Here is a 72,089-nt window from a genome sequence, read left to right as displayed (position 1 = left end):
GAGAGGAAGGGAGAGGAAGGAGAGGAAGGGGGAGGAAGGGAGAGGAAAGGAAAGGAAGGGAGAGGAAGGAAGAGAAAGGGAGAGGAAGTGAGATGAAATGAGAGGAAAGGAGAGGAAGGGGGAGGAAGAGAGAAGAAGGAGAGGAAGAGAGAGGAAGAGAGAGGAAGGGACAGGAAGGGAGAGGAAGGGAGAGGAAGAGAGAGGAACAGAAAGGAAGAGAGAGGAAGAGAGAGGAAGGGACAGGAAGGGAGAGGAAGGGAGAGGAAGAGAGAGGAAGAGAGAGGAAGGGACAGGAAGGAGAGGAAGGAGATGAAGGGACATGAAGGAGAGGAAGAGAGAGGAAGGGACAGGAAGGAGAGGAAGGGAGAGGAAGGAGAGGAAGAGAGTGGAAGGGACAGGAAGGAGAGGAAGGGAGAGGAAGGAGAGGAAGACAGAGGAAGGGACAGGAAGGAGAGGAAGGGAGATGAAGGGAGAGGAAGATAGAGGAAGGAGAGGAAGAGAGAGGAATGGAGACGAAGGGAGAGGAAGAGAGAGGAAGGAGAGGAAGAGAGAGGAAGGGACAGGAAGGAGAGGAAGGGAGAGGAAGGAGAGGAAGAGAGTGGAAGGGACAGGAAGGAGAGGAAGGGAGAGGAAGGAGAGGAAGACAGAGGAAGGGACAGGAAGGAGAGGAAGGGAGATGAAGGGAGAGGAAGATAGAGGAAGGAGAGGAAGAGAGAGGAAGGGAGACGAAGGGAGAGGAAGAGAGAGGAAGGAGAGGAAGAGAGAGGAAGGGACAGGAAGAGAGAGGAAGGGACAGGAAGGAGAGGAAGGGAGAGGAAGGGACAGGAAGGAGAGGAAGGGAGATGAAGGGAGAGGAGGAGAGAGGAAGGGACAGGAAGGAGAGGAAGAGAGAGGAAGGGACAGGAAGAGAGAGGAAGGAGAGGAAGGGAGATGAAGAGCGAGGAAGAGAGAGGAAGGGAGAGGAAGGGGAGAGGAAGCGACAGGAAGGAGAGGAAGGAGAGGAAGGGAGAGGAAGGAGAGGAAGGGACAGGAAGGAGAGGAAGGGAGAGGAAGAGAGAGGAAGGAGAGGAAGGGTCAGGAAGAGAGGAAGAGAGAGGAAGAGAGAGGAAGAGAGAGGAAGGGAGAGGAAGGGAGAGGAAGGGGGGAGGGACAGGAAGGGAGACGAAGGGAGAGGAAGAGAGAGGAAGGAGAGGAAGAGAGAGGAAGGGACAGGAAGGAGAGGAAGGGAGAGGAAGGAGAGGAAGAGAGTGGAAGGGACAGGAAGGAGAGGAAGGGAGAGGAAGGAGAGGAAGACAGAGGAAGGGACAGGAAGGAGAGGAAGGGGCAGGAAGGGACAGGAAGGAGAGGAAGGAGAGGAAGGGAGAGGAAGGAGAGGAAGAGAGAGGAAGGGACAGGAAGGAGAGGAAGAGAGAGGAAGGGACAGGAAGGAGAGGAAGGGAGACGAAGGGAGAGGAAGAGAGAGGAAGGAGAGGAAGGGTCAGGAAGAGAGGAAGAGAGAGGAAGAGAGAGGACGAGAGACGAAGGGAGAGGAAGAGAGAGGAAGAGAGAGGAAGGGACAGGAAGGAGAGGAAGGGAGACGAAGGGAGAGGAAGAGAGAGGAAGGAGAGGAAGGGTCAGGAAGGGAGAGGAAGGAGATGAAGAGAGAGGAAGGGACAGGAAGGAGAGGAAGGGAGAGGAAGGAGAGGAAGAGAGAGAAAGGGACAGGAAGGAGAGGAAGGGAGACGAAGGGAGAGGAAGAGAGAGGAAGGAGAGGAAGGGAGAGGAAGAGAGAGGAATAGAGAGGAAGGGACAGGAAGGAGAGGAAGGAGAGGAAGGGAGAGGAAGGAGAGGAAGGGAGACGAAGGGAGAGGAAGAGAGAGGAAGGAGAGGAAGGGAGAGGAAGAGAGAGGAATAGAGATGAAGGGACAGGAAGGAGAGGAAGGAGAGGAAGGGAGTGGAAGGAGAGGAAGAGAGAGGAAGGGACAGGAAGGAGAGGAAGGGAGATGAAGGGAGAGGAAGAGAGAGGAAGGAGAGGAAGGAGAGGAAGGGAGATGAAGAGAGAGGAAGAAAGAGGAAGAGAGAGGAAGAGAGAGGAAGAGAGAGGAAGGGACAGGAAGGAGAGGAAGGAGATGAAGGAGAAGAAAGGAAAGGAAGAAGAGGAAGAGAGAGGAAGAGAGAGGAAGGAGAGGAAGGAGAGGAAGGGAGACGAAGGGAGAGGAAGAGAGAGGAAGGGACAGGAAGGAGAGGAAGGAGAGGAAGGGAGATGAAGGGAGAGGAAGGAGATGAAGGGAGATGAAGGGAGATGAAGGGAGAAGAAGGGAGAGGAAGGAGATGAAGAGAGATGAAGGGAGATGAAGGGAGATGAAGGGAGATGACCTTCACAGTCATCCTTCTGTGTTTGATCTCCTTAATGAAGCCACTGGAACCCTACTTTCACACAGAGTCTAAAATCAACCCAAACATAAACCCACCACAGTCAATCAGTGTGGTAAAAGTAAATGATCTTCCTTTCAATCATATTTGGAGCCAGACACGACAGGTTAGGGCAGTGCTTCAGTGGTTCTGACACATTTCACAGACACTTCTGTCACGTCCTGACATTAGTTCCTTTTTTATGTCTCTAATTTTGGTTTGGTCAGGGCGTGAGTTGGGGTGGATTCTATGTGTTTTTTCTATGTTTTCTATTTCTATGTGTTTGGCCTGGTATGGTTCCCAATCAGAGGCAGCTGTCAATCGTTGTCTCTGATTGAGAACCCTACTTAGGTAGCCTTTTCCCACCTGTGATTTATGGGTAATTATTTTTCCGTGTCAGTGGTTGTTCCACATGGGATTGTGTCGGTTTTCATTTATTTCTCTTGTTCCTTTTGTTTTCTGTGTCCAGTGATATTTCATTAAAATATATCATGAACACAAACCACGCTGCGCTTTGGTCCTCCTCTCCTTCCACCGAAGATAACCGTTACAATTTCCTAGAACTTCAAATAAGATTGGGGAACACTTAAACATGCCACACACTTCCTTGTGCTGTAAACAAAAACAAGCCTGGAATAAAAGAAGATACACAAGCGTTTTGGGAAAGGCTTAAACATGCCACACAAGCCCATTGTTCATGTGCTATCAACTCAAGAAGCCCTTTCTTTTCTTCTTCTTCTAATTACTCTGCTTTTTGACCCTGCAGTGACCCGTAGAAGCTGCAAAACGTTCCAATTAAGGGAGTTCCTACGATGGATTCATCAAAGATTTACTAAGATTTACTTCAGAAAGTAAGACGGCTTAAACCCCTGACAATTAGCACTGAACTCTTTTGGCTCATTACCAGCCAGCTTCTGATGAGAGGGTCAAGTGTGTTCTAATATTAACCTGCAGACAAGGGAAAATAAAATCACACTATCAAATCAACTTTCACAGACAGGTAGAAGGAGAAAACAATCCACTCTGTTTCCCTGAATATGTTCTTCTGCCACACATTGTGTCTGATTCACAAAAGAAGAATGAAGCATTGCAGTAAGAAAACAATGATTAATTAAGCATATTCTGAATACCTTAGGTTTTAGCAAGCATCCAAAATATCAACAGAAAAGTGACAAAGGAGAGGTTAAGGAAACATGAAGAGAGAGAGTGAGAGAGAGAGAGAGAGAGAGAGAGAGAGAGAGAGAGAGAGAGAGGGAAGAGACAGACAGAGAGAGACAGAGAGACAGAGAGAGAGAGAGAGAGAGGGAGAGAGAGGGAGAGAGAGACACAGAGAGAGAGAGAGAGAGAGAGAGACAGAGAGAGAGAGAGAAAGAGAGAGAGATCTCCCCAAATGAACTACAGAGGGACGGAGATACGTTTTAGAAATGAAAAGAAGATACTTGGGCTAATATATTTCACTACCAGTATGAGGTCCCCCTTGGCAACAACAAGGCATCGATCCAAAACAATAAGTCAGAATGCCACTGCCACTGAATGCCATAGACTGTATAATATATAACCTGTGTTTTGACCATAGACTGTATAATATATAACCTGTGTTTTGACCATAGACTGTATAATATATAACCTGTGTTTTGACCATAGACTGTATAATATATAACCTGTCTTTTGACCATAGACTGTATAATATATAACCTGTGTTTTGATCATAGACTGTATAATATATAACCTGTGTTTTGACCATAGACTGTATAATATATAACCTGTGTTTTGACCATAGACTGTATAATATATAACCTGTGTTTTGACCATAGACTGTATAATATATAACCTGTGTTTTGATCATAGACTGTATAATATATAACCTGTGTTTTGACCATAGACTGTATAATATATAACCTGTCTTTTGACCATAGACTGTATAATATATAACCTGTGTTTTGATCATAGACTGTATAATATATAACCTGTGTTTTGACCATAGACTGTATAATATATAACCTGTGTTTTGATCATAGACTGTATAATATATAACCTGTGTTTTGACCATAGACCGTATAATATATAACCTGTGTTTTGACCATAGACTGTATAATATATAACCTGTGTTTTGACCTGAGTTTCAACACATTGGCCATGCTCCAGACTCTATCAGAGAACTGACGTGGTCTCAGTGTATATTTCTTCCCTGATCTGATCTAATCAGGGAGAGATGTGACCTGGGTAAGCAGCATGGAGGTTATACACTAGCATTCAGGCAGGGTCATTTCACGGCGTTTCAACATATATCACATCCTACAGCTGTCCCTCTGAGGGAGACTTGCTAATGTCTTTCAGAAAGTTCATGGGAAAATATGGTTAGGTCAGTTGGAGAGACACTGGCCCATTTTAGCTTATCCAAAGACACACAGATCATCTTACTAAATTAGGTTTTGTCTATATGTTTAGAATATGTCAATTAACATTAATTCGGTTAAATAAAAAACATACAATATATAATTAACCAGAAGGAAATATTTTTCTCTCGGGTTGAAATTCCTCTCCCCAAATGTTGCCAGTAACACTTTTAGATTACATCAACATCCGTTCAAACGTTGTAAAATACTTTGTTGTACCAATCCATCATTATAAATCTCCGAGAAGAGTCTCAACTGAGGACATTTTTACTCCGTAAACCCAAACACTGTGGCCACCAAAATAAATAATGTGACTTCCTCAATGGTCAGGAACCAGATTTTCTGTCAGCCAGTCAGTCAGCCAGTCAGTCAGTCAGTCAGCCAGTCAGTCAGTCAGCCAGTCAGTCAGCCAGTCGGTCAGTCAGTCACTCAGTCACTCAGTCAGTCAGTCACTCAGTCACTCAGTCACTCAGTCAGCCAGTCAGTCAGTCAGTCACTCAGTCACTCAGTCAGTCAGTCAGTCACTCAGTCAGTCAGTCAGTCACTCAGTCAGCCAGTCAGTCACTCAGTCACTGTCAGTCAGTCAGTCACTCAGTCAGTCAGTCACTCAGTCAGCCAGTCAGTCACTCAGTCAGTCAGTCAGTCAGTCAGTCAGTCACTCACTCAGTCAGTCACTCAGTCACTCAGTCACTCACTCACTCACTCAGTCAGTCAGTCAGTCACTCAGTCAGCCAGTCAGTGTCAGCCAGTCACTCAGTCAGTCAGTCAGTCAGTCACTCAGTCAGTCAGTCAGCCAGTCAGTCAGTCAGCCAGTCAGTCAATGCTGATCTTCTTACCCAAACCCCACCGTCTTTCACCAGCACCGCTGAGAAAAGAGAGGAGCCCCATGAGAACAGGCAACATGGCGGACAGACGCAAATATCCCTTTGATTTACCGGTTCAACATGTTTGAGCATTAATTCCATTAGTCGAGGATACAGCATGATTGTCTAATCTCTTGTGTGCCCAGCGGTGGATCTTGTGTGACTCTGCCTGATGGATGTTAAGGCACAAAATCATTTATAGTCAAACTGCCTCCACACATCATGTTCTGTGTGACTCGGACAGCAGTTTAGGGCCAGGCGACACGGCAGTACGTGAGAGGAGGAAGTACCAGTGAGCTCTATCTATTAAGCCAAACATCCTTTCATCTCTAAATGGATCAAAGCTGTTTCTGGAGTGCGATGGACATGCCATTATGCTCTATATATATTTGTCTGTGTATCAACATAAAAAGAAGGGGGGAGAGGACAGGCATGGGGATGAATGACGCTGTAAACTTACACACAATAAATTAACACAATAAAAATCCCAGTGAGAGCCTGGTAAAACCCTGGTTGAGTCCTCAATCAAAGTTGAGAGATCTGGGCTGGCATCACTCTGGCGCCAGGGAGGCCCCTGGATGGAAACTCCATTCCCGGAGACTGAGGGGACGCCAGTGGCTCCAGGCGGGCACAGTGTGGGCCAGGGCCTCACAAGCAGGGGTGAGGGCTCACACGCTGGGGCTGGCACAGTAAACAATGACACTACTAGGCAACCACATTCTCACGCCTTCCGCCCAGCCAGGCAGGCAGGCAGAGTAGGGGCATGGGAATAATAACTGGACTGGGCAACCTGGACTCAGGGGTAGACATAACATAGTAAATGTAAATATAGGACACTCCACTTATTTGTGACTGTCCATCATCCATTTTGTGTGATCTGTTACTTTTACAATTCATATGATATGTTATGAATTCCAATGTGTTGTGGCTAACATTAATTAGGGCTCATGGTTCCACCTGTCACCAGAGGATGGCAGAGACCGTCCTAGAGACATTAACGCCACTCAGGTGTGTCCAATTTACTCATTATGAATTCCCTGTGTTTTCTGTTGTCCTTTGCAGAAGCTTGAAATGTTTACCGTGTGCGGTCGTTTCCTGAGTTAGTTTTCCAGTGTACTGTGAAATATTATGTTTATCCTTAAATACTGATTACTCATCTGGACTCTTTGCACCTGGGTCTAACCTTACCACGTCACATTAGGAGGCTAGGTGGCTAACGTTAGCTAGGTGGCCTAACATTAGCTAGGTGGCTAACGTTAACTGGGTGGCTAACGTTAGCTGGGTGGCTAACATTAGCTAGGTGGATAATATTAGCTAGGCTAGGAGTTAGGGTTAGGGTTAAGGTTAGGAGTTAGGTTAAGGGTTAAGGTTAGGGAAGGGTTAGCTAACATGCTAAGTAGTTGCGAAGTAGCTAAAAAGTAGTAAGTTGTTAATTAGCTAAAGTTAGCTAATCTCAACCGAGATCAGATTTGAACACGCAACCTCTGGGTTGCTAGATGCTCGCGTAATACGCCTACCTATTCACCCTGACCAACCACCCTACTTTTGTTTTAGCCTTTAGCCTTCTTAAGTAACCTTCTGTCTTATGTAACAATATCAAACGTAACATATCAATTTTGAGTGTTTACTATGTTACGTCTAGTTTATGAGACCAGGCTGGACTGGGAGTACTCCTTCATGTTCAGTATTTTTTAGAGCCAACCTCAATGCTCTAGAAGTGTTTAACCTGGAAACAAACCACCGCTGAATAAAAAAAACTGTTTATTTTGACAGCTAGTCTAGTAAATAAAGGATGTTGCTCAAAAGATTAGATAGGGGCAAAGACCTTGGAGGGTTGTGAACTTGTGACCTAACATTGTGTCATGAGCGTTATGGGATTTGATTTGATTTGATTTGAGTTATGTAATGCCCAAAGGACATTTTCAAGCAGACAGAACTGAAAGTCATATTCAATAGTCCAGAAGCTTTTCATGATTCATGTGTGAGTCCTGCAAACATGAAACTCGTCAGGATTGAGGGACGAGAACCTCCGTATTCCTTCCGAAGGGATTACTGAGCCATAAAGGTTGGTAGAGAGATCACTACTAATTGGAGCCTCCTTTACCCCTGTTGGGTTGGGAGTCAACTATTTGTCTTTTAACTGTCTGATGAATATACACATTTATTTGGGAGATTCATGATTCAACTGACTTCAGCCGGCTGAAATGGGAGCTGTAGTGTAATATTCGGTGAAAACAAACCCTTCTGTTTGAAGACATCTGAAAGAGTAACTGCTGTGACAAGATTCTACAGTATGTTGTGTCTTCTCTGGGAAATAAAACAACCATTTCTCAAGAAGTAACGGGACAACAAATAACTCTGTTGCTACGTCTGTTGGGTATCAACATAGCATCTAAAAATTATTTTAAAACTTATCTTCGTAATGACGTAACATTTTAGTACTGCAAAATACACACTCCATACACCCTCCATCATGAATGTCATACCAATTTGATAAATAAACACCAAAGCCATGTTAAAATAACATAACATGTACATTTGTCCAAAGGCAAGAGAGAAAGGTCAGGCTAGAGAAGGAAGCTGACCTTTAGCCTGACTGGTGTGAGAACAGAGAGATAAGACTTTAACCCTCTTCTCGCCATGGCCATGGTCTGTGTGAATGGCCACAGTAAGATCACATCCCTGCATTGTCCTCTACCACACAATACACACACACACACACACACACACACACACACACACACACACACACACACACACACACACACACACACACACACACACACACACACACACACACACACACACACACACGCCAGGACGCAGTTGTAAATGCGAACTTGTTCTCAACTGGCCTACCTTGTTAAATAAAGGTGAAATAAATCAAAATAAAACACAGTCGGTAGAAGGACTTTGGTGAAAGGGCAGTCTACTGTCAGGGCCGTATACACAAAGTGTCTCAGGGTAGGAGTGGGGATCTAGGATCTGTTCATATAATATTATTAATTATGATCTAAAAGGCTAAACTGATCCTAGATCAGCACTCTGAGACAGTTTGTGGACAAGGGCCCAGGTTTCCACGTTTCAATCACTTCTATTTCTCTTGATGAGTGGCAACGTTGATGTTCTCCTCTTCTCTCTCCCTATATCCCATTATAAAACCAACATGGAAACATTCTGACATGTATATTAATTGACCGTGGGAAAACCACTGAGAACAGAGCTGAACAGAACAGAACAGGGTAGGACCCTCAGAATGGCATAATGTCTCAAAGTGGACCTTGATTTCCAGGGAATTAAACACAGTCTCAGAGACAGAAAGGGTGTTTATACAAGATGGCGGGCTAAGGCTGACCTTTCCTGCTGCCTAGTTCCTGTTCCTGCCCATATTGGCAGTCCTGTGCCTGGGCTGTGGCCTAGGATCTTAATTTGATCCAGTTTGCTACAGCAGGAAAATGATCCTGCCTCAACAGGAAATGTGAATTATTATGTGAATTACAATTAATGGACATTCTTTGTAGGGGCTGATCCATTTTTCATTAGGGCGAATCAAGTCTGACATTTTAAAGTGGAAATCACAAACTTTAGAATCTTTTTCAAACCTCAAAATACACTATAGGTTTGCATTTCCTTCTGTACAGGAAAATTCTCAAAACAAAAGTGTGATCAAATTAAGATCCTCCGCCAGTAGGTCCTAGGCCTCCTTCAGCCACTTACCTCCCCACGTCAGTCCCCATCATTGTGTTTCCATACACAACAGCACAATGGATCATTCATTTTGGCAGGGCTCTGACACGGTGATGGGACAGCTGATATGTATCTGAGTGGCACCACAGAGGAAACATACATTTGATTGTTTATCTTTGATTGTCACAAGAACACAAACATTCTCTCAGCTTACTCAGTCTCATTGGATATGTTATTGTGCCATAGGGGGGGAAACAAATTCATTTAGTTTCCAAACAACTGACATTTAAGGGTGTGTTTGTGTGTGCGTCTGCATCTGTCTGTGTTTGTGCATCTGTCTGTGTTTGTGCATATGTCTGTGTGGAAAAAAGTAGTCAGTCTCTCAAACCCAGTCACGCATCATGCCAGTAAGGCGGTCAATGCCTCAACTTGTCTCATCAGATAAATAAATGGTAAAGGTTCGCCATCTAGTGGTTCGTTTCATGACTGACTATTTACCTTGGTAACCTGGCACACACTGATGATGTCATAGAAGAGTTGACACAATGTTTTTAGCAATGTGTACATAAGGCTCTCATGACACACTGTTAAAGCAACTGTCAACTAATCGAGGAGTTGTCCACTGCATTCAACAGTTGGTCCTGGGTTCCCAGATAAAACAAATAGAATTCAGTGATAAAGTGATCAACAAGAAACAGAAAATCAACAAACACAAACAACAACAACAACATGCATATTACATAACCACATTCTCGGTCTAGCCTGGAGTTTGCTCTGATTCGTGCATATACGTTTGGATTCCAGGCTAGGGTTTCATTATTAGTGCCAGTCAGTGGAGGCTGGTGGGAGGAGCTATAGGAGGACGGACTCATTGTAATGGATAGAATGGAATAAATGGAATGGAGTCAAACATGTGGTTTCCAAACTTTTGATGTGTTTGATACCGTTCCATGTATTCCATTCCAGCCAATGAGCACGTCCTCCCGTAGCTCCTCCCTCCCTCATCCACTGGTGCCAGTGGCCTTGGCCTGTGATGCGCCTGCTGACATTTTGAGGAGTGTGACTCTTCACCCCGCCACTGCTCTCCTGGAACCACACATGTATATCTCTCTCTGAAGTACACTGTCTACCCTGTCTGCTCCCTTCCACCTGTCCCATAGCACCACCCACTGCAGGACCAGGCAGCACATGACTCTGTCTCTCAACATTACTGGAAGGGCTGGGACAGGGCAGGTTCAGAGAAGTCTTGCATCACCACAACCTCATGCGTTTGTTGTGGTACTCTAGGGATGCTGGAGTGGTTAGTTACATGGCTGTTGATATACTCAAACTGTGAATGTATATTTTATGAGTGTTTTCTGGGGTGAACAGATGAAAGGATGGATGATCTATTCATGATTCAAAATCTAATGTTGTGTACTAGAAAGCACCATTCAGTGATGATATCATTACACACAAGATAATAAGGAAGGTGTGATATCCGGCACAGCATCCACAGGTGAGCTATCTGGGCTACAGGTGAGCTATCTGGGCTACAGGTGAGCTATCTGGGCTACAGGTGAACTATCTGGGCTACAGGTGAACTAAACTACTGTACCTGTGAACCAGTGCAGGTAGAGATGACAGTCAGTATACTGTGTGTCTGTACTAAACTACTGTACCTGTGAACCAGTGCAGCTAGAGATGACAGTCAGTATACTGTGTGTCTGTCCTAAACTACAGTACCTGTGAACCAGTGCAGGTAGAGATGATAGTCAGTATACTGTGTGTCTGTACTAAACTACAGTACCTGTGAACCAGTGCAGATAGAGATGACAGTCAGTATACTGTGTGTCTGTCCTAAACTACTGTACCTGTGAACCAGTGCAGGTAGAGATGATAGTCAGTATACTGTGTGTCTGTCCTAAACTACAGTACCTGTGAACCAGTGCAGGTAGAGATGACAGTCAGTATACTGTGTGTCTGTCCTAAACTACAGTACCTGTGAACCAGTGCAGGTAGAGATGACCGTCAGTATACTGTGTGTCTGTCCTAAACCACAGACGATCGGCCCCATCTTCTTCTCTAAGCCATATCCAGCATGTTGACATGATTACACCCACGTGGCTAATGTCCCCCTACACCTCCAACGTGTCACAACCTGACACAACCCCCCTCCACGGTGGAAATGTTTGGGATGCCACCCCTGCAACCAAGCCCATGTGCATGAGTACACCCCCCTGTGTACAACACCTGTTATTTTGTTGTTGCTGGTTTTCAGAGCGGCTCAATGAGGACCATGGATGTTCTTTGTTGTGGTGTGTGATGTGGACAGTGTTGCACAAGCTGCTGTGATCGCCCGGACTGGGTCGACCATGTCCTGCTGGGGTGTCGATGAGGGCACATAACTTAATGTTTACAACCCCCAAACTTTCCAGAGTTGTGCAACACACACACACACACACAGTCTGTCTTTTAGGCTATGCAGGGGTACAGGGTAAAGGGAGAGGGGGAGGGGAACCTGGCAGAGGATAAGACATGACATTCTATTTCTATAGTGTGTACTACCAGCTCAGTCACTCTTCTCTGTAGACATATAGTAGAGCAATATGGCACATTCTACCTGCTCTATTACAAACTATGTGGATTCTACAACTTGTGTTCATTCTATTTCTACGTTGTTTACTCTGTCAAATCTGCATTTCTTTCTGTCAGCCATGGATTAGATTTACAGTCTGCTAGAGCATCTTCAAGGAAACCAACATGTTTACAATTTCTCTGCATAACGCCAGAATGTGGACATGTTTATGTTATCACTAATCTCCATTAACCCAGAAACTAAAATCTTGCATAATTTGGTCAGATGCTTATTTTATGTTTACGTAGTCTGTCCACGAGAGATGAATTTATAACATACCTAATGTCTGGCTATGAGAAGGCATATGCATTATGTCTGACCTATTTCTGCAGAGGCCGAAAGGGGGCAATCAAAGATGTAAACAGATGTGAACGACCCTAATCGTGTCTTGTGGTGTGGTGGGTGACGAGACCTGTTGTTATTGGAGGTTGTTTGGCCAGTTGTCTATTGATTTAGCCCCTCCCACAGAAAGAGAGAGAGGGGAGGGCGGGACGGGGGGTGTTGCTAAGTATGGCATGTGCCGGGGCCAGAAGGGGTTAATTATCTCAGAATTGAGCCTTGCAAACAAGCAAAGGGTGGGACCCGTGCCTCAGACCGCGTGGAGGCTCGGGTGTCACGGCCAGCCCAGCGGTATAAATCGTCAGCTGTGGCCGGAGAGTGGCTAGATCAAAATAAACCAAGTGGAGAAAGCAGTCACTATACCAGACTGCAATAGAAGGAGAGACAGACAGAGAAAGAGCCACACCACCTAAGACAAAGCGCCTAGGCCACCTACTCTGAACTTTAAGGACTTATACCTTGTGAGAACAGAGAAACACATCTATCCAGACATGGATATCCAGACCGGCCAAGTGACGCACCAGCCCAGCCCCAGGGAGAGCCTGGAGAGCCAGCTGAGCTGCCCCATCTGCCTGGAGATGTTCCAGAAGCCCGTAGTCATCCTGCCCTGCCAACACAACCTGTGCCGCGGCTGCGCCAGCGACCTCTACGACTCCCGCAACCCTTATCACTACTCCGGGGGCATCTTCCGCTGCCCCACCTGCCGCTTCGAGGTCGTCCTGGACCGCCACGGCGTCTACGGCCTGCAGAGGAACCTGCTAGTGGAGAACATCATTGATATCTACAAGCAGCAGCCGGAGAGCGGCGGCGGAGAAGTAGGAAGTAACGTTGCAGACCCACCGCTGAAGGACAAAGACACCAAGGAGCCCATGTGTACGGAGCACGAGGACGAGCGGATCAATATTTACTGTGTGACCTGCCAGACGCCCACCTGCTCCATGTGCAAAGTGTTCGGCCAGCACAAGGACTGTGAGGTGTCACCCCTGCAGAGCATCTACGATACCCAGAAGGCCGAGCTGCGGAACGCCATAGATCTCCTTGCGGCGGGTAACAGCTGTGTCCAGGCCGTGATGGCTCAGATGGAGGACACATGCAAGAGCATCGAGGAGAACAGCCAGCTTCAGAAGAGACGTCTGGGGGAGAGCTTCGACTTGCTCTATGCCATCCTGGAGGAACGTAAGGGCCAGCTCCTGGAAAAGATCACCCAGGAGGAGGAGAGGAAGCTGGGGTTGCTGAGGTCCCTGGTGGAGAGGTACACGGAGCAGCTCCAGGCTAGTATCAACCTAAAGGAGAAGGCGGCCCAGACCATGGAGAAGGGCAATGCAGCCGAGTTCCTGATTAGTGGGAAGGAGCTGATCGCACAGGCCAAAGAGGCAGCTAAAGGCTCCCACTTAGAGAGGCCCGAGCCTGGCTTCGAAAACATGGAGCACCTTACACTGTGCACAGAAGACGTGGAGGTCATCTTGTACCAAATGGGCTTTGGACTGGGGGATGATGATGATGATGATGTGGTGACAGAGGAAGAAGAAGGGGAGGAGGAAGAAGAAGAGGAGGAAGAAGAGGAGGAATAGTAAAACTCTAACTCAAGACTGTATTAGAAGTACTGTATTATTGCAGTTGAGGAGAGGTTTGGACTAAGAGATAAGGATTGGTTTGATGAACAAGCTGCTTTTTAGAAAGAGTAACTAGTTATTTATCAACTAGTTATAACTAGGATATTCACTGTGGTGAATACACAATTTAGAGCCAAGGTGGAAAGTGCAATTCTGAAAAGTCGTTTTTTTTCACTAACAAAATGCAACATTTTGTTTAGACTTGTTCTTTTTTTTATACTTTTGTATTTCTACGTTTATACGCTACTGTTTTTTGATATCTACTGAAATAGATATCTCATGGAAATAACGAAGTTTACACTTGAACTCTTTTCACATAATGTACATTGCTCAAGTCCAGACTAGATTGAAAAAAAAAATCGAAAAATATAGCAAAGCATTATTCATGTTGTGTATAATATATCGTTGTCTGTCAAACTATTGAAAACTTGAATTGCTGCAAAATGCACTTAATTCACTTGGTGTTTTTTTTTTTTAACACAGCTGTAATTTTTCTAATGTAATTGACAGTTTAAAGAAATAAAGTGTTGTGGAAATACTTTGCTCGTCCTGTCAATATCCCACACACCTCACCACCAGGGCTTTATTTAGACCTACACATCTACATGGCTCATGAATTTAGACTGTCGCCTTACTTAGTGTTCTTGCTAGTGAAAAATAGGGTCTATTTTTACAGGGCTAGAATGGGAGAGGTGGTGAAGGGCCTTCAAGGTCTGGAATAGATCAGTGTAGCAGGGTGGGTAGAGGATTGGTGGGGGTCTCATGTTTCCCTCCCTGACCTAGCCTCTTCTCCACTTGTCTTGATCATTCCAGTTGCTGTCTGACTCTGTCTGGTATGCCTATAGGTCAGAGGTCAAACCTGATACCATTATCGGACATTAATGGAAAATAAAAGGGGTAGCAGCAGCACTTCACACAAACGGTCTGCGAGTCGAGACCACTTTGACCGGGGGTTATTTCTGATGGACAACGTACATGTTAAGCTGGTCACATGAATCCTTTGGTACATGCTATGCATGCTAGTGCGATGACAACGCATTGAGTCAATAGGAGATGTTTGTGGTTTCAAAGCAATGTACTGTACTGTAATCCGTTATCACTGTGGATCCTCTTCTGCAGATCGTCTGTAAAACGATGACTTCAAATGATAGGCTATGTTAAATCCATTCGCCATTCAATACCAACGACACATTTCTCTACAGTACAATTCCCAGCGTGTGAATAGACTTGTGGGTCGTTCCATTTGATTTCAATCCTTTTTGACACAGCCCTTTAGTTTGGATGTAACTTCCCAGACATATTTACCCCTGTTAGAAGTGTCAGAAAGGGGCCTTTTGAACCAGAATGACTCAACATTTAGGAGATAGAGGTGCTTGAAGTTGAGGCATTTTACAGACGCCTCCCTACCATGAGACATCCATGTCTATATTCTAGAGTCTACTGTGTCTCAACCGATGACTGGAACAACACAAACACATCAGATGACGTAAAATAGGATCTAAGCTACAACATATGCGAAAATGAAAAGAATCTGAGTTTACGTGTTTTTAGATATTTGATGTTAAAGGAAAAATCATTTTAATAAAACTTTTTTTTTTTAAAGAAAATTATTAAATTGTTTGACAACCCTGTTTGTAAAGCTTTTAAATGATATTAAACTCAACGGTTTATATTTTCCAGTGATGAAGACAGGATTTCTCATGGCAGGGTGGAGTATGCAACATGGGTCAACTTTGAGCACCTCTTATCTCCTAAATGCTTTGGCATTCAGATCCAAAAATTGCAAATATGTAAAGAAAATGTTGTTAAAATCAAAAAGGTTGCAGTCAAAAAGTGATTGAAATCAAATGGAACGACCCTTTTATGTAAGTATCTTACATCAACATCAACAGCAGTGAAACTGTGTGGAACCAAAGCCTGCATCACCATCTCTAGTGGAACTAGAATGAATTTCTCTGACGTTGGTAGGGCTGTATCTTTATGGGAACGACCTGACTGCCCTCTGCTTTGGAGCCATCCATCTGACTGCTCTCAGCCTCTCACTGACCACATGGTGCTGGTGAAGAACTGATAAAGACAGTCAACAGGCTGTCAGGCTGCACTCACTGAGAGAGCACAGAAACCTCACCACCACTCACTGTAGTTACTGTACAGTACCAGCCAATGTAGGCAGAGCCCAGAAACCTCACCACCACTCACTGTAGTTACTGTACAGTACCAGCCAATGTAGGCAGAGCCCAGAAACCCCACCACCACTCACTGTAGTGACTGTACAGTACCAGCCAATGTAGGCAGAGCCCAGAAACGCCACCACCACCACCACCACCACCACCACCACCACAACCACTCTACCATGCAGCTATCGAGCCAGGAGGCACACAGTGTTATGTAGGGAACCAAATATTTTGTGTGTGGCCGCTGGCTAGCAGTTTATGTTAAATGTCTGTCACCAGAGACTATGTACGGTTAGTTATATCCTAGAATGAGACACAGGAAAGGTAAGCTACTGTAAAACAACCCATACTGTCCTACCATATTAGACTGCAGGCTACTGTAAAACAACCCATACTGTACTGCCATATTAGATGGTAGCCTACTGTTAAACAACCCATAATGTCCTACTGTATTAGACGGTAGGCTACTGTAAAAAAAAAAACTGTACTACCGTATAAGACTATAGGCTACTGTAAACAAACCCATACAGTCCTACTGTATTAGATGTTAGGCTTCTGTAAAGCAACCCATACTATACTGCCATATTTGATGGTAGGCAACAAAAAAAAAGACATACTGTCCTACCGTATTATTCAGTAGACTACTGTAAAACAACGCATACTGTTTTACCATATTAGATGGTAAACTACTGTAAAACAACCCATACTGTAATACAGTATCATATGTAGGCTACTGTAAACAAACCCATGCTTTACTCTCATATTAGACGGTAGGCTACCGTAAAACAACCCATACTGTACTAGACGGTAGGTTACTGTAAAACAACCCATACTGTACTAGACGGTAGGTTACTGTAAAACAACCCATACTGTACTACCATATTAGACGGCAGTCTACTGTAAAACAAGCTATGCTAAGCTAAGCTAAGACATGACGAAGGCGACAGCTGCATTTCCTGACTCTGCATAAAAAACTTCTACTCTTTCGACTACTCAGCCCAGGCAGAGTGTGAATGTGAACTGACTGTATGGAATTTAGATCAGCTGGAACTGTACACCATAACTTGTCAAAGTAGCATTGACATGATCTGAGATGATAAGTATATTTGAGATGATAGGTGGTGTATTCTTGGCTTTCTGCCACGTCCAGGTGGTCAGTTATAGACCTATGGAAACCTGCCAATGTGTGCAATGCCTATAGCTGTATGAAGCCTATAGGTCTATGTGTCTGGTATATGAGAGTGCATGGCGTAGGGCCTCATATTACAGACGGTGTATGTGGATGTACAGTGAGGGCCACGACAGGCACCAGACAATGTGGCCCTGTCAATCTCAATCTAATGCAGTGTACAACATGTTTTACATAGGAGAGGAGAAGTCGTTTTGCTGTCATATCATCGATTACACTACAATTCTGACCTCTATATAAGCTAGACCTCTGATTGGTCGGTTGGGCAGATGCCCAGCCCGTTGTACAAATGCAAATCTGTTACAGCTCACCTTAGGTTGGCAAACTGGGCATCAATGACTAGTCAATTCACTAAAGCTAAAGTAAAACTGGTCCTTGACTCTTACATGTGTACAGTCACTACAGTACCACTGGCCAATCAGCTAATCTTTGCCTTTCATTTCTAATCTTAGACCTTTCTAAAGGTCTGCTCTCTACTGTAACCTTAAAGAGTATTGACCTCCTCCACATTTGGGCTTGATTGGGCTGCAAGGTCGATCAACTTTGTGCTGCAGTGGCCAGCTCTTTCTAAGTGTAGCAGCCAGCAATGCAGCAATGTTTTACTAGGTAAGAGTAGTGCCAAAGTATGAGTGCTGATCTAGGATCAGTTTGGCTTTTTAGATTATAATGAGTAATATGATATGGACAGAGGGGTCCTGGTCATAGATCAGCACTTCTAAGTGTAGCAGCCATAGCAATGCAGAGTTTTACTAAATAAGAGCTGGACATCCCCTGGAAGGCTACCAGTGCCCTGCCGGCTGCTAATTTTAGAGCCTTGAATCAGACGGCCCCTGTTAAGCCAGGAAGTGGGCCAATGCTTTAGTTAGACAGATGGTTGCAGGGAGTCGGGGACTAAAAGAGGACCACATCATGTGTAAGGACCTTTCAGACCTTCAAGGCTTGTGTTTGGCCCTTGAAATGACAACTACAGCATACTGTCTCAATGACCAAACCTAGCCAGCATGCATGGGTCCTTAACTGATAAAATATCATACAGTACATTTATATGAATTACTGTTGAAGGAAAAATTAATTGAAAAACTATATTTTTGTATTTTAGTCCCAAAATCTTTTGCATGTCAGCAGTGAAGCGAACTGTCAGTTGTCACATCATGATGATGATGCGTTTTGCATCCTCAGGAAGATGTAGCAGGAGACACTTTGCTATTTTTTGTTGTTGAGTGGCAATACCCTTTAATTGCTGTTGATTTATTTGATTTGTTTCAACACCAGGAGGACAGTGATTTCCCCACTGGTTAATAAAATGATCTGGCACACCCTGCCCTTGCAGATCAGAAGTTTCCAGATCGTAGCCGAGCCACCACTGCCGATCCATACAGTAGCTCTACCTTGTTTTCACCATAGTACTTTGACCTACAGATATAGGATCTTCATTTGAGCCAGTTTGCTACAGCAGGAAAATAATCCTGCAGCAACAGGAAATGTGAATGATTATGTGGATTATAATTAATGGCAATTTTTGTAGGTGTTCATACATTTTTCGTAAGGGAAAAACAAGTCTGAAATTTCTGTCTGAAAGGTGGAAATTACAAACATCAGAAGCGTTTTTTAAACTTCAAATGAACTACAAGTTGTATATTTCCTGCATTGCAGGAAAGTCCTCTTGCAACAGGGTGATCAGATTAAGATCTTACATCTGTATCCTGTCCTCCACAATAAGTTGCCATCAAATACAGGGGAAAGGAATCAAGTTTCCAGAAACGAAGTCTTCCTGACTGGGCTAATGCACCCTCTTCCCTCTGTGTGGACAGCCAGTGCTATCTTTATGCTGCTAAGGGCACCTTTCTCCAGCACACTGTCAACAATAGAGGCCTTCATGTTGTTGATGCTCTATTTGATGGTTGAAACTTATCACTGTTCAAAATAGCTTTTCACACCAAGAGTGCAGTGAGAGTGCAGTCACCAATGTGCAGTGAGAGGTAAAAATAGGACGCTCAAGCCTAGACATTTAGTGAGTATTATAGCAACACAAGGTGTCAGTGGTCTGTGTTGAAAAAGGTAGAATAATGCAGACATTTAATGAAGTGATAAAGCCCGAGAAGTCGGTGTTTGGAGGATATATTGGCATGGGCAAAGTTGGCAAACCGTGCTAATATATCCTCCAAACACCGGCTTCGAGGGCATTATCACTTAATTAAATATACAACGGGTTAAAGAACATATTCAAATAATGATTGACATATTTTCATAAAAAATATTCTGATGAATTTATTCATATTCACATAATTCTAACACATGCTATTTAAAATAGCTTATGGAATGCCTATTACACAACTCTTCAGTGTCCTTATTCATTTATCAGGAAAATATTTTGTTTACTAATAGCTGCACTCATATTTACTCTGTTGGGGAAAACATACTTACTGATATGATGTTATTTTGGCATCTTTTGGGGGTTACTGCCATCCGAGGCCCTTACATCAGTATATTATGACTGAATTCAAATTTGGCAAAAATACAGGCCATTTAGACCTGTTATTTAGTTGTTAAAACTACTTGGAGTTGGAGGAGGGGTGAGAAGCTCGTTCATCCTCTCTCCTCTGTGAGACTCAGAGCATGTGATGAACAACCGACTTCTTCAGGCCGTTCGCAAATGTGTTGCCTCAACTCCAGGGAATTAACAACTGACCTCACAGCTGTCTGCTCTGCGCCGGGCGTAAAGGTAATTCATGATATTAATGTGCTAAATCAAAGATGATGGTTTTTGTAGCACACGTGATTTCATTTCCATGCAGCGTATTTTTCTTTAGAAAAAGTAAGTACAAGAAAATGTATAACCACGAATTAGAAAATCTACTCAGAAGCTGCTTTTTAAATCAATCTGGTGATATATTCTGGTTGACTAGACTGACCGCTGGCTGCACTCACAGTAAAACGATGTTAAGATGAGTGGTCAGTCTAGTCAACCAGGCTAATCTGGTCCACCCTGTGGAGTAAGTGGACATTTATCAGGGGTGTCAATGTATCCTTATGTTGTGTTGGCTTGGGTACATGGGTGATAAACCTTCAGGATTCTCACTAGTTTTGGTTACTTTACAGAAGCCATATTCTCACTAGTTTTGGTTACTTTACAGGGACCATATTCTCACTAGTTTTGGTTACTTTACAGGGACCATATTCTCACTAGTTTTGGTTACTTTACAGTGACCATATTCTCACTAGTTTGGTTACTTTACAGGGACCATATTCTCACTAGTTTTGGTTACTTTACAGGGACCATCTCTGTGTTGCTGTAGAGTACTGGTTCATATTCTCCATAACCATGGACCTGACCGCGCTGTCAGACGACGAGGCCAAGCACGTCTGGGAGGTCATACAGAGAGACTTCACCCTCAGGAAGATAGAAGAAGAGAGACTGGGGTAGGTCACTTTTCAAAAGGTTCAATATCATATTTCAGAGGTTTAGTGAGAAAATATTAAATTGAATCAATGTTGAAGGGTGGAAGGCTTGGATGCGTTTTTCAATAGCATATCTGACATAACAAACTCCTTGTCTGTATGTGACATATAAAATCATGAAGTCTTACGCTGACAGCATTTAGGACTCTACAACATTGGATACTTATTGTCTGTCTCTTATCTGAATGCCAACACTATAGATTCCATACTAGTCGATCACACTGAGGTCCTCAGCGATCTATATATTATCCATATGTTTTCCACTGTGTGTGTGTGTGTGTGTGTGTGTGTGTGTGTGTGTGTGTGTGTGTGCGTGCGTGTGTAAGTGTGTGTGTGTGTGTGTAAGTGTGTTCAGGCTTCAGGAATGTAAGTGTGAAACAGGCCTGCTGTTGTGAGTCAGCTCATCACAGTGATCATGGCTTAGTCACAAGGCCCGTTCTGCCTGTACTGTGTCCCAGGGAAAATAAGTTGCCAAGAGGCCTATTCTCTCTGGGATACAAAGACTCCTCTGTCTGTCTTCCTCATCTTGTCATACTCTTAAAGAAAAATAGACTTCCTGTCAGACATCACTTTATTTTATTCACAAACTGTCAGAAGGACATTGTGTTAAATGTTCTCGATAAGTTATGTAATGTAGTCCCTGCTGAAACTGACCAGAACAGAACAGAATGGTACATTATAAGTGTGATTCTGCATGCATGATTCCACAGAGCCAATTTTAAACTGATTTATTATAATCCATGGAGTTAACAGGGACTTAATGTTATCTTCTTAATGCTATATACTAATCTACTGTGTACTGATTTAATGCTATATACTAATCTACTGTATAATGATTTCATGCTATTTACTAATCTACTGTATAATGATTTAATGCTTTTTATTGTTAGTTTATTTGCATTGTTTGTAACTTATTTCTTGACTTATTTTATACATAATGTTGCTGCTACCATGTCTTATGACCGAAAATAACTTCTGGACATCAGGACTGCAATTACTCACCACGGACTGGCAGAATCCTTTTTTCCCTGACTCTGACGAACACGACGCGAAGGATATCCTGCTTCCTCAAGGAACAGGCCCCGATCCCTGTGATATGTGTGAAGAGGAGGCAGAGAAAGAGGGGCCGAAGGGCTAAGATTTCGCAGGCGATCGAATAAACTCCCACTTCCCTCCATTCTGCTAGCAAGCGTGCAGTCCTTGGAGAATAAAATCGAGGAGTTACGCGGAAGATTAAACTACCAACAGGACATTAAAAACATCTTATGCTTCACGGAGTCGTGGCTGAATGATGACAATATTAAAATACAGCTGGCTGGTTATACGATGTACCGGCAGGATAGAACAGTGGCGTCTGGTAAGACAAGGGGCGGCGGACTACTTATTTTTGTAAATAACAGCTGGCGCACGATATCTAAGGAAGTCTTGAGCTATTGCTTTCCTGAGGTAGAGTATCTCATGATACGCTGTAGACCACACTACCTACCGAGAGAGATTTCATCTGTATTCGTTGCAGTTGTTTACATACCACCACAGTCAGAGGCTGGCACTAAGACAGCAGTGAATGAGCTGTATTCCGTCATAAGCAAACAAGAAAACGCTCACACAGAGGCGGCGCTCCTAGTAGCCGGGGACTTTAATGCAGGGAAACTTAAATCCGTTTTACCAAATTTGTATCAGCATGTTAAATGTGCAACCAGAGGAAAAATAACAAAAAAGTGGTCAGATGAAGCAGATGCTAAGCTACAGCACTGTTTTGCTTTCACAGACTGGAACATGTTCCGGGATTCCCCTGAGGGAATTGAGGAGTACACCACATCAGTCAATGGCTTCATCAATAAGTGCATTGATGAATTCGTCCCCACAGCGACCGTACGTACATACGCCAACCAGAAGCCATGGATTTCAGGCAGCATCCGCACTAAGCTAAAGGCTAGAGCTGCAGCTTTCAAGGAGCGGGACTCTAACCTTGAAGCTTATAAGAAATCCTGCTATGGCCTCTGACAAACCATCAAACAGGAAAAGCGTCAATACAGGACTGAGATCAAATCGTACTACACCGGCTCGTTGCTCGTCGGATGTGGCAGGGCTTGCAAACCATTACAGACTACAAAGGGAAGCACAACCAAGAGCTGCCCAATGGCACAAGCCTACCAGACGAGCTAAACTACTTCTATGCTCGATTTAGGCAAATAACACTGAAACATGCATGAGAGTACCAGCTGTTCCTGAAGACTGTGTGATCACGCACTCCGCAGCCGACGTGAGTAAGACCTTTAAACAGATCAACATTCACAAGGCCGGAGGGCCAGACAGATTACCAGGACGTGTACTGCAAGCATGCGCTGACCAACTGGCAAGTGTCTTCACTGACATTTTCAACCTCTCTGTCTGAGTCTGTAATACCAACATGTTTTAAGCAGACCACCATAGTGCCTGTGCCCAAGAACACTAAGGTAACCTGCCTAAATGACTACCAACCCGCAGCACTCACTTCTGAAGCCATGAAGTGCTTTGAAAGGCTGGTCATGGCTCACATCAATACCATCATCCCAGAAACCCTAGACCCACTCCAATTTGCATACCGCCCCAACGGATCCACAGATGATGCAATCTCTATTGCACTCCACAATGCCCTTTCCCACCTGGACAAGATGGCGTAGCAGTCAGATGTCTTTGTCCTCGTCTTGTCATGTCCCATGTATGTATCTTTTTATATATTATTCTTTGCATATATTTTCTTTTTTTTCTAAACCTCAACTTCAAAATGCTCTCCTGCAACACGACTCACCCAATGTGGTGTGGATCTGCTTCAAAATGCTCTCCTGCAACACGACTCACCCAATGTGGTGTGGATCTGCTTCAAAATGCTCTCCTGCAACACGCCTCACCCAATGTGGTGTGGATCTGGTTCAAAATGCTCTCCTGCAACCCGCCTCACCCAATGTGGTGTGGATCTGCTTCAAAATGCTCTCCTGCAACACGCCTCACCCAATGTGGTGTGGATCTGGTTCAAAATGCTCTCCTGCAACCCGCCTCACCCAATGTGGTGTGGATCTGCTTCAAAATGCTCTCCTGCAACACGCCTCACCCAATGTGGTGTGGATCTGGTTCAAAATGCTCTCCTGCAACCCGCCTCACCCAATGTGGTGTGGATCTGGTTCAAAATGCTCTCCTGCAACCCGCCTCACCCAATGTGGTGTGGATCTGGTTCAAAATGCTCTCCTGCAACACGACTCACCCAATGTGGTGTGGATCTGGTTTGAAATGCTCTCCTGCAACCCGCCTCACCCAATGTGGTGTGGATCTGGTTTGAAATGCTCTCCTGCAACACGCCTCACCCAATGTGGTGTGGATCTGGTTCAAAATGCTCTCCTGCAACCCGCCTCACCCAATGTGGTGTGGATCTGGTTCAAAATGCTCTCCTGCAACACGACTCACCCAATGTGGTGTGGATCTGGTTCAAAATGCTCTCCTGCAACCCACCTCACCCAATGTGGTGTGGATCTGGTTCAAAATGCTCTCCTGCAAAACGACTCACCCAATGTGGTGTGGATCTGGTTTGAAATGCTCTCCTGCAACCCGCCTCACCCAATGTGGTGTGGATCTGGTTCAAAATGCTCTCCTGCAACACGACTCACCCAATGTGGTGTGGATCTGGTTTGAAATGCTCTCCTGCAACCCGCCTCACCCAATGTGGTGTGGATCTGGTTCAAAATGCTCTCCTGCAACACGACTCACCCAATGTGGTGTGGATCTGGTTTGAAATGCTCTCCTGCAACCCGCCTCACCCAATGTGGTGTGGATCTGGTTCAAAATGCTCTCCTGCAACACGACTCACCCAATGTGGTGTGGATCTGGTTCAAAATGCTCTCCTGCAACCCGCCTCACCCAATGTGGTGTGGATCTGCTTCAAAATACTCTCCTGCAACCCGCCTCACCCAATGTGGTGTGGATCTGCTTCAAAATGCTCTCCTGCAACACGCCTCACCCAATGTGGTGTGGATCTGCTTCAAAATGCTCTCCTGCAACCCGCCTCACCCAATGTGGTGTGGATCTGGTTTGAAATGCTCTCCTGCAACCCGCCTCACCCAATGTGGTGTGGATCTGGTTTGAAATGCTCTCCTGCAACACGCCTCACCCAATGTGGTGTGGATCTGGTTCAAAATGCTCTCCTGCAACCCGCCTCACCCAATGTGGTGTGGATCTGGTTCAAAATGCTCTCCTGCAACACGACTCACCCAATGTGGTGTGGATCTGGTTCAAAATGCTCTCCTGCAACCCGCCTCACCCAATGTGGTGTGGATCTGGTTCAAAATGCTCTCCTGCAACACGACTCACCCAATGTGGTGTGGATCTGGTTTGAAATGCTCTCCTGCAACCCGCCTCACCCAATGTGGTGTGGATCTGCTTCAAAATGCTCTCCTGCAAAACGACTCACCCAATGTGGTGTGGATCTGGTTCAAAATGCTCTCCTGCAACACGACTCACCCAATGTGGTGTGGATCTGGTTCAAAATGCTCTCCTGCAACCCGCCTCACCCAATGTGGTGTGGATCTGCTTCAAAATGCTCTCCTGCAACCCGCCTCACCCAATGTGGTGTGGATCTGCTTCAAAATGCTCTCCTGCAACACGCCTCACCCAATGTGGTGTGGATCTGCTTCAAAATGCTCTCCTGCAACCTGCCTCACCCAATGTGGTGTGGATCTGGTTCAAAATGCTCTCCTGCAACCCGCCTCACCCAATGTGGTGTGGATCTGGTTCAAAATGCTCTCCTGCAACCTGCCTCACCCAATGTGGTGTGGATCTGGTTCAAAATGCTCTCCTGCAACCCGCCTCACCCAATGTGGTGTGGATCTGGTTCAAAATGCTCTCCTGCAACCTGCCTCACCCAATGTGGTGTGGATCTGGTTCAAAATGCTCTCCTGCAACCCGCCTCACCCAATGTGGTGTGGATCTGGTTCAAAATCCTCTCCTGCAACCTGCCTCACCCAATGTGGTGTGGATCTGGTTCAAAATGCTCTCCTGCAACCCGCCTCACCCAATGTGGTGTGGATCTGGTTCAAAATGCTCTCCTGCAACCCGCCTCACCCAATGTGGTGTGGATCTGGTTCAAAATGCTCTCCTGCAACCCGCCTCACCCAATGTGGTGTGGATCTGGTTCAAAATGCTCTCCTGCAACACGACTCACCCAATGTGGTGTGGATCTGGTTCAAAATGCTCTCCTGCAACCCGCCTCACCCAATGTGGTGTGGATCTGGTTCAAAATGCTCTCCTGCAACCCGCCTCACCCAATGTGGTGTGGATCTGGTTCAAAATGCTCTCCTGCAACCCGCCTCACCCAACGTGGATCTGGTTTGTTTCTAAAGTATTTTTCTTTACTTCTGAACCGGAATCCCCCAACAGAAGCAGCCAGCTAACTAGCTACTAGCTAGTAGTCAGCTAACCACTGCTAGCGGTCATCAGCTAACCTACAGCTCGGAAAACTCTCGCCAGTTTGCACAACTCGATTCAAACCAGAGCATAACGGACCTATTTTCTCTCCATATCCCCGGATTCCTATCGCAAGCTCTGAACCTTTTCACCTGGATCATCACAGCTAGCTAGATGCAATCTCGCTAACGTCTCTGTCCCAAAGCAAGCACCAATTAGCCTGGAGCTAGCCCATGCTAGGTATATCTCCCGGCTAGCTGAAGAGGTCCATCAGTCACTCCGGGGCTACAATACCTATTTTGCCAATTGGCCCGGACCCCTTTTACTGCCGGTACTGAGCTCCTTCACGACTGGATTAACGACTTAATCTGCCCGAGGGGGTTAATCAAATCAATTCCTACGTCGCGACGTCCCCTATCTTTGGCCACTATACCTATTTTGCCAATTAGCTTGGACCCCTTTTACTACACGAAGCCCTGCTTATCAATCACGACTGGACTACCGACATAATCTACCCGAGGGTTTTATTTTTTTCCCAACAGGCCCCTCCGTCGTGAGGTCCCCTGAATGCCCATCCGCTAGCCTGCTAGCCACGACCCACTAGCTGTCATGAGCAAATTGGACTGTTAGCTGAGGAGATCCATAGGCCAATTTCTTGGGCCACTATACCGATTTTGCCAATTGGACTGGACCCCTTTGCTACACGGAACTCTACTAATCCATCACGACTGGTCTATCGACGTAACTGCACGAGGAGGCTATAACAGACTTCCTCCGTCCCTCTAAGGCCTTCTGCAAGCTTGCTAGCCTCGGCCTGCTAGCTGTCTGAATTGCCATGTCTCCAGCCAGCCTAACTACTCACTGGACCCTATGATCACTCGGCTACGCGCCGGGCTAGACAATCTGGATCCTCTCTTTGTAAAATTATCTGCCTAAATTATTGCAACCCCTATTACTAGCCTGTTCAACCTCTCTTTCGTATCATCTGAGATTACCAAAGATTGGAAAGCTCCCGCGATCATCCCCCTCTTTAAAGGGGGAGACACTCTAGACCCAAACTGCTACAGACCTACAGTATATCTATCCTACCCTGCCTTTCTAAGGTCTTCGAAAGCCAAGTTAACAAACAGATTACTGATCATTTTGAATCTCACCGCACCTTCTCCACTCTGCAATCTGGTTTCAGAGCTGGTCATGGCTGCACCTCAGCCACGCTCAAGGTCCTAAATTATATCATAACCGCCATCGATAAATGACATGACTGTGCAGCCTTATTCATCGACCTGGTCAAGGCTTTCGACTCTGTCAATCACCACATTCTTATCGGCAGACTCAACAGCCTTGATTTCTCAAATGACTGCCTCGCCTGGTTCACCAACTACTTCTCTGATAGAATTCAGTGTGTCACATCGGAGGGCCTGTTGTCCGGACCTCTGGCAGTCTCTATGGGGTGCCACAGGGTTCAATTCTCAGGCCGACTCTCTTCTCTGTATACATCAATGATATTGCTCTTGCTGCTGGTGAGTCTCTGATCCACCTCTATGCAGACTACATCATTCTGTATACTTCTGGCCCTTCTTTGGACACTGTGTTAACTAACCTCCAGACGAGCTTCAATGCCATACAACTCTCCTTCCGTGGCCTCCAACTACTCTTAAATGCAAGTAAAACTAAATGCATGCTCTTCAACCGATCGCTGCCTACATCTGTCCGCCCGCCCAGCATCACTACTCTGGACGGTTCTGACTTAGAATATGTGGACAACTACAAATACCTAGGTTTCTGGCTAGACTGTAAACTCTCCTTCCAGACTCACATTAAGCATCTCCAATCTAAAATTACATCTAGAAGAGGCTTCCTATTTTGCAACAAAGCATCCTTCACTCATGCTGCCAAACATACCCTTGTAATACTGACCATCCTACCGATCCTGGACTTCGGCGATGTCATTTACAAAATAGCCTACAACACTCTACTCAACAAATTGGATGCAGTCTATCACAGTGCCATCCGTTTTGTCACCAAAGCCCCATATATTACCTACCACTGCGACCTGTATGCTCTTGTTGGCTGGCCCTCGCTTCATACTCGTCGCCTAACCCACTGGCTCCAGGTCATCTACAAGTCTTTGCTAGGTAAAGCCCCACCTTATCTCAGCTCACTGGTCACCCACCCGTAGCACGCGCTCCAACAGGTATATCTCACTGGTCACCCCCTTTGGCCGCCTTTCCTTCCAGTTCTCTGCTGCCAATGACTGGAACGAACTGCAAAAATAACTGAAGGTGGAGACTCATATCTCCCTCACTAGTTTTAAGCACCAGCTGTCAGAGCAGCTCACAGATCACTGCACCTGTACATAGCCCATCTGTAAATAACCCATCCAACTACCTCATCCCCTTACTGTATTTATTTATTTATCTTGCTCCTTGCACCCCAGTATCTCCTCTTGCACATTCATCTTCTGCACATCTGTCACTCCAGAGTTTTATTGCTAAATTGTAATTACTTCGCCACTGTGGCCTATTTATTGCCTTAACTTACCTCATTTGCACACACTGTATATAGACTTTTTCTACTGTATTATTGACTGAATGTTTTTCAGTGTAACTCTGTGTTGTTGTATGTGTCAAACTACTTTGCTTTATCTTGGCCAGGTCGCAGTTGTAAATGAGAAATTGTTCTCAACTAGCCTACCTGGTTAAATAAAGATGAAGTAAATCAAATCAAATAAAAATGTGAGAATGCTATTCATTGACTACAGCTCAGCACTCAACACCGTAGTGCCCTCAAAGCTCATCAATAAGCTAAGGACCCTGGGACTAAACACCTAAACACCACCTCTGTAACTGGATCCTGGAGACTCCTGAACATCTAGTCAAATGGCTATTTGCATTGCCCCCCCCCCCCCCCTTTACACCACTGCTACTCTCTGTTGTCATCTATGCATAGTCCCTTTAATAACTCTACCTACATGTACATACTACCTCAACTAACGGGTGACCCGGCACATTGACTCTGTATCGGTACCTCCTTGTATTGTCTCGCTATTGTTATTTTACTGCTGCTTTTGTTAATTTACTTACTCTTTAATGACTTGGTACTTTAACTCTTATTTTTATCTGTATTTTTTTGAAACTGCATTGTTGGTTAGGGGCTCGTAAGTAAGCATTTCACTGTAAGCTCTACTACACCTGTTGTATTCGGCTCAAGTGACTAATAAAATTTGATTTGACTTGATATATACTAATCTACTGTATAATGATTTCATTCCATATACTAATATACTGTATAATGATTTCATCACTTCTCTATGCCCTCCCCTCCCCTCTTCTCTGCTCTTCTCCTTCTCCCCTCCCCTCCCCTCCCCTCCTCCTTCTCTCCTCTTCCCCTCCCCTCCCCTCCCCTCCCCTCCCCTCCCCTCCCCTCCCCTCCCCTCCCCTCCCCTCCCCTCCCCTCCCCTCCTCCTTCTCCTCTCCTCTTCTTCCCCTCCCCTCCCCTCCCCCTTCTCCTCTCCTCTTCTTCCCCTCCCCTCCCCTCCCCTCCTCCTTCTCCTCTCCTCTCCTTCCCCTCCTCTCCCCTCTTCTCCGCTCTTCTCCTCCTCCCCTCCCGTCCTCTCCTATCCCCCCTCTCCTCTAGGGACCTAAAGACTAAGATAGAGAAGGAGGACACTAAGATTGAGCTGCTGGGTACTCAGACCACCCTGGTAGACTCTCACTGTATCCGCTGTCTGCAGCCCTTCAAGTTCCTGGTCAACAGTAAGCGTCAGTGCATAGACTGTAAGATGTACACCTGCAAGGCATGCAGCCGCTACAACAAGAAGGATCACGGCTGGGTGTGCGACCCCTGTCGTATGACAAGGTGGGGGCCGTGGGTGTCAAGGCATCCTGAACACACAGCATTAAGAGATTCTCCTGAACACATAGTAATAACAGATGGGTTTGGAAACATTTGCAATCGTGTTTGACTGACCAGGTCTTGAACCCAGATCGTCTGTATCATTATGAAGCTTCAGGCAGTCAGAGAAGAGGGCCAACTCTTAGAAGGATAGTAATAATATATAGTTAGAGAAAAGGGACAACTCTTAGAAGGATAGTAATAATATATAGTTAGAGAAGAGGGACAACTCTTAGAAGGATAGTAATAATATATAGTTATAGTAGGGCCAACTCTTAGAAGGATAGTAACAATATATTGTTATAGTAGGGCCAACTCTTAGAAGGATAGTAACAATATATAGTTAGAGAAGAGGGACAACTCTTAGAAGGCTAGTAATAATATATAGTTAGAGAAGAGGGCCAACTCTTAGAAGGTTAGTAATAATATATAGTTATAGAAGGGCCAACTCTTAGAAGGATAGTAATAATATATAGTTATAGAGAATAGGGCCAAGAGTCCTGTTCAGGTGACATGGTCAGGAAACTGTTCTAGCTCTATGGGGTTCATATACATTCCATTGATGGTGGGGTTCATATTGAGACTGGAGTGACTCTCTTAGCTCTATGGGGTTCATATTGAGACTGGAGTGACTCTCTTAGCTCTATGGGGTTCATATTGAGACTGGAGTAACTCTCCTAGCTCTATGGGGCTCATATTGAGACTGGAGTGACTCTCCTAGCTCTATGGGGTTAATATTGAGACTGGAGTGACTCTCTTAGCTCTATGGGGTTCATATTGAGACTGGAGTAACTCTCCTAGCTCTATGGGGTTCATATTGAGACTGGAGTGACTCTCCTAGCTCTATGGGGTTCATATTGAGACTGGAGTGACTCTCTTAGCTCTATGGGGTTCATATTGAGACTGGAGTAACTCTCCTAGCTCTGTGGGGTTCATATTAAGACTGGAGTGACTCTCCAAGCTCTATGGGGTTCATATTGAGACTGGATTGACTCTCCTAGCTCTATGGGGTTCATATTGAGACTGGAGTGACTCTCCTAGCTCTATGGGGTTCATATTGAGACTGGAGTGACTCTCCTAGCTCTATGGGGTTCATATTGAGACAGAAGTGACTCTTGTGTTTACCTTGCAGGGTCCTGAAAATTGGAACAGTGGGATGGTACCATGACAACGTGCGCACCCGGTTCAAGCGCTTCGGCAGTGCCAAGGTGATGAAGTCTCTTTACAAGCGACTCAACGGAGAAGGTGGGTTCTTTTTGTTTGATTATTGATTCATTGTGCATACTTCTAAATGTAATCACATGTTACAGTTGTGGTTGTTGTTGAGAGTGTCCAAGTGTCACATTTTGGTCACCAAATGATCAGGAGTGTGACACATGGCTGGCTGTAATGAAGAGTCACATGGTAGGGCCTGTACATGACACCGGGGTGACATAGCCATGCTATGATGACATATGGTCACCACTGGCAGCTGGTGGGAGGAGCTATAGGAGGACGGGCTCATTGTAAACGGAATGGTATCAAACACATTAAACATATGGAAACCACATGTTTGACTCCGTTCCATTGATTCCATTCCAGCCATTACAATGAGCCTGTCCTCCTATAGCTCCTCCCACCAGCCTCCACTAATGGTCACATGTAGCGTTCTAGAACTGGGAACAGTGTTCTAGAACTGAGTGACTGTTGTCTGTTCTGTATTCTAACAGTCCTCTTGACCCAGACCTCACATAGGACAAAGAGATGATTTGAAGTACAGTACCAGTCAAAAGTTTGGACACACCTACTCATTCAAGGGTTTTTCTTTATTTTTACTATTTTCTACATTGTAGAATAGCGAAGACATCAAAACTATGAAATAATCTGGAATCATGTAGTAACCAAAAAAGTGTTAAACAAATCAAAATATATTTTCGATTCTTGCCTTGATGACAGCTTTGCACACTCTTGGCAGCTTTGCACACTCTCAACCAGCTTCACCTGGAATACTTTTCCAACAGTCTTGAAGGAGTTCCCACATATGCTGAGCACTTGTTGGCTGCTTTTCCTTCACTCTGTGGTCCAACTCATCCCAAACCATTTCAATTCGGTTGAGGTCAGGTGATTGTGGAGGCCGGGTCATCTAATGCAGCACTCCATCACTCTCCTTCTTGGTCAAACGGAGGTGTGTTTTGGGTCATTGTCCTGTTGAAAAACAAATGATGGTCCCACTAAGGGCAAACCAGATGGGATGGCGTATTGCTGCAGACTGCTGTGGTAGCCATGCTGGTTAAGTGTGCCTTGATCATCCATTCATCCAGATCATCCAGATCATCCATTCACTTCATCTGCGTCGAATAAAGATGCGGCGATTGGAACCAAAAATCTCAAATTTGGACTCAACAGGCCAAAGGACAAATTTCCAACGGTCTAATGTTCATTGCTCATGTTTCTTGGCCCAAGCAAGCCTCTTCTTATTATTGGTGTCTTTTAGTAGTGGTTTCTTTGCAGCAATTCGACCATGAAGGCCTGATTCACGCAGTCTCCTCTGAACAGTTGATGTTGAGATGTGTCTGTTACTTGAACTCTGTGAAGCATTTATTTGGGCTGCAATTTCTGAGGCTGGTAACTCTAATGAACTTATCCTCTGCAGCAGATGTAACTCTGGGTCTTCCTTTCCTATGATGGTCCTCATGAGAGCCAGTTTCATCATAACGCTTAATGGTTTCTGCGACTGCACTTGAAGAAACTTTAAAAGTTCTTGAAATTTTCCGGGTTGACTGACCTTCATGTCCTAAAGTAATGATGTCCTGTCGTTTCTCGTTGCTTATTTAAGCTGTTCTTTCCATAATATGGTCTTTTACCAAATAGGGCTATCTTCTGTATACCACCCCTACCTTGTCAGAACACAACTGATTGGCTCAAACGCATTAAGAAGGAAAGTAATTCCACAAATGAACTTTTAACAAGGAACGCCTGTTCATTTAAATGCATTCCAGGTGACTACCTCATGAAGCTGGTTGAGAGAATGCCAAGAGTGTGCAAAGCTGTCATCAAGGCATAGGGTGGCAACTTTGAAGAATCTCAAATATAAAATATATTTTGATTCCATATGTGTTATTTTATAGTTTTGATGTCTTCACTATTATTGTACAATGTATAAAATAGTAAAAATAAAGATCTTGGAATGAGCAGGTGACTGGTACTGTCTATATAACTATTAATAACAGAATATCACTTCTCTCTGTCTTCACAGGCGCCCGGCGTGACAGTGACACACAAAGCATGCCTGATTTCCGCAGTAAGTAGAATAGAGGAAGGCAATGGGAAAAACATATCAATATTTCAACATACTGTACCTGAAAACTGCTGAACCCCATATCATAGTGGAGTTGACAACACCAGCATAAGCACCTTGATATGCAAAGTAACACGGGGTTACACAATTTGACAAGAAAACAAGTCCCCCCTTCTTGTCCCTCTCTCCCCTGTAGATGACAGGTACAATGGTCATGATGAGGACTATGCAGATGCAGAAGCTCAGCGATACAAAATGGTAAACAGTTTCCCCTCTCAATATCGTTCCTGAGAAACTGGATATCATATCCCAGACTCACTACTTCTCTTTATGTCTCCATCCTGTTGTTCTGTCAGATGCGAAAGAACAAGCGCCTGCTCTCTGTTCATCCCATGGACTTGGATGTGGATATAGAAGAGTATTTTCCACCCCACTCTCGCACTCACTCTCGTCGACAATCCTACCAGGTAGACGGACAAAACAGTCCTGGTTTCTACTAGCCAAAAGTAGTGCATTGTGGGAATAGGGGGTTATTTAAGGTTGTGATGGTTATGTCACCTACAGCAGATCCAGGAGGAGCGAGGTGGTGGTCACCGGGGTGACATGGAGTTCATGGATTCCATGCAGCAACAACAACACCGCATGAACCGTAGGAAGAGCCTGGATAGGTACAACATGCGCCCTGGTAAGCAACAAGCACACACACACTCCCACACACACACAGACATTAAATCAGAGCTGGTTAGTTTGCAATGTAATGGCATTACAATACTACAACAACAGTAATCTCACGCCAAACCGACATTTTGTAATATAACCTGAGCTAAAGCGATGGTCCTCAGACGATGGGCAGTATGGGATGGTGCGTGCCCGCTCCCTATCCAAGATCAGCTCCTCTATGAACCGCCAGCACTATGTGGACACGTCAGAAGAGGAGGAGGGAGGGCGCAACACCATGTACCAGACCCCCTATCGCCGACGCCCTTCCTACAGCCGAGTTGGCTCTCACGAGAACCTGCAGGCCCCAACACAGCAACCGGTAGGATGTGTGTTGGTGTGTGTGTGTGTGTGTGAGAAGGAGAGAGTGAAAAATATGAGCTGAAACAGAGATGAGACAGATGACGTCTCTCTCCACTATTAAACTACCCTGACATGAGACAGATGAAGTCTCTCTCCACTATTAAACTACCCTGACATGAGACAGATGACGTCTCTCTCCACTATTAAACTACCCTGACATGAGACAGATGATGTCTCTCTCCACTATTAAACTACCCTGACGTGAGACAGATGACGTCTCTCTCCACTATTAAACTACCCTGACATGAGACAGATGATGTCTCTCTCCACTATTAAACTACCCTGACATGAGACAGATGACGTCTCTCTCCACTATTAAACTACCCTGACCATAGAAAATGAGCCACATTAACTGGCAAACAAGGGTGGACTTGTCCTTCCACTCAAGCCTGGGAAGATGGATTTCAAACACTGTTGGGCTGATTTACATTGTACATGTATTTATTGGAAGTTGTGTGTCTCAAGTGATGCATGCTGGGGTTTTTAGTGGATTGAACTTCAGAGAGCAGAACAAAGACAACTTTGTTTCTTGATTTGGATAATTAAATATTTTTTAAAATTTGTATTTTATTTTATTTTACCTTTGTTTAACCAGGTAGGCAAGTTGAGATCAAGTTTTCATTTACAATTGCAACCTGGCCAAGATAAAGCAAAGCAGTTCAACACATACAACAACACAGAGTTACACATGGAGTAAAACAAACATACAGTCAATAATACAGTAGAAACAAGTATATATACAATGTGAGGAAATGAGGTGAGACAAGGGAGGTAAAGGCAATAAAAAGACCACGGTGGCGAAGTAAATACAATATAGCAATTAAAAACACTGGAATTGTAGATTTGCAGTAGGTGAATGTGCAAAGTAGAAATACTGGGGTGCAAGGGAGCAAAATAAATAAATAAATACAGTAGGGGATGAGGTTATTGTTTGGGCTATTTATAGATGGGCTATGTACAGGTGCAGTGATCTGTGAGCTGCTCTGACAGCTGGTGCTTAAAGCTGGTGAGGGAGATAAGTGTTTCCAGTTTCAGAGATTTTTGTAGTTCGTTCCAGTCATTGGCAGCAGAGAACTGAAAGGAGAGGCGGACAAAGGAGGAATTGGCCCTGGGGGTGACCAGTGAAATATACCTGCTGGAGCGCGTGCTACGGGTGGGTGCTGCTATGGTGACCAGCGAGCTGAGATAAGGCGGGACTTTACCTAGCAGGGTCTTGTTGATGACCTGGAACCAGTGGGTTTGGTGACGAGTTTGAAGCGAGGGCCAGCCAACGAGAGCGTACAGGTCGCAGTGGTGGGTAGTGTATGGGGCTTTGGTGACAAAACTGATGGCACTGTGATAGACTGTATCCAATTTGTTGAGTAGGGTGTTGGAGGCTATTTTGTAAATTACATAGCCGAAGTCGAGGATCGGTAGGATGGTCAGTTTTACGAGGGTATGTTTGGCAGCATGAGTGAAGGATGCTTTGTTGCAAAATAGGAAGCCAATTCTAGATTTAACTTTGGATTGGAGATGTTTGATGTGAGTCTGGAAGGAGAGTTTACAGTCTAACAGGACACCTAGGTATTTGTAGTTGTCCACATATTCTAAGTCAGAACCGTCCAGAGTAGTGATGCTGGGCGGGCGGGCAGATGTAGGCAGCGATCGGTTGAAGAGCATGCATTTATTTTTACTTGTATTTAAGAGCAGTTAGAGGCTACGGAAGGAGAGTTGTATGGCATTGAAGCTCATCTGGAGGGGAGTTAATACAGTGTCCAAAGAAGGGCCAGAAGTATACAGAATGGTGTAGTCTGCGTAGAGGTGGATCAGAGACTCACCAGCAGCAAGAGCAATATCATTGATGTATACAGAGAAAAGAGTTGGCCCAAGAATTGAACCTTGTGGCACCCCCATAGAGACTGCCAGAGGCCCGGACAACAGGCCCTTTGATTTGACACACTGAACTCTATCAGAAAAGTAGTTGGTGAACCAGGCGAGGCAATCATTTGAGAAACCAAGGGTATCGAGTCTGCCAATGAGGATGTGGTGATTGACAGAGTCGAAAGCCTTGGCCAGGTCAATGATTACGGCTGCACAGTATTGTTTCATATCGATGGTGGTTAAGATATTGTTTAGGACCTTGAGCGTGGCTGAGGTGCACCCATGACCAGCTCTGAAACCAGATTGCATTGGGGAGAAGGTACGGTGGGATTCAAAATGGTCGGTAATCTGTTTGTTAACTTGGCTTTCGAAGACCTTAGAAAGGCAGGGTAGGATAGATATAGGTCTGTAGCATTTTGGGTCAAGAGTGTCCCCCCCTTTGAATAGGGGGATGACCGCAGCTGCTTTCCAATCTTTGGGAATCTCAGACGACACGAAAGAGAAGTTGAACAGGCTAGTAATAGGGGTTGCAATAATTTAGGCAGATCATTTTAGAAAGAAAGGGTCCAGATTGTCTAGCCCGGCTGATTTGTAGGGGTCCAGATTTTGCAGCTCTTTCAGAACATCAGCTGACTGGATTTGGGAGAAGGAGAAATGGGGAAGGCTTGGGCGAGTTGCTGTGGGGAGGTGCAGTGCTGTTGATAGGGGTAGGGGTAGCCAGGTGGAAAGCATGGCCAGCCGTAGAAAAATGCTTATTGAAATTCTCAATTATAGTGGATTTATCGGTGGTGACAGAGTTTTCTATCCTCAGTGCAGTGGGCAGCTGGGAGGAGGTGCTCTTATTCTCCATGGACTTTACAGTGTCCCAGAACCTTTTTGAGTTTGTGTTGCAGGAAGCAAATTTCTGCTTGAAAAAGCTAGCCTTGGCTTTTCTATGCCTGTGTATATTGGTTTCTTACTTCACCGAAAAGTTGCATATCACGGGGGCTGTTCAATGCTAATGCAGAATGCCACAGGATGATTTTGTGCTGGTTAAGGGCAGTCAGGTCTGGAGAGAACCAATGGCTATATCTGTTCCTGGTTCTACATTTCTTGAATGGGGCATGCTTATTTAAGACTGTGAGGAAGGCATTTTTAAAGAATAACCAGGCATCCTCTACTGAAGGGATGAGGTCAATATCCTTCCAGGATACCCCGGCCAGGTCGATTAGAAAGGCATGCTTGCTGAAGTGTTTTAGGGAGCATTTGACAGTGATGAGTGAAGGTCGTTTGACCACTGACCCATTACGGATACAGGCAATGAGGCAGTGATCGCTGATATCCTGGTTGAAAAGAGCAGAGGTGTCTTTGGAGGGCAAGTTGGTTAGGATGATATCTATGAGGGTGCCCGTGTTTATGGCTTTGGGGTTGTACCTGGTAGGTTCATTGATCATTTGTGTGAGATTGATGGCAACAAGCTTAGATTGTAGGATGTGGAATAGGGTGTAATCAGCTGTTCTGCTCAGCCAATTATTAGAAGGTCTATTTTGATTGATTACTCCATGCAAGTCTGGTGTAATACAATATCCAACCTTGTGTCAGGTTTGCGTCTCGATTCATGCACAATGTACATTTTGTATTGGTCTCACCTCATTCCTCTCCTGTCATTTTGTATTGGTCTCACCTCATTCCTCTCCTGTAATTTTGTATTGCTCTCACCTCATTCCTCTCCTGTCATTTTGTATTGGTCTCACCTCATTCCTCTCCTGTCATTTTGTATTGGTCTCACTTCACTTGGTCTCACCTCACTCCTCTCCTGTCATTTTGTATTGGTCTCACCTCACTTGGTCTCACCTCACTCCTCTCCTGTCATTTTGTATTGGTCTCACCTCACTTGGTCTCACCTCACTCCTCTCCTGTCATTTCGTATTGGTCTCACCTCACTTGGTCTCACCTCATTCCTCTCCTGTCATTTTGTATTGGTCTCACCTCATTCATCCCCTGTCATTTGTATTGGTCTCACCTCACTCCTCTCCTGTCATTTCGTATTGGTCTCACCTCACTTGGTCTCACCTCACTCCTCTCCTGTCATTGTGATACAGGTCAATGCGCTAAACAAGCGTATGTCAGCCATAGAGAGTCTCCTGAACCGGCTGGAGTCCAAGATGACTCTACCCCCCGACGATGAAGTAAGAAAGGGTTAAAAACCTTACTACTGCTCTCCTAACAGAGCTTCTTATTGGTCTCCTAACAGAGCTTCATACTGCTCTCCTAACAGAGCATCCTACTGCTCTCCTAACATAGCTTCCTACTGCTCTCCTAACAGAGCTTCCTACTGCTCTCCTAACAGAGCTTCCTACTGCTCTCCTAACAGAGCTTCCTACTGCTCTCCTAACAGAGCTTCGTATTGGTCTCCTAACAGAGCTTCATACTGCTCTCCTAACAGAGCTTCATACTGCTCTCCTAACAGAGCTTCCTACTGCTCTCCTAACATAGCTTCCTACTGCTCTCCTAACAGAGCTTCTTATTGGTCTCCTAACAGAGCTTCATACTGCTTTCCTAACATAGCTTCTTATTGGTCTCCTAACAGAGCTTCATACTGCTCTCCTAACAGAGCATCCTACTGCTCTCCTAACATAGCTTCCTACTGCTCTCCTAACAGAGCTTCCTACTGCTCTCCTAACAGAGCTTCCTACTGCTCTCCTAACAGAGCTTCCTACTGCTCTCCTAACAGAGCTTCGTATTGCTCTCCTAACAGAGCTTCTTATTGCTCTCATAACAGAGCTTCCTACTGCTCTCCTAACAGAGCTTCCTACTGCTCTCCTAACAGAGCTTCGTATTGCTCTCCTAACAGAGCTTCTTATTGCTCTCCTAACATAGCTTCTTATTGCTCTTCTAACAGAGCTCCTAACAGAGCTTCCTACTGCTCTCCTAACAGAGCTTCCTACTGCTCTCCTAACAGAGCTTCGTATTGCTCTCCTAACAGAGCTTCTTATTGCTCTCCTAACAGAGCATCCTACTGCTCTCCTAACAGAGCTTCCTACTGCTCTCCTAACAGAGCTTCGTATTGCTCTCCTAACAGAGCTTCCTACTGCTCTCCTAACAGAGCTTCCTACTGCTCTCCTAACATAGCTTCCTACTGCTCTCCTAACAGAGCTTCATACTGCTCTTCTAACAGAGCTTCCTACTGCTCTCCTAACAGAGCTTCCTACTGCTCTCCTAACAGAGCTTCCTACTGCTCTCCTAACAGAGCTTCCTACTGCTCTCCTAACAGAGCTTCTTATTGCTCTCCTAACAGAGCTTCCTACTGCTCTCCTAACAGAGCTTCCTACTGCTCTCCTAACAGAGCTTCCTACTGCTCTCCTAACAGAGCATCCTACTGCTCTCCAAACAGAGCTTCCTACTGCTCTCCTAACAGAGCATCCTACTGCTCTCCTAACATAGCTTCCTACTGCTCTCCTAACAGAGCTTCCTACTGCTCTCCTAACAGAGCATCCTACTGCTCTCCTAACAGAGCTTCCTACTGCTCTCCTAACAGAGCTTCCTACTGCTCTCCTAACAGAGCTTCCTACTGCTCTCCTAACAGAGCTTCCTACTGCTCTCCTAACAGAGCTTCGTATTGCTCTCCTAACAGAGCTTCTTATTGCTCTCCTAACAGAGCTTCCTACTGCTCTCCTAACAGAGCTTCCTACTGCTCTCCTAACAGAGCTTCGTATTGCTCTCCTAACAGAGCTTCTTATTGCTCTCCTAACATAGCTTCTTATTGCTCTCCTAACATAGCTTCTTATTGCTCTTCTAACAGAGCTCCTAACTGAGCTTCCTACTGCTCTCCTAACAGAGCTTCCTACTGCTCTCCTAACAGAGCTTCGTATTGCTCTCCTAACAGAGCTTCTTATTGCTCTCCTAACAGAGCATCCTACTGCTCTCCTAACAGAGCTTCCTACTGCTCTCCTAACAGAGCTTCCTACTGCTCTCCTAACAGAGCATCCTACTGCTCTCCTAACAGAGCTTCCTACTGCTCTCCTAACAGAGCTTCCTACTGCTCTCCTAACAGAGCTTCCTACTGCTCTCCTAACAGAGCTTCCTACTGCTCTCCTAACAGAGCTTCGTATTGCTCTCCTAACAGAGCTTCTTATTGCTCTCCTAACAGAGCTTTCTACTGCTCTCCTAACAGAGCTTCCTACTGCTCTCCTAACAGAGCTTCGTATTGCTCTCCTAACAGAGCTTCTTATTGCTCTCCTAACATAGCTTCTTATTGCTCTCCTAACATAGCATCTGATTGCTCTTCTAACAGAGCTCCTAACAGAGCTTCCTACTGCTCTCCTAACAGAGCTTCCTACTGCTCTCCTAACAGAGCTTCGTATTGCTCTCCTAACAGAGCTTCTTATTGCTCTCCTAACAGAGCATCCTACTGGTCTCCTAACAGAGCTTCCTACTGCTCTCCTAACAGAGCTTCGTATTGCTCTCCTAACAGAGCTTCCTACTGCTCTCCTAACAGAGCTTCCTACTGCTCTCCTAACATAGCTTCCTACTGCTCTCCTAACAGAGCTTCATACTGCTCTCCTAACAGAGCTTCGTATTGCTCTCCTAACAGAGCTTCGTATTGCTCTCCTAACAGAGCTTCCTACTGCTCTCCTAACAGAGCTTCCTACTGCTCTCCTAACATAGCTTCCTACTGCTCTCCTAACAGAGCTTCCTACTGCTCTCCTAACAGAGCTTCTTATTGCTCTCCTAACAGAGCTTCCTACTGCTCTCCTAACAGAGCTTCCTACTGCTCTCCTAACAGAGCTTCCTACTGCTCTCCTAACAGAGCTTCTTATTGCTCTCCTAACAGAGCTTCCTACTGCTCTCCTAACAGAGCTTCCTACTGCTCTCCTAACAGAGCTTCCTACTGCTCTCCTAACAGAGCATCCTACTGCTCTCCTAACAGAGCTTCCTACTGCTCTCCTAACAGAGCATCCTACTGCTCTCCTAACATAGCTTCCTACTGCTCTCCTAACAGAGCTTCCTACTGCTCTCCTAACAGAGCATCCTACTGCTCTCCTAACAGAGCTTCCTACTGCTCTCCTAACAGAGCTTCCTACTGCTCTCCTAACAGAGCTTCCTACTGCTCTCCTAACAGAGCTTCCTACTGCTCTCCTAACAGAGCTTCGTATTGCTCTCCTAACAGAGCTTCTTATTGCTCTCCTAACAGAGCTTCCTACTGCTCTCCTAACAGAGCTTCCTACTGCTCTCCTAACAGAGCTTCGTATTGCTCTCCTAACAGAGCTTCTTATTGCTCTCCTAACATAGCTTCTTATTGCTCTCCTAACATAGCTTCTTATTGCTCTTCTAACAGAGCTCCTAACTGAGCTTCCTACTGCTCTCCTAACAGAGCTTCCTACTGCTCTCCTAACAGAGCTTCGTATTGCTCTCCTAACAGAGCTTCTTATTGCTCTCCTAACAGAGCATCCTACTGCTCTCCTAACAGAGCTTCCTACTGCTCTCCTAACAGAGCTTCCTACTGCTCTCCTAACAGAGCATCCTACTGCTCTCCTAACAGAGCTTCCTACTGCTCTCCTAACAGAGCTTCCTACTGCTCTCCTAACAGAGCTTCCTACTGCTCTCCTAACAGAGCTTCCTACTGCTCTCCTAACAGAGCTTCGTATTGCTCTCCTAACAGAGCTTCTTATTGCTCTCCTAACAGAGCTTTCTACTGCTCTCCTAACAGAGCTTCCTACTGCTCTCCTAACAGAGCTTCGTATTGCTCTCCTAACAGAGCTTCTTATTGCTCTCCTAACATAGCTTCTTATTGCTCTCCTAACATAGCATCTGATTGCTCTTCTAACAGAGCTCCTAACAGAGCTTCCTACTGCTCTCCTAACAGAGCTTCCTACTGCTCTCCTAACAGAGCTTCGTATTGCTCTCCTAACAGAGCTTCTTATTGCTCTCCTAACAGAGCATCCTACTGGTCTCCTAACAGAGCTTCCTACTGCTCTCCTAACAGAGCTTCGTATTGCTCTCCTAACAGAGCTTCCTACTGCTCTCCTAACAGAGCTTCCTACTGCTCTCCTAACATAGCTTCCTACTGCTCTCCTAACAGAGCTTCATACTGCTCTCCTAACAGAGCTTCGTATTGCTCTCCTAACAGAGCTTCGTATTGCTCTCCTAACAGAGCTTCCTACTGCTCTCCTAACAGAGCTTCCTACTGCTCTCCTAACATAGCTTCCTACTGCTCTCCTAACAGAGCTTCCTACTGCTCTCCTAACAGAGCTTCTTATTGCTCTCCTAACAGAGCTTCCTACTGCTCTCCTAACAGAGCTTCCTACTGCTCTCCTAACAGAGCTTCCTACTGCTCTCCTAACAGAGCTTCTTATTGCTCTCCTAACAGAGCTTCCTACTGCTCTCCTAACAGAGCTTCCTACTGCTCTCCTAACAGAGCTTCCTACTGCTCTCCTAACAGAGCATCCTACTGCTCTCCTAACAGAGCTTCCTACTGCTCTCCTAACAGAGCATCCTACTGCTCTCCTAACAGAGCTTCCTACTGCTCTCCTAACAGAGCTTCCTACTGCTCTCCTAACAGAGCATCATACTGCTCTCCTAACAGAGCTTCCTACTGCTCTCCTAACAGAGCTTCCTACTGCTCTCCTAACAGAGCTTCCTACTGCTCTCCTAACAGAGCTTCCTACTGCTCTCCTAACAGAGCATCCTACTGCTCTCCTAACAGAGCTTCCTACTGCTCTCCTAACAGAGCTTCCTACTGCTCTCCTAACAGAGCTTCCTACTGCTCTCCTAACAGAGCATCCTACTGCTCTCCTAACAGAGCATCCTACTGCTCTCCTAACAGAGCTTCCTACTGCTCTCCTAACAGAGCTTCCTACTGCTCTCCTAACAGAGCTTCCTACTGCTCTCCTAACAGAGCATCCTACTGCTCTCCTAACAGCGCTTCCTACTGCTCTCCTAACATAGCTTCTTATTGCTCTCCTAACAGAGCTTCCTACTGCTCTCCTAACAGAGCTTCCTAATGCTCTCCTAACATAGCTTCTTATTGCTCTTCTAACAGAGCTCCTAACAGAGCTTCCTACTGCTCTCCTAACAGAGCTTCCTACTGCTCTCCTAACAGAGCTTCCTACTGCTCTCCTAACAGAGCTTCCTACTGCTCTCCTAACAGAGCTTCCTACTGCTCTCCTAACAGAGCATCCTACTGCTCTCCTAACAGAGCTTCCTACTGCTCTCCTAACAGAGCATCCTACTGCTCTCCTAACAGAGCTTCCTACTGCTCTCCTAACAGAGCTTCCTACTGCTCTCCTAACATAGCTTCTTATTGCTCTTCTAACAGAGCTCCTAACAGAGCTTACTACTGCTCTCCTAACAGAGCTTCCTACTGCTCTCCTAACAGAGCTTCCTACTGCTCTCCTAACATAGCTTCTTACTGCTCTCCTAACAGAGCTTCCTACTGCTCTCCTAACAGAGCTTCCTACTGCTCTCCTAACAGAGCATCCTACTGCTCTCCTAACAGAGCTTCCTACTGCTCTCCTAACAGAGCTTCCTACTGCTCTCCTAACAGAGCTTCCTACTGCTCTCCTAACAGAGCTTCCTACTGCTCTCCTAACAGAGCATCCTACTGCTCTCCTAACAGAGCTTCCTACTGCTCTCCTAACAGAGCTTCCTACTGCTCTCCTAACAGAGCTTCCTACTGCTCTCCTAACAGAGCTTCCTACTGCTCTCCTAACATAGCTTCCTACTGCTCTCCTAACAGAGCTTCCTACTGCTCTCCTAACAGAGCTTCCTACTGCTCTCCTAACAGAGCATCCTACTGCTCTCCTAACAGAGCTTCCTACTGCTCTCCTAACAGAGCTTCCTACTGCTCTCCTAACAGAGCTTCCTACTGCTCTCCTAACATAGCTTCTTATTGCTCTCCTAACAGAGCTTCCTACTGCTCTCCTAACAGAGCTTCCTACTGCTCTCCTAACATAGCTTCTTATTGCTCTTCTAACAGAGCTCCTAACAGAGCAGTAGGACTGCTCTCCTAACATAGCTTCCTACTGCTCTCCTAACAGAGCTTCCTACTGCTCTCCTAACAGAGCTTCCTACTGCTCTCCTAACAGAGCATCCTACTGCTCTCCTAACAGAGCTTCCTACTGCTCTCCTAACAGAGCTTCCTACTGCTCTCCTAACAGAGCTTCCTACTGCTCTCCTAACAGAGCTTCCTACTGCTCTCCTAACATAGCTTCCTACTGCTCTCCTAACAGAGCTTCCTAACATAGCTTCTCTCTCCTAACAGAGCAGAGCTTGCTCTACTGCTCTCCTAACAGAGCTTCCTACTGCTCTCCTAACAGAGCTTCCTACTGCTCTCCTAACAGAGCTTCCTACTGCTCTCCTAACAGAGCTTCCTACTGCTCTCCTAACATCCTAGCTTCAGAGCTTACTTCTCCTAACAGCTCTCCTAACAGAGCTTCCTACTGCTCTCCTAACAGAGCTTCCTACTGCTCTCCTAACATAGCTTCTTATTGCTCTTCTTACAGAGCTCCTAACAGAGCAGTAGGACTGCTCTCCTAACATAGCTTCCTACTGCTCTCCTAACAGAGCTTCCTACTGCTCTCCTAACAGAGCTTCCTACTGCTCTCCTAACAGAGCTTCCTACTGCTCTCCTAACAGAGCTTCCTACTGCTCTCCTAACAGAGCATCTTACTGCTCTCCTAACAGAGCTTCCTACTGCTCTCCTAACAGAGCATCCTACTGCTCTCCTAACAGAGCTTCCTACTGCTCTCCTAACAGAGCTTCCTACTGCTCTCCTAACAGAGCTTCCTACTGCTCTACTAACAGAGCTCCTAACAGAGCTTCCTACTGCTCTCCTAACAGAGCTTCCTACTGCTCTCCTAACAGAGCTTCCTACTGCTCTCCTAACAGAGCTTCCTACTGCTCTCCTAACAGAGCATCCTACTGCTCTCCTAACAGAGCTTCCTACTGCTCTCCTAACAGAGCTTCCTACTGCTCTCCTAACAGAGCTTCCTACTGCTCTCCTAACAGAGCTTCCTACTGCTCTCCTAACAGAGCTTCCTACTGCTCTCCTAACAGAGCTTCCTACTGCTCTCCTAACAGAGCATCTCTCCTGCTCTCCTAACAGAGCTTCCTACTGCTCTCCTAACAGAGCTTCCTACTGCTCTCCTAACAGAGCTTCCTACTGCTCTCCTAACAGAGCTTCCTCTCCTGCTCTCCTCTCCTAACAGAGCTTCCTACTGCTCTCCTAACAGAGCTTCCTACTGCTCTCCTAACAGAGCTTCCTACTGCTCTCCTAACAGAGCTTCCTACTGCTCTCCTAACAGAGCTTCCTACTGCTCTCCTAACAGAGCTTCCTACTGCTCTCCTAACAGAGCTTCCTACTGCTCTCCTAACAGAGCTTCCTACTGCTCTCCTAACAGAGCTTCCTACTGCTCTCCTAACAGAGCTTCCTACTGCTCTCCTAACAGAGCTTCCTACTGCTCTCCTAACAGAGCTTCCTACTGCTCTCCTAACAGAGCTTCCTCTCCTAACAGAGCTGCTCTCCTAACAGAGCTTCCTACTGCTCTCCTAACAGAGCTTCCTACTGCTCTCCTAACAGAGCTTCCTACTGCTCTCCTAACAGAGCTTCCTACTGCTCTCCTAACAGAGCTTCCTACTGCTCTCCTAACAGAGCTTCCTACTGCTCTCCTAACAGAGCTTCCTACTGCTCTCCTAACAGAGCTTCCTACTGCTCTCCTAACAGAGCTTCCTACTGCTCTCCTAACAGAGCTTCCTACTGCTCTCCTAACAGAGCTTCCTACTGCTCTCCTAACAGAGCTTCCTACTGCTCTCCTAACAGAGCTTCCTACTGCTCTCCTAACAGAGCTTCCTACTGCTCTCCTAACAGAGCTTCCTACTGCTCTCCTAACAGAGCTTCCTACTGCTCTCCTAACAGAGCTCCTAACAGAGCCTCCTACTGCTCTCCTAACAGAGCTTCCTACTGCTCTCCTAACAGAGCTTCCTACTGCTCTCCTAACAGAGCTTCCTACTGCTCTCCTAACAGAGCTACTGCTCTCCTAACAGAGCTTCCTACTGCTCTCCTAACAGAGCTTCCTACTGCTCTCCTAACAGAGCTTCCTACTGCTCTCCTAACAGAGCTCTCCTAACAGAGCTGCTCTCCTAACAGAGCTTCCTACTGCTCTCCTAACAGAGCTTCCTACTGCTCTCCTAACAGAGCTTCCTACTGCTCTCCTAACAGAGCTTCCTACTGCTCTCCTAACAGAGCTTCCTACTGCTCTCCTAACAGAGCTTCCTACTGCTCTCCTAACAGAGCTTCCTACTGCTCTCCTAACAGAGCTTCCTACTGCTCTCCTAACAGAGCTTCCTACTGCTCTCCTAACAGAGCTTCCTACTGCTCTCCTAACAGAGCTTCCTACTGCTCTCCTAACAGAGCTTCCTACTGCTCTCCTAACAGAGCTTCCTACTGCTCTCCTAACAGAGCTTCCTACTGCTCTCCTAACAGAGCTCTCCTCCTACTGCTCTCCTAACAGAGCTTCCTACTGCTCTCCTAACAGAGCTTCCTACTGCTCTCCTAACAGAGCTCCTACTGCTCTCCTAACAGAGCTTCCTACTGCTCTCCTAACAGAGCTTCCTACTGCTCTCCTAACAGAGCTTCCTACTGCTCTCCTAACAGAGCTTCCTACTGCTCTCCTAACAGAGCATCCTACTGCTCTCCTAACAGAGCTTCCTACTGCTCTCCTAACAGAGCATCCTACTGCTCTCCTAACAGAGCTTCCTACTGCTCTCCTAACAGAGCTTCCTACTGCTCTCCTAACAGAGCTTCCTACTGCTCTCCTAACAGAGCTTCCTACTGCTCTCCTAACAGAGCTTCCTACTGCTCTCCTAACAGAGCTTCCTACTGCTCTCCTAACAGAGCTTCCTACTGCTCTCCTAACAGAGCTTCCTACTGCTCTCCTAACAGAGCTTCCTACTGCTCTCCTAACATAGCTTCCTACTGCTCTCCAGAGCTAACAGAGCTTCCTACTGCTCTCCTAACAGAGCTTCCTACTGCTCTCCTAACAGAGCATCCTACTGCTCTCCTAACAGAGCTTCCTACTGCTCTCCTAACAGAGCTTCCTACTGCTCTCCTAACAGAGCTTCCTACTGCTCTCCTAACAGAGCTTCCTACTGCTCTCCTAACAGAGCTTCCTACTGCTCTCCTAACAGAGCTTCCTACTGCTCTCCTAACAGAGCTTCCTACTGCTCTCCTAACAGAGCTTCCTACTGCTCTCCTAACAGAGCTTCCTACTGCTCTCCTAACAGAGCTCCTACTGCTCTCCTAACAGAGCTTCCTACTGCTCTCCTAACAGAGCTTCCTACTGCTCTCCTAACAGAGCTTCCTACTGCTCTCCTAACAGAGCTTCCTACTGCTCTCCTAACAGAGCTTCCTACTGCTCTCCTAACAGAGCTTCCTACTGCTCTCCTAACAGAGCTTCCTATTGCTCTCCTAACAGAGCTTCCTACTGCTCTCCTAACAGAGCTTCCTACTGCTCTCCTAACATAGCTTCTTATTGCTCTTCTAACAGAGCTCCTAACAGAGCTTCCTACTGCTCTCCTAACAGAGCTTCCTACTGCTCTCCTAACAGAGCTTCGTATCTCTCCTACTGCTCTCCTAACAGAGCTTCCTACTGCTCTCCTAACAGAGCATCCTACTGCTCTCCTAACAGAGCTTCCTACTGCTCTCCTAACAGAGCTTCCTACTGCTCTCCTAACAGAGCATCCGACTGCTCTCCTAACAGAGCTTCCTACTGCTCTCCTAACAGAGCTTCCTACTGCTCTCCTAACAGAGCTTCCTACTGCTCTCCTAACAGAGCTTCCTACTGCTCTCCTAACAGAGCTTCGTATTGCTCTCCTAACAGAGCTTCTTATTGCTCTCCTAACAGAGCTTCCTACTGCTCTCCTAACAGAGCTTCCTACTGCTCTCCTAACAGAGCTTCGTATTGCTCTCCTAACAGAGCTTCTTATTGCTCTCCTAACATAGCTTCTTATTGCTCTCCTAACATAGCTTCTTATTGCTCTTCTAACAGAGCTCCTAACAGAGCTTCCTACTGCTCTCCTAACAGAGCTTCCTACTGCTCTCCTAACAGAGCTTCGTATTGCTCTCCTAACAGAGCTTCTTATTGCTCTCCTAACAGAGCATCCTACTGCTCTCCTAACAGAGCTTCCTACTGCTCTCCTAACAGAGCTTCCTACTGCTCTCCTAACAGAGCATCCTACTGCTCTCCTAACAGAGCTTCCTACTGCTCTCCTAACAGAGCTTCCTACTGCTCTCCTAACAGAGCATCCTACTGCTCTCCTAACAGAGCTTCCTACTGCTCTCCTAACAGAGCTTCCTACTGCTCTCCTAACAGAGCTTCCTACTGCTCTCCTAACAGAGCTTCCTACTGCTCTCCTAACAGAGCTTCGTATTGCTCTCCTAACAGAGCTTCTTATTGCTCTCCTAACAGAGCTTCCTACTGCTCTCCTAACAGAGCTTCCTACTGCTCTCCTAACAGAGCTTCGTATTGCTCTCCTAACAGAGCTTCTTATTGCTCTCCTAACATAGCTTCTTATTGCTCTCCTAACATAGCTTCTTATTGCTCTTCTAACAGAGCTCCTAACAGAGCTTCCTACTGCTCTCCTAACAGAGCTTCCTACTGCTCTCCTAACAGAGCTTCGTATTGCTCTCCTAACAGAGCTTCTTATTGCTCTCCTAACAGAGCATCCTACTGCTCTCCTAACAGAGCTTCCTACTGCTCTCCTAACAGAGCTTCCTACTGCTCTCCTAACAGAGCTTCCTACTGCTCTCCTAACAGAGCTTCCTACTGCTCTCCTAACAGAGCTTCCTACTGCTCTCCTAACAGAGCTTCCTACTGCTCTCCTAACAGAGCTTCCTACTGCTCTCCTAACAGAGCTTCGTATTGCTCTCCTAACAGAGCTTCTTATTGCTCTCCTAACAGAGCTTCCTACTGCTCTCCTAACAGAGCTTCCTACTGCTCTCCTAACAGAGCTTCCTATTGCTCTCCTAACAGAGCTTCTTATTGCTCTCCTAACAGAGCTTCTTATTGCTCTCCTAACATAGCATCTGATTGCTCTTCTAACAGAGCTCCTAACAGAGCTTCCTACTGCTCTCCTAACAGAGCTTCCTACTGCTCTCCTAACAGAGCTTCGTATTGCTCTCCTAACAGAGCTTCTTATTGCTCTCCTAACAGAGCATCCTACTGCTCTCCTAACAGAGCTTCCTACTGCTCTCCTAACAGAGCTTCGTATTGCTCTCCTAACAGAGCTTCCTACTGCTCTCCTAACAGAGCTTCCTACTGCTCTCCTAACAGAGCTTCCTACTGCTCTCCTAACAGAGCTTCCTACTGCTCTCCTAACAGAGCTTCGTACTGCTCTCCTAACAGAGCTTCCTACTGCTCTCCTAACAGAGCTTCCTACTGCTCTCCTAACAGAGCTTCCTACTGCTCTCCTAACATAGCTTCATACTGCTCTCCTAACAGAGCTTCCTACTGCTCTCCTAACAGAGCTTCGTATTGCTCTCCTAACAGAGCTTCCTACTGCTCTCCTAACAGAGCTTCCTACTGCTCTCCTAACAGAGCTTCCTACTGCTCTCCTAACAGAGCTTCTTATTGCTCTCCTAACAGAGCTTCCTACTGCTCTCCTAACAGAGCTTCCTACTGCTCTCCTAACAGAGCTTCCTACTGCTCTCCTAACAGAGCTTCCTACTGCTCTCCTAACAGAGCTTCCTACTGCTCTCCTAACAGAGCTTCCTACTGCTCTCCTAACAGAGCATCCTACTGCTCTCCTAACAGAGCTTCCTACTGCTCTCCAGAGCTAACAGAGCTTCCTACTGCTCTCCTAACAGAGCTTCCTACTGCTCTCCTAACAGAGCATCCTACTGCTCTCCTAACAGAGCTTCCTACTGCTCTCCTAACAGAGCTTCCTACTGCTCTCCTAACAGAGCTTCCTACTGCTCTCCTAACAGAGCTTCCTACTGCTCTCCTAACAGAGCATCCTACTGCTCTCCTAACAGCGCTTCCTACTGCTCTCCTAACATAGCTTCTTATTGCTCTCCTAACAGAGCTTCCTACTGCTCTCCTAACAGAGCTTCCTAATGCTCTCCTAACATAGCTTCTTATTGCTCTTCTAACAGAGCTCCTAACAGAGCTTCCTACTGCTCTCCTAACAGAGCTTCCTACTGCTCTCCTAACAGAGCTTCCTACTGCTCTCCTAACAGAGCTTCCTACTGCTCTCCTAACAGAGCTTCCTACTGCTCTCCTAACAGAGCATCCTACTGCTCTCCTAACAGAGCTTCCTACTGCTCTCCTAACAGAGCATCCTACTGCTCTCCTAACAGAGCTTCCTACTGCTCTCCTAACAGAGCTTCCTACTGCTCTCCTAACATAGCTTCTTATTGCTCTTCTAACAGAGCTCCTAACAGAGCTTCCTACTGCTCTCCTAACAGAGCTTCCTACTGCTCTCCTAACAGAGCTTCCTACTGCTCTCCGAACATAGCTTCTTATTGCTCTTCTAACAGAGCTCCTAAGAGAGCTTCCTACTGCTCTCCTAACAGAGCATCCTACTGCTCTCCTAACAGAGCTTCCTACTGCTCTCCTAACAGAGCTTCCTACTGCTCTCCTAACAGAGCTTCCTACTGCTCTCCTAACAGAGCTTCCTACTGCTCTCCTAACAGAGCATCCTACTGCTCTCCTAACAGAGCTTCCTACTGCTCTCCTAACAGAGCTTCCTACTGCTCTCCTAACAGAGCTTCCTACTGCTCTCCTAACAGAGCTTCCTACTGCTCTCCTAACAGAGCTTCCTACTGCTCTCCTAACAGAGCTTCCTACTGCTCTCCTAACAGAGCTTCCTACTGCTCTCCTAACAGAGCTTCCTACTGCTCTCCTAACAGAGCTTCCTACTGCTCTCCTAACAGAGCTTCCTACTGCTCTCCTAACAGAGCTCCTACTGCTCTCCTAACAGAGCTACTGCTCTCCTAACAGAGCTTCCTACTGCTCTCCTAACAGAGCTTCCTACTGCTCTCCTAACAGAGCTTCCTACTGCTCTCCTAACAGAGCTTCCTACTGCTCTCCTAACAGAGCTTCCTACTGCTCTCCTAACAGAGCTTCCTACTGCTCTCCTAACAGAGCTTCCTACTGCTCTCCTAACAGAGCTTCCTACTGCTCTCCTAACAGAGCTTCCTACTGCTCTCCTAACAGAGCTTCCTACTGCTCTCCTAACATAGCTTCTTATTGCTCTTCTAACAGAGCTCCTAACAGAGCTTCCTACTGCTCTCCTAACAGAGCTTCCTACTGCTCTCCTAACAGAGCTTCCTACTGCTCTCCTAACAGAGCTTCCTACTGCTCTCCTAACAGAGCATCCTACTGCTCTCCTAACAGAGCTTCCTACTGCTCTCCTAACAGAGCATCCTACTGCTCTCCTAACAGAGCTTCCTACTGCTCTCCTAACAGAGCTTCCTACTGCTCTCCTAACAGAGCTTCCTACTGCTCTCCTAACAGAGCGTCCTACTGCTCTCCTAACAGAGCATCCTACTGCTCTCCTAACAGAGCTTCCTACTGCTCTCCTAACAGAGCTTCCTACTGCTCTCCTAACAGAGCTTCCTACTGCTCTCCTAACAGAGCTTCCTACTGCTCTCCTAACAGAGCATCCTACTGCTCTCCTAACAGAGCTTCCTACTGCTCTCCTAACAGAGCTTCCTACTGCTCTCCTAACAGAGCTTCCTACTGCTCTCCTAACAGAGCTTCCTACTGCTCTCCTAACAGAGCTTCTCCTAACAGAGCTTCCTACTGCTCTCCTAACAGAGCTGCTCTCCTAACAGAGCTTCCTCTCCTACTGCTCTCCTAACAGAGCTTCCTACTGCTCTCCTAACAGAGCTTCTACTGCTCTCCTAACAGAGCTTCCTACTGCTCTCCTAACAGAGCTTCCTAACAGAGCTTCCTACTGCTCTCCTAACAGAGCTTCCTACTGCTCTCCTAACAGAGCTTCCTACTGCTCTCCTAACAGAGCTTCCTACTGCTCTCCTAACAGAGCTTCCTACTGCTCTCCTAACAGAGCTTCCTACTGCTCTCCTAACAGAGCTTCCTACTGCTCTCCTAACAGAGCTTACCTCTCCTAACAGAGCTTCCTACTGCTCTCCTAACAGAGCTTCCTACTGCTCTCCTAACAGAGCTTCCTACTGCTCTCCTAACAGAGCTTCCTACTGCTCTCCTAACAGAGCTTCCTACTGCTACTGCTCTACTGCTAACAGAGCTTCCTACTGCTCTCCTAACAGAGCTTCCTACTGCTCTCCTAACAGAGCTTCCTACTGCTCTCCTAACAGAGCTTCCTACTGCTCTCCTAACAGAGCATCCTACTGCTCTCCTAACAGAGCTTCCTACTGCTCTCCTAACAGAGCTTCCTACTGCTCTCCTAACAGAGCTTCCTACTGCTCTCCTAACAGAGCTTCCTACTGCTCTCCTAACAGAGCTTCCTACTGCTCTCCTAACAGAGCTTCCTACTGCTCTCCTAACAGAGCTTCCTACTGCTCTCCTAACAGAGCTTCCTACTGCTCTCCTAACAGAGCTTCCTACTGCTCTCCTAACAGAGCTTCCTACTGCTCTCCTAACAGAGCTTCCTACTGCTCTCCTAACAGAGCTTCCTACTGCTCTCCTAACAGAGCTTCCTACTGCTCTCCTAACAGAGCTTCTTATTGCTCTCCTAACAGAGCTCCCTAACAGAGCTTCCTACTGCTCTCCTAACAGAGCTTCCTACTGCTCTCCTAACAGAGCTTCCTACTGCTCTCCTAACAGAGCTTCCTACTGCTCTCCTAACAGAGCTTCCTACTGCTCTCCTAACAGAGCTTCCTACTGCTCTCCTAACAGAGCTTCCTACTGCTCTCCTAACAGAGCATCCTACTGCTCTCCTAACAGAGCTTCCTACTGCTCTCCTAACAGAGCATCCTACTGCTCTCCTAACAGAGCTTCCTACTGCTCTCCTAACAGAGCTTCCTACTGCTCTCCTAACAGAGCTTCCTACTGCTCTCTAACAGAGCTCCTAACAGAGCTTCCTACTGCTCTCCTAACAGAGCTTCCTACTGCTCTCCTAACAGAGCTTCCTACTGCTCTCCTAACAGAGCATCCTACTGCTCTCCTAACAGAGCTTCCTACTGCTCTCCTAACAGAGCATCCTACTGCTCTCCTAACAGAGCTTCCTACTGCTCTCCTAACAGAGCTTCCTACTGCTCTCCTAACAGAGCTTCCTACTGCTCTCCTAACAGAGCTTCCTACTGCTCTCCTAACAGAGCATCCTACTGCTCTCCTAACAGAGCTTCCTACTGCTCTCCTAACAGAGCTTCCTACTGCTCTCCTAACAGAGCTTCCTACTGCTCTCCTAACAGAGCTTCCTACTGCTCTCCTAACAGAGCTTCCTACTGCTCTCCTAACAGAGCTTCCTACTGCTCTCCTAACAGAGCTTCCTACTGCTCTCCTAACAGAGCATCCTACTGCTCTCCTAACAGAGCTTCCTACTGCTCTCCTAACAGAGCTTCCTACTGCTCTCCTAACAGAGCTTCCTACTGCTCTCCTAACAGAGCATCCTACTGCTCTCCTAACAGAGCTTCCTACTGCTCTCCTAACAGAGCTTCCTACTGCTCTCCTAACAGAGCTTCCTACTGCTCTCCTAACAGAGCTTCCTACTGCTCTCCTAACAGAGCTTCCTACTGCTCTCCTAACAGAGCTCCTAACAGAGCTTCCTACTGCTCTCCTAACAGAGCTTCCTACTGCTCTCCTAACAGAGCTTCCTACTGCTCTCCTAACAGAGCTTCCTACTGCTCTCCTAACAGAGCATCCTACTGCTCTCCTAACAGAGCTTCCTACTGCTCTCCTAACAGAGCTTCCTACTGCTCTCCTAACAGAGCTTCCTACTGCTCTCCTAACAGAGCTTCCTACTGCTCTCCTAACAGAGCTTCCTACTGCTCTCCTAACAGAGCTCCTCAGAGCTTACTGCTCTCCTAACAGAGCTTCCTACTGCTCTCCTAACAGAGCTTCCTACTGCTCTCCTAACAGAGCTTCCTACTGCTCTCCTAACAGAGCTTCCTACTGCTCTCCTAACAGAGCTTCCTACTGCTCTCCTAACAGAGCTTCCTACTGCTCTCCTAACAGAGCTTCCTACTGCTCTCCTAACAGAGCATCCTACTGCTCTCCTAACAGAGCAACAGAGCTCCTACTGCTCTCCTAACAGAGCTTCCTACTGCTCTCCTAACAGAGCTTCCTACTGCTCTCCTAACAGAGCATCCTACTGCTCTCCTAACAGAGCTTCCTACTGCTCTCCTAACAGAGCATCCTACTGCTCTCCTAACAGAGCTTCCTACTGCTCCCTTAACAGAGCATCCTACTGTTCTCCTAACAGAGCTTCCTACTGCTCTCCTAACAGAGCTTCCTACTGCTCTCCTAACAGAGCATCCTACTGCTCTCCTAACAGAGCATCCTACTGCTCTCCTAACAGAGCTTCCTACTGCTCTCCTAACAGAGCTTCCTACTGCTCTCCTAACAGAGCATCCTACTGTTCTCCTAACAGAGCTTCCTACTGCTCTCCTAACAGAGCTTCCTACTGCTCTCCTAACAGAGCTTCCTACTGCTCTCCTAACAGAGCTTCCTACTGCTCTCCTAACAGAGCATCCTACTGCTCTCCTAACAGAGCATCCTACTGCTCTCCTAACAGAGCTTCCTACTGCTCTCCTAACAGAGCATCCTACTGCTCTCCTAACAGAGCTTCCTACTGCTCCCCTAACAGAGCATCCTACTGCTCTCCTAACAGAGCTTCCTACTGCTCCCCTAACAGAGCTTCCTACTGCTCTCCTAACAGAGCTTCCTACTCCTCTCCTAACAGAGCATCCTACTGCTCTCCTAACAGAGCTTCCTACTGCTCTCCTAACAGAGCTTCCTACTGCTCTCCTAACAGAGCATCCTACTGCTCTCCTAACAGAGCTTCCTACTGCTCTCCTAACAGAGCTTCCTACTGTTCTCCTAACAGAGCTTCCTACTGCTCTCCTAACAGAGCTTCCTACTGCTCTCCTAACATAGCTTCCTACTGCTCTCCTAACAGAGCTTCCTGCTGCTCTCCTAACAGAGCTTCATACTGCTCTCCTAACAGAGCTTCCTACTGCTCTCCTAACAGAGCATCCTACTGCTCTCCTAACAGAGCCTCCTACTGCTCTCCTAACAGAGCTTCCTACTGCTCTCCTAACAGAGCTTCCTACTGCTCTCCTAACAGAGCTTCCTACTGCTCTCCTAACAGAGCTTCCTACTGCTCTCCTAACAGAGCTTCCTACTGCTCTCCTAACAGAGCATCCTACTGCTCTCCTAACAGAGCTTCCTACTGCTCTCCTAACAGAGCTTCCTACTGCTCTCCTAACAGAGCTTCCTACTGCTCTCCTAACAGAGCTTCCTACTGCTCTCCTAACAGAGCTTCCTACTGCTCTCCTAACAGAGCTTCCTACTGCTCTCCTAACAGAGCTTCCTACTGCTCTCCTAACAGAGCTTCCTACTGCTCTCCTAACAGAGCTTCCTACTGCTCTCCTAACAGAGCTTCCTACTGCTCTCCTAACAGAGCATCCTACTGCTCTCCTAACAGAGCATCCTACTGCTCTCCTAACAGAGCATCCTACTGCTCTCCTAACAGAGCTTCCTACTGTTCTCCTAACATAGCTTCCTACTGCTCTCCTAACAGAGCTTCCTACTGCTCTCCTAACAGAGCTTCCTACTGCTCTCCTAACAGAGCATTATCTTTCTTGGAATAATCAAATTAGAGAGAATCACAGCTGTTCATCAAAGGGTAACTTGTTAGCTAACTCTGGCCTTAACCTGTTGTTGCCCAACTTGAGTTGGGCTCGTTTCCATTACAACTCCTCCTTGTTGAATTTCTCCTTAAGACATAAGCAATTCAACTCCTAAACATTCAAGTCTTAAACTGACGAGAATCTAGATGGAACTGACCCCAACCCTGTTTCTGTCCATCTGGAATAAAGTCAAGAAAACTGCCCAGAACAGAGTTCACTGGAGATGCACTGTTGAGGCTCGAGGTTCCACTAGCAGCAAAAAAGAAAAAAGTCTAGTAAGTCAATCCTGTTTCTATCCACAGGCTACATCCCCGACCGCTGCACAGATAGAGGAGGAGAAGCTGAGGAGGAAGCTGAGCGAGCTGGCGGGGAACATCAGTGTTCCGTCCTCCGACGAGGAAGCAGGAGGGGGGAAGAAGACCCCTTTATTAAAGAGGGCCGCTGTGAAGAGTAACCTCCCAGTCCTCCCCCTAGAGCCCCTCAGTTCCTCCAGCGATGAGGGGCCCACCGAGGCTCAGCAGGTGAATTTGGGGGTCCTGTTACCCTGTTACATCTCAGACACACACCAAAAAGCTGTAGCGGAGGTGATAGGATCCAACCAATGATGTGTATAAACCCTGGATTGCTGATGCTATGTAATGGCCAATTAGATGTTTTGAAGCCACCTGCCTCCATATTGGTACTCTTCCATAGGAGAACTACATAGGATAACTACATAGGATAACTACATAGGATAACTACATAGGAGAACTACATAGGATAACTACATAGGAGAACTACATAGGAGAACTACATAGGATAACTACATAGGAGAACTACATAGGAGAACTACATAGGATAACTACATAGGAGAACTACATAGGAGAACCACATAGGAGAACCACATAGGAGAACCACATAGGAGAACCACATAGGAGAACCACATAGGAGAACTCTTCCATAGGAATGAATGGAATTCTACAGTATTTCAATAAAATGTTTCAAGAACAAAAGAACATGTATTTAGGTATTTATTTATTGTAGTGGGGACAGTATCATTAGTACAACAACAACAACACATATTGTAAGGAATATATTTTGTATTTTTATGTTCAGTTCACATAATATAAATGTGTTTTTGTTTTTTTGTATTTTTCTACCCCTTTTTCTCCCCAATTGGTGGTAAGTCTTGTCCCATCGTTGCACCTCCCCTACGGACTTGAGAGAGGTGAAGGTCGAGAGCCATGCGTCCTCCGAAACACGACCCTGCCAAGCTGCACTGCTTCTTGACACACTGCTCGCTTAACCCGCCACAATGAGTCACTAGATCGCAACGGGACAATGACGTCCCGGCCGGCCAAACCCTCCCCTAACCCGGACGACGCTGAGACAATTGTGCGCCACCTCATGGGTCTCCCGGTCACGGCCGGCTGCAACACAGCCTGGGATTGATCCCGGGTCTGTAGTGACGCCTCCAGCATTGTGATGCAGTTCCTTAGACAGCTGCGACACTTGGGAGGCCCCACATAATGTAATTTAAACGTATGCATTAAAGTGTCTGTAATAGAATATACTTGTCAAAAACCAATGTAGACATTAATAAATGCAGGGGGAGTACCAAAATGGCCGTATGGTGGCTTCAAAACAACACCCCCTGTCAGTCATCTAGGGTTTACATCATTGGCTCCAACCAGGGACCTCTCGCACGCAGAGCTAACATCTTAAAACAATCCTTAACACTCTTTCTAGCACTAATACTCACACTTGTCTTTTCTCACTCGCACTTCAGCACTTTGCTGATAGCTGCTTTACTGAGGAAAAGTTGGACTTACTATGACTGTGATATGTGGTTGCACCAACTGTCAGTCCCTCTGGATAAGAGTCTCTTGCTAAATGACCGCAATGTCAATGTAAATGTCTTCACCATTAGACCAAGACAAAATCCTTGTGGTCTCAGGGTGACATTTGGGCTAGCAAGTCTCAGGCAGGGCTACCTGATCACGAAAGTGTGATTCCAAATCACCTCCGCTACATATTGGAGACGTAGGTACTTTCCCAACGGCTAATTTCTGTTCCCTTACATGGCTTTCAGAGATCCACCGCGGCGGCCCTCTGTGACATCACCAAAGAGTTTCTAAGAACCATTAATGCCGCTGAAAGCGCGATGAACGAGTACTTCCCCTCAATAACGTCTAATGACAGCCCTATGATAACTGACGTGGCTGACGTAAGGAAAGCAGCTGAGTCTTACAGGGAACTTGAGGAAAATGTAAGATTCAAAATCACACTCCTCTTTTCCTCCCAAGCAATCCTAATCCAATCAAAATAGCTGTGTGTCAAGTGTAGGTCTGGAGCCTTTTGTTTAAAGCATGAAGAGACGTCTTGTGTTGTCTTAAAGCAGAGATTTGCTTTGTATTCCAAGCAGTCTGGAAACTGTTAGCCTGCTAATGGTGTTTGGTTAGCAGCTCGTCTGTAAGGGTACATTTGTGGTGGTTGTCCTGTGCCCTGTTCCAGGTGTACATGACCTCAGGGAAGTCCTTTGATCTGGAGAAGAAGCTGAGGCATCTGGAGCAGAGTGCCAAGAACCGCTTCGGAGGGGCCACAGACTCGGAGCTGTCTGACCTGGAGGATGTGGTGGCTCTGACTGCACATCGGGTCCAGAGCACTGAGAGTGAGGTAGGTGACGAGGCTCTACTGCGGGTTCTACTGAGCAGGCTTTCTACTCAACAGGGATGTGCTGTATGGACTGAAAAGCACACTGTGAACTGTAGATTTCCAAGAACCATTGCAGCCTACAGAGACGCATGAAGAAATAACAATAAAACACAAGAGCTCGTTTAGTTGATATATCTATTATTTTCAGATAACTTGTTTTCCTTCAGAAGGGATATAATCTGTACTTTCTGTCTTTTCCTTCTCTCTTAGGTGTCTGATTTGGAGAACAAACTTGCTGCACTAAGTGCCTCAGGGAAGAAAAAGGTGAGTATGTTGTGCAATTCAATAATTCTCTTCAGTCCCTCTTGGGCTTGCTTTGATGCTTATTGTTGTCGCATGCTGTTGTCTAAAACAACTATTCTATCTGACAGATATCAGGTTCACAGAACAGGAAAAGGTTTCCCCAAGACTTCCCCACAAGTAAGGCCCAAAGCATATTGTGATGCCCCTAATATGTTGTCTTTGAGTCCTGACCAACTGTGCTTATGACCATCTCCTCTTGTTTCCACCATCAGAACCCAGCAACGGCTCAGGATCCCTACGGAAATCCAATCACATGTAAAAGGACTGTACGACGAATACGCCCAATGAAACTGTCTGTATTATCTTAGTTACTGAAATTTACCTTGAACCTTATCTGTCATTGATCCACTGTGTATCTGATGTCAATCTCATATCCACATTGTTACAGTATGTTAATGGTATATCCACACCCACAATGCACAGCAGTTATGTGCTGTAAAAGCAGGCTACACCATTGCTATATTCAATGCAAAAACAACCCTGGTTTACTGCCTGAAAGTCATACGCATTCTAAAGTATCCTCTCAGTCTCAATGTATCTGATGTCTAAACTCATGAAATGCTCTGATGTGATTGGTCAAAAGGGCAATTTGTGGGGAAAAAATATCAGAATTGGGCTTCCTGCTGCAAAACAGTCTAAGTTTCCTGATTTAAAAGATGAATCTGTGCCATATAGGCTACCAACATTCCAGCAGAGGCCAAATGTGACTTTCTGTGTTAAAATGGAGTTTGATTAGTGAACACTGGTAGTTTCTGTACACTATCATGACCTCGTCTAATAATGACCTTTTGGGTTGCATGGGATTCTGGGAAACAAGCACCACGACTTACTATCTTACATCACCAACTGTGTTACATTCCAATAACAGAGTGTCTGTTACATATTGTCGTAGTACATATCTTTCTGAAAAAGTGAAATGTTGTCTTGACACTGACCAGAGAAATATGATATGAAATAACAAGTTATCAGGTCTGGATAAGGATCTCTGTTTTCTCTCAATTCATATCAAAAAATATGTCTGAAACCGTTTTCAAGACAATTATAAACATTGCAGTAGGATGAATATATATATACTGTATACTGTATCATTTGAAAAGCTGCAGTGCGTTGTGCTGTCACTGGGCTTCTGCATCTAATAAATTGTATCACATCAACTGTTGAGTGTTTGAGTGTTTCTATTCTGAGGGGATCTTAACATACACTACCGGTAAGAAGGCCCGCTCTGCCATGCCCATATTGGTATAGTGATTGCAGGCAGACACGTGCTGCCACCTAGTGACACAGCGTTTTCACATTCATACATTATTGCTTTTTAAACAAACACGTGTACTTTTAAGATTTCGATTAGACTGTAATAACATATCAATGACACTAAAAACATAAATTAAACTGTAATACCATATCAATGCACTCCACACTGCCCTTTCCCACCTGGACAAAAGGAGAGAATGCTATTCATTGACTACAACTCAGTGTTCAACACCATAGTGCCCTCAAAGCTCATCACTAAGCTAAGGGCCCTTGGACTAAACACGCCCCCAGGTGGTAAGGGTAGGTGACAACACATCCGCCACGCTGATCCTCAACACGGGGGCCCCTCAGGGGTGCGTGCTCAGTCCCCTCCTGTACTCTCTGTTCACTCATGACTGCACGGCCAGGCACGACTCCAACACCATCATTAAGTTTGCTGATGACACAACAGTGGTAGGCCTGATCAACGACAACGATGAGACAGCCTATAGGGAGGAGGTCAGAGACCTGGCAGTGTGGTACCAGGAAAACAACCTCTCCCTCAATGTGAGCAAGATGAAGGAGATGATTGTGGACTACAGGAAAAGAAGGACCGAGCACGCCCCCATTCTCATCGACGGGCTGTAGTGGAGCAGGTTGAGAGCTTCAAGTTCCTTGGCGTCCACATCACCAACAAACTAACATGGTCCAAGCACACCAAGACAGTCGTGAAGAGGACACGACAAAACCTATTCCCCCTCAGGAGACTGAAAAGATTTGGCATGGGTCCTACAGCTGCACCATCGAGAGCATCCTGACTGGTTGCATCACTGCCTGGTTTGGCAACTGCTCAGCCTCCGACCGCAAGGCACTACAGAGGGTAGTGCATACGGCCCAGTACATCACTGGGACCAAGCTTCCTGCCATCCAGAACCTCCTCTCTATACCAGGCAATGTCAGAGGAAGGCCCTAAAAATGGTCAAAGACTCCAGCCACCCCAGTCATAGACTGTTCTCTCTGCTACCGCATGGCAAGCAGTACTGGAGCACCAAGTCTAGGTTCAAGAGGCTCCTAAGTAACTGCTACCCCAAAGCCATAAGACTCCTGAACAGCTAATCAAATGGCTACCCAGACTATTTACATTGCCCCCCTCCCCCCGGAACGCTGCTGCTACTCTCTGTTATTATTTATGCATAGTCACCTTAATAACTCTACCTACATGTACATATTACCTCAATTACCTCGACACCGGTGCCCCTGCACATTGACTCTGTACCGGTAACCCCCGTGATGTAGCCTCCACATTGACTGTGTACTGGTACCCCCTGTATATAGCCTCCACATTGACTGTGTACTGGTACCCCCTGTATATAGCCTCCACATTGACTCTGTGCCGGTACCCCCTGTATATAGCCTCCACATTGACTGTGTACTGGTACCCCCTGTATATAGCCTCCACATTGACTCTGTACCGGTAACCCCTGTATATAGCCTCCACATTGACTGTGTACTGGTACCCCCTGTATATAGCCTCCACATTGACTCTGTGCCGGTACCCCCTGTATATAGCCTCTACATTGACTGTGTACTGGTACCCCCTGTATATAGCCTCCACATTGACTCTGTGCCGGTACCCCCTGTATATAGCCTCCACATTGACTGTGTACTGGTACCCCCTGTATATAGCCTCCACATTGACTCATTGACTCTGTGCCGGTACCCCCTGTATATAGCCTCCACATTGACTCTGTGCCGGTACCCCCTGTATATAGCCTCCACATTGACTCTGTGCCGGTACCCCCTGTATATAGCCTCCACATTGACTCTGTGCCGGTACCCCCTGTATATAGCCTCCACATTGACTCTGTACCGGTACCCTCTGTATATAGCCTCCACATTGACTCTGTACTGGTACCCCCTGTATATAGCCTCCACATTGACTCTGTACCGGTACCCCCTGTATATAGCCTCCACATTGACTCTGTGCCGGTACCCCCTGTATATAGCCTCCACATTGACTCTGTACCGGTACTCTCTGTATATAGCCTCCACATTGACTCTTTACTGGTACCCCCTGTATATAGCCTCCACATTGACTCTGTGCCGGTACCCCCTGTATATAGCCTCCACATTGACTCTGTACCGGTACTCCCTGTATATAGCCTCCACATTGACTCTATACTGGTACCCCCTGTATATAGCCTCCACATTGACTCTGTACTGGTACTCCCTGTATATAGCCTCCACATTGACTCTGTACTGGTACTCCCTGTAAATAGCCTCCGCATTGACTGTGCTCTGGTACCCCCTGTATATAGCCTCCACATTGACTCTGTGCCAGTACTCCCTGTTATAAAGCCTCCACATTGACTCTGTGCCAGTACCCCTGTATATAGCCTTCACATTGACTCTGTGCCAGTACCCCCTGTATATAGCCTCCACATTGACTCTGTGCCAGTACCCCCTGTATAAAGCCTCCACATTGACTCTGTGCCGGTACCCCCTGTATATAGCCTCTACATTGACTGTGTACTGGTACCCCCTGTATATAGCCTCCACATTGACTCTGTGCCGGTACCCCCTGTATATAGCCTCCACATTGACTGTGTACTGGTACCCCCTGTATATAGCCTCCACATTGACTCTGTGCCGGTACCCCCTGTATATAGCCTCCACATTGACTGTGTACTGGTACCCCCTGTATATAGCCTCCACATTGACTCATTGACTCTGTGCCGGTACCCCCTGTATATAGCCTCCACATTGACTCTGTGCCGGTACCCCCTGTATATAGCCTCCACATTGACTCTGTGCCGGTACCCCCTGTATATAGCCTCCACATTGACTCTGTACCGGTACCCCCTGTATATAGCCTCCACATTGACTCTGTGCCGGTACCCCCTGTATATAGCCTCCACATTGACTCTGTACCGGTACTCCCTGTATATAGCCTCCACATTGACTCTGTACTGGTACCCCCTGTATATAGCCTCCACATTGACTCTGTACTGGTACTCCCTGTATATAGCCTCCACATTGACTCTGTACTGGTACTCCCTGTAAATAGCCTCCGCATTGACTGTGCACTGGTACCCCCTGTATATAGCCTCCACATTGACTCTGTACTGGTACCCCCTGTATATAGCCTCCACATTGACTCTGTACCGGTACCCCCTGTATATAGCCTCCACATTGACTCTGTGCCGGTACCCCCTGTATATAGCCTCCACATTGACTCTGTACCGGTACTCCCTGTATATAGCCTCCACATTGACTCTATACTGGTACCCCCTGTATATAGCCTCCACATTGACTCTGTGCCGGTACCCCCTGTATATAGCCTCCACATTGACTCTGTACCGGTACTCCCTGTATATAGCCTCCACATTGACTCTATACTGGTACCCCCTGTATATAGCCTCCACATTGACTCTGTACTGGTACTCCCTGTATATAGCCTCCACATTGACTCTGTACTGGTACTCCCTGTAAATAGCCTCCGCATTGACTGTGCACTGGTACCCCCTGTATATAGCCTCCACATTGACTCTGTGCCAGTACTCCCTGTTATAAAGCCTCCACATTGACTCTGTGCCAGTACCCCTGTATATAGCCTTCACATTGACTCTGTGCCAGTACCCCCTGTATATAGCCTCCACATTGACTCTGTGCCAGTACCCCCTGTATAAAGCCTCCACATTGACTCTGTGCCGGTACCCCCTGTATATAGCCTCTACATTGACTGTGTACTGGTACCCCCTGTATATAGCCTCCACATTGACTCTGTGCCGGTACCCCCTGTATATAGCCTCCACATTGACTGTGTACTGGTACCCCCTGTATATAGCCTCCACATTGACTCTGTGCCGGTACCCCCTGTATATAGCCTCCACATTGACTGTGTACTGGTACCCCCTGTATATAGCCTCCACATTGACTCATTGACTCTGTGCCGGTACCCCCTGTATATAGCCTCCACATTGACTCTGTGCCGGTACCCCCTGTATATAGCCTCCACATTGACTCTGTGCCGGTACCCCCTGTATATAGCCTCCACATTGACTCTGTGCCGGTACCCCCTGTATATAGCCTCCACATTGACTCTGTGCCGGTACCCCCTGTATATAGCCTCCACATTGACTCTGTACCGGTACCCTCTGTATATAGCCTCCACATTGACTCTGTACTGGTACCCCCTGTATATAGCCTCCACATTGACTCTGTACCGGTACCCCCTGTATATAGCCTCCACATTGACTCTGTGCCGGTACCCCCTGTATATAGCCTCCACATTGACTCTGTACCGGTACTCCCTGTATATAGCCTCCACATTGACTCTGTACTGGTACCCCCTGTATATAGCCTCCACATTGACTCTGTACTGGTACTCCCTGTATATAGCCTCCACATTGACTCTGTACTGGTACTCCCTGTAAATAGCCTCCGCATTGACTGTGCACTGGTACCCCCTGTATATAGCCTCCACATTGACTCTGTGCCAGTACTCCCTGTTATAAAGCCTCCACATTGACTCTGTGCCAGTACCCCCTGTATATAGCCTTCACATTGACTCTGTGCCAGTACCCCCTGTATATAGCCTCCACATTGACTCTGTGCCAGTACCCCCTGTATAAAGCCTCCACATTGACTCTGTGCCAGTACCCCCTGTATATAGCCTCCACATTGACTCTGTGCCAGTACCCCCTGTATATAGCCTCCACATTGACTCTGTGCCAGTACCCCCTGTATATAGCCTCCACATTGACTCTGTGCCAGTACCCCCTGTATAAAGCCTCCACATTGACTCTGTGCCGGTACCCCCTGTATATAGCCTCCACATTGACTCTGTACCGGTACCCCCTGTATAAAGCCTCCACATTGACTCTGTACCGGTAACCCCTGTATATAGCCTCCACATTGACTGTGTACTGGTACTCCCTGTATATAGCCTCCACATTGACTCTGTGCCGGTACCCCTGTATATAGCCTCTACATTGACTGTGTACTGGTACCCCCTGTATATAGCCTCCACATTGACTCTGTGCCGGTACCCCCTGTATATAGCCTCCACATTGACTGTGTACTGGTACCCCCTGTATATAGCCTCCACATTGACTCTGTACCGGTAACCCCTGTATATAGCCTCCACATTGACTGTGTACTGGTACCCCCTGTATATAGCCTCCACATTGACTGTGTACTGGTACCCCCTGTATATAGCCTCCACATTGACTCTGTGCCGGTACCCCCTGTATATAGCCTCCACATTGACTGTGTACTGGTACCCCCTGTATATAGCCTCCACATTGACTCATTGACTCTGTGCCGGTACCCCCTGTATATAGCCTCCACATTGACTCTGTGCCGGTACCACCTGTATATAGCCTCCACATTGACTCTGTGCCGGTACCCCCTGTATATAGCCTCCACATTGACTCTGTGCCGGTACCCCCTGTATATAGCCTCCACATTGACTCTGTGCCGGTACCCCCTGTATATAGCCTCCACATTGACTCTGTGCCAGTACCCCCTGTATATAGCCTCCACATTGACTCTGTACCGGTACCCTCTGTATATAGCCTCCACATTGGCTCTGTACTGGTACCCCCTGTATATAGCCTCCACATTGACTCTGTACCGGTATCCCCTGTATATAGCCTCCACATTGACTCTGTGCCGGTACCCCCTGTATATAGCCTCCACATTGACTCTGTACCGGTACTCCCTGTATATAGCCTCCACATTGACTCTGTACTGGTACCCCCTGTATATAGCCTCCACATTGACTCTGTACTGGTACTCCCTGTATATAGCCTCCACATTGACTCTGTACTGGTACTCCCTGTAAATAGCCTCCACATTGACTGTGCACTGGTACCCCCTGTATATAGCCTCCACATTGACTCTGTGCCAGTACTCCCTGTTATAAAGCCTCCACATTGACTCTGTGCCAGTACCCCCTGTATATAGCCTCCACATTGACTCTGTGCCAGTACCCCCTGTATATAGCCTCCACATTGACTCTGTGCCAGTACCCCCTGTATAAAGCCTCCACATTGACTCTGTGCCAGTACCCCCTGTATATAGCCTCCACATTGACTCTGTGCCAGTACCCCCTGTATATAGCCTCCACATTGACTCTGTGCCAGTACCCCCTGTATATAGCCTCCACATTGACTCTGTACCGGTACCCCCTGTATAAAGCCTCCACATTGACTCTGTACCGGTAACCCCTGTATATAGCCTCCACATTGACTGTGTACTGGTACCCCCTGTATATAGCCTCCACATTGACTCTGTGCCGGTACCCCCTGTATATAGCCTCTACATTGACTGTGTACTGGTACCCCCTGTATATAGCCTCCACATTGACTCTGTGCCGGTACCCCCTGTATATAGCCTCCACATTGACTGTGTACTGGTACCCCCTGTATATAGCCTCCACATTGACTCTGTGCCGGTACACCCTGTATATAGCCTCCACATTGACTGTGTACTGGTACCCCCTGTATATAGCCTCCACATTGACTCATTGACTCTGTGCCGGTACCTCCTGTATAAAGCCTCCACATTGACTCTGTGCCGGTACCCCCTGTATATAGCCTCCACATTGACTCTGTACCGGTACCCCCTGTATATAGCCTCCACATTGACTCTGTACCGGTAACCCCTGTATATAGCCTCCACATTGACTGTGTACTGGTACCCCCTGTATATAGCCTCCACATTGACTCTGTGCCGGTACCCCCTGTATATAGCCTCTACATTGACTGTGTACTGGTACCCCCTGTATATAGCCTCCACATTGACTCTGTGCCGGTACCCCCTGTATATAGCCTCCACATTGACTGTGTACTGGTACCCCTGTATATAGCCTCCACATTGACTCTGTGCCGGTACCCCCTGTATATAGCCTCCACATTGACTGTGTACTGGTACCCCCTGTATATAGCCTCCACATTGACTCTGTGCCGGTACACCCTGTATATAGCCTCCACATTGACTGTGTACTGGTACCCCCTGTATATAGCCTCCACATTGACTCATTGACTCTGTGCCGGTACCTCCTGTATAAAGCCTCCACATTGACTCTGTGCCGGTACCCCCTGTATATAGCCTCCACATTGACTCTGTACCGGTACCCCCTGTATATAGCCTCCACATTGACTCTGTACCGGTAACCCCTGTATATAGCCTCCACATTGACTGTGTACTGGTACCCCCTGTATATAGCCTCCACATTGACTCTGTGCCGGTACCCCCTGTATATAGCCTCTACATTGACTGTGTACTGGTACCCCCTGTATATAGCCTCCACATTGACTCTGTGCCGGTACCCCCTGTATATAGCCTCCACATTGACTGTGTACTGGTACCCCCTGTATATAGCCTCCACATTGACTCTGTGCCGGTACCCCCTGTATATAGCCTCCACATTGACTGTGTACTGGTACCCCCTGTATATAGCCTCCACATTGACTCATTGACTCTGTGCCGGTACCCCCTGTATATAGCCTCCACATTGACTCTGTGCCGGTACCCCCTGTATATAGCCTCCACATTGACTCTGTTCTGGTACCCCCTGTATATAGCCTCCACATTGACTCTGTGCCGGTACCCCCTGTATATAGCCTCCACATTGACTCTGTACCGGTACCCTCTGTATATAGCCTCCACATTGACTCTGTACTGGTACCCCCTGTATATAGCCTCCACATTGACTCTGTACCGGTACCCCCTGTATATAGCCTCCACATTGACTCTGTGCCGGTACCCCCTGTATATAGCCTCCACATTGACTCTGTACCGGTACTCCCTGTATATAGCCTCCACATTGACTCTGTACTGGTACCCCCTGTATATAGCCTCCACATTGACTCTGTACTGGTACTCCCTGTATATAGCCTCCACATTGACTCTGTACTGGTACTCCCTGTAAATAGCCTCCACATTGACTGTGCACTGGTACCCCCTGTATATAGCCTCCACATTGACTCTGTGCCAGTACTCCCTGTTATAAAGCCTCCACATTGACTCTGTGCCAGTGCCCCCTGTATATAGCCTCCACATTGACTCTGTGCCAGTACCCCCTGTATATAGCCTCCACATTGACTCTGTGCCAGTACCCCCTGTATAAAGCCTCCACATTGACTCTGTGCCAGTACCCCCTGTATATAGCCTCCACATTGACTCTGTGCCAGTACCCCCTGTATATAGCCTCCACATTGACTCTGTGCCAGTACCCCCTGTATAAAGCCTCCACATTGACTCTGTGCCGGTACCCCCTGTATATAGCCTCCACATTGACTCTGTGCCAGTACCCCCTGTATATAGCCTCCACATTGACTCTGTGCCAGTACCCCCTGTATATAGCCTCCACATTGACTCTGTGCCGGTACCCCCTGTATAAAGCCTCCACATTGACTCTGTGCCGGTACCCCCTGTATATAGCCTCCACATTGACTCTGTACCGGTACCCCCTGTATAAAGCCTCCACATTGACTCTGTGCCGGTACCCCCTGTATATAGCCTCCACATTGACTCTGTACCAGTACCCCCTGTATATAGCCTCCACATTGACTCTGTACTGGTACCCCCTGTATATAGCCTCCACATTGACTCTGTGCCGGTACCCCCTGTATATAGCCTCCACATTGACTCTGTACCAGTACCCCCTGTATATAGCCTCCACATTGACTCTGTACTGGTACCCCCTGTATATAGCCTCCACATTGACTCTGTGCCGGTACCCCCTGTATATAGCCTCCACATTGACTCTGTGCCGGTACCCCCTGTATATAGCCTCCACATTGACTCTGTGCCGGTACCCCCTGTATAAAGCCCCACTATTGTTATTTCCTGCTGCTCTTTAATAATTGTTATTCTTATCTCTTACCTTTTTTATAGGTATTTTCCTTAAAACTGCATTGTTGGTTAAGGGCTTGTAAGTAAGCATTTCCCTGTAAGGTCTACTACTGTTGTATTTGGTGCATGTGACAAATACATTTCATTTGATTTGAATGACACTAGAAAACATCAATTCAACTGCAATAACATATGAATTACACTAAACAAACAATCATTCAGGGCAAATCTGTTATCTGTCCCCACTACAGGTGTGCCAAGCCAGCAACATACCACCCTGCATCCCACTGCTGGCTTGCTTCTGAAGCTAAGCTGGGTTGGTCCTGGTCAGTTCCTGGATGGGAGACCAGATGGTGCTGGAAGTGGTGTTGGAGGGCCAGTAGGAGGCATTCTTTCCTCTGGTCCAAAAAAATATCCCAAATCCCCCCCGCAGGAGACTGATTGGGGGTGCTGCCCTGTGTAGGGTGCTGCCCTGTGTAGGGTGCTGTCTTTCGGCTGGACGTTAAACGGGTGTCCTGACTCTCTGAGGTCATTAAAGATCCCATGGCACTTATCGTAGGAGTGTTAACCCTGGTGTCCTGGTTAGATTCCCAAGCTGTCCCTCATACCATCACGGTCACTTAATCATCCCCAGCTTACAATTGGCTCATTCATCCCCCCCTCTCCCTTGTAACTATTCCCCAGGTCGTTTCTGTAAATGAGAACGTGTCCTCAGTCAATTTACCTGGTAATGAAAAGGTAGCCTAGTGGTTAGAGCATTAGGCCAGTAACTGAAAGGTTGCTAGATAAAAACCCTGAGCTGACCAGGTAAAATCTGTCGTGAACTGTTCCTAGGCTGTTCCACTGTTCCTAGGCCGTCATCGTAGTTAAATAAAATATAGGAAGTGATTTCCCCGCAGTAGCTATGTATTGGCACTGAGCTCTCAGGCCTTATCTTTCTCCACTAGAGGGAGTAATTTCCCACCAGTTCCTATGGATTGGCACTGAGCTCTCCGGCATAAACAGAAGGCGTTCATCTAGTTTACTGACTAGACATGAGGTCAGAGTTAACGTTACAGATTAAAATAGTCTGATATTATAATTTAGGCTTGAATCAGAAATGCATATAAACAAAGGAATAAGATGAACACACAGCTATTCAGAGAATTGCCATACAGTCCTATGCCACAATTTTGACATGGCAAGTGAGATTTATTTGGTTGAACTCAGTGCTGACCTTCCTTCTAAAATAACAGTAGGATAATAGCCTTTCTGTTCGCTTCGAGACTATTGGAGACGTCTAAAGACCGTGTCAACTGAACGGCCTGCTTCGTGCATTCCAGGGTAATTCCATTCGGGTCATTAGGCTACAGAATATTAGTTAAGGCATCACACCATTCTCAAGCTATACGATACATTCTGAACGAAAACACCACAAAGAATCTGCTTTGAATATTGTATGACCAGTAAAATTCGACTGTTTGGAGGACACCCATCCCGTCCATACTGCGGCCACTATCTATCTCCAGCAGGCTCGAGGCTCTGCCCCGGAACGTGTATTCATCCCGCTGTGGTCATCATCCGGGATTGCGCTGCAATAAAACTTTCGTCCATCTGCTTTGACATCTCGGCGACTCCCGCGTTCTCTGCTAAAGCAAAGAGCGAGGACATTATTCAATCGCTATTAGGTCTACCTACAGAACGATTATTTATCAGGCTCGCGTGGGTTCTTGTTTTGGTGTTCCATACCGAAACGTATCTAAATGATGACAATTCGTTTTCCAATGTACCCAAAGAGGGAAGCCTGATGCTATGAGGGTGTTTTGACACATCAAAGTGACGCGTGTGATGTTAGTTGTTTATCAGCAACAGGAATCAAGGATATTCGTAATGCAGTTTGTTACGTTTGAAGGCGGTTACATTGAAACAATGTATCATAATGGCATCACGTCTCGTGCCTGGGAAGCGAATTGATGATGGATTGTTGTTACATTGTAGCTACCCGATTGTAAATAGTTGACTTCTTTTGTGCGTGTTATTGGTGAGCTATTTTTCCATTACGTGGAGATGGTGATTATATTTTTCCAGCGTGCCCTTCATCGTCATCATTCGGCTCCTGTGTTCCATTTTTGAATTTCTTCGAGGCTGACACGTATGCTACAGTAAGGACTTTATCACAGAATACACAAACATGGGAACTCAGATTACTGGCACTGGAAGAAAAAGAATCCCCAACAGGGAGAGACTGACCGCAGAGGACGATGCCCTCAATCAAATCGCTCGAGAGGTACGTTTTGGGATATGATTTTCCTTCTTATTTTGGGAGGCAATGCTCGTCATACTGCGCCAAACCTATTTCACGGAGTGCCTTCAATTTAAGCCTATTTTATACATATATATATATATTATGCCAACATAAAGACACAAGCATGTCTATCATACTTGTAAAGTATAGCCTAAACCAGACGTTCCCAACCTGGGGTAGTAGGACCCCTGGGGGTACTTGGCCTATCCACAGGGGGTATTTAAGAAGACTCTTGAGACTATAACCTTACTGGTAAAATGCACACAAGGGGGTACTTCAGGGGTACTCCAGACAGAGCTAAATTTAGTTGGTGGTATAGTAACCGAAAAAGGTTGGGAACCACTAGCCTAGGCTACACTAGGACTATTCAAAAACCATGCCTCAGTTGCTGCAGCCCCACACCCTCCTCAACTGACGAACACAGCGTGGTAATTATTATTCACTGGGGGTAATGGATGTGTATCGTGCTGCCTCTCCGATGCTGTATGCAAGGCATTCCCTGGACTAACAGACAAAGACGCATTATTTGTAAAAGGAAACACGGACATTGTTTGCTTGGCCTACATAAACTGGCATGTGGCTGGACAGTGGATCAAAGTGACACAATGAATGGGGGAATTGTTGAGGGGTA

The 72,089-nt window shown here is 46.4% G+C and overlaps 2 protein-coding genes and 1 pseudogene across 11 annotated transcripts in view; all 3 read left to right on the top strand.

Annotated features, from left to right (window-relative positions):
* The first annotated feature begins 12,560 nt into the window (after window positions 1-12,560).
* LOC139402737 (E3 ubiquitin-protein ligase TRIM63 pseudogene) lies at window positions 12,561-14,441 on the top strand (annotated as a pseudogene).
* Window positions 14,442-19,898: 5,457 nt separating this feature from the next.
* LOC139402739 (melanophilin-like) lies at window positions 19,899-60,231 on the top strand. 2 transcript variants are annotated; one of them, XM_071146646.1, is made up of 16 exons: window positions 19,899-19,991; window positions 20,543-20,689; window positions 29,798-30,019; window positions 31,188-31,300; window positions 33,291-33,335; window positions 33,529-33,590; window positions 33,689-33,799; window positions 33,897-34,017; window positions 34,175-34,371; window positions 38,354-38,440; window positions 56,385-56,603; window positions 58,154-58,330; window positions 58,576-58,737; window positions 58,987-59,040; window positions 59,148-59,196; window positions 59,292-59,562. In XM_071146646.1, exons 2-16 carry the CDS (start codon window positions 20,592-20,594, stop codon window positions 59,336-59,338), a joined length of 1,764 nt encoding a protein of 587 aa, XP_071002747.1. In that variant the 5' UTR covers window positions 19,899-19,991; window positions 20,543-20,591; the 3' UTR covers window positions 59,339-59,562. The 2 variants fall into 2 exon arrangements, with proteins under 2 accessions (XP_071002747.1, XP_071002748.1); XM_071146647.1 differs by lacking the exon at window positions 58,154-58,330 and having other exon boundaries at window positions 59,292-60,231.
* A 10,471-nt stretch (window positions 60,232-70,702) lies between these two features.
* The window catches only part of LOC139402741 (leucine-rich repeat flightless-interacting protein 2-like), a 40,539-nt gene continuing 39,152 nt past the window's right edge, over window positions 70,703-72,089 (top strand). For 8 of the 9 annotated variants that reach the window (XM_071146658.1, XM_071146656.1, XM_071146651.1 and 5 more), the window contains exon 1: window positions 70,739-71,440. In XM_071146658.1, the coding sequence (XP_071002759.1) occupies window positions 71,345-71,440 (96 nt within the window). In that variant the 5' untranslated portion in view covers window positions 70,739-71,344. Of the gene's footprint in view, window positions 71,441-72,089 lie in introns of all 9 variants that reach the window. The other variant, XM_071146653.1, reaches the window with a different exon arrangement.

Source organism: Oncorhynchus clarkii, unplaced genomic scaffold (genome assembly GCF_045791955.1).
Source record: "Oncorhynchus clarkii lewisi isolate Uvic-CL-2024 unplaced genomic scaffold, UVic_Ocla_1.0 unplaced_contig_3553_pilon_pilon, whole genome shotgun sequence".
NCBI lineage: Eukaryota > Metazoa > Chordata > Actinopteri > Salmoniformes > Salmonidae > Oncorhynchus > Oncorhynchus clarkii.
This window is presented reverse-complemented; position numbering and strand designations above follow the sequence as displayed.

What these genes read in the sequence shown, in the direction of transcription:
- LOC139402739 (XM_071146646.1), top strand. Translation starts at nt 20,592, where the DNA reads ATGGACCTGACCGCGCTGTCAGACGACGAGGCCAAGCACGTCTGGGAG. An exon ending in AGGCCCCAACACAGCAACCG is followed by an intron (nt 34,372 to 38,353) that starts GTAGGATGTGTG and finishes ATTGTGATACAG; the next exon opens with GTCAATGCGCTAAACAAGCG. An exon ending in GGCCCACCGAGGCTCAGCAG is followed by an intron (nt 56,604 to 58,153) that starts GTGAATTTGGGG and finishes CATGGCTTTCAG; the next exon opens with AGATCCACCGCGGCGGCCCT.